This window comes from Stegodyphus dumicola, chromosome 9 (genome assembly GCF_044657685.1).
Source record: "Stegodyphus dumicola isolate Sdum_Otavi_A_Nest chromosome 9, ASM4465768v1".
Lineage (NCBI taxonomy): Eukaryota > Metazoa > Arthropoda > Arachnida > Araneae > Eresidae > Stegodyphus > Stegodyphus dumicola.
Window position 1 is genome coordinate 87,614,522 of NC_140776.1, and position 72,089 is coordinate 87,686,610.

Genomic DNA, 72,089 nt, shown 5'->3' on the forward strand with positions numbered 1-72,089 from the left:
TCCGAAAAGCTTTGGTTTTAAATGTCTCGTAAAAACTTTCAATTACTTCTGCAAAATTCATACCCACGTAAAAATTACTACACCGAAGTCAAATGATTATACAGCAAAACGTTCCTAAAACAATCAACTCCACAATTCGAGATAATGCCAGTTTCCTGTAGCCTGACAAAACTATGAATGGTTTTGTCAGGCTACAAGTCCTGTTATTTAATTATTGTCCTGACAAATGTGCCATTGTCAGAGGTGGTCATTTAAGAAAATAACCACTATATGAGGTTTCAACTAAATATAATTTTTTTCAAATAAATAATTCACTTTTTATACTCCCAAGACTAGTACATTTAATATTACATAAATCTTATTCACAAATCTATTTCTATTTCAAAAGCAATTTATGAAAAACACATTTGAAATTTTCTTCATCAAACTAATAATAATGAAAATTAAAGTATGCATAAAAATGATTATATGTGTTTTAACAAAATAGCACAAAATATTTAATGTAAAAATGTGGTTCTAGTCTCATACTCGTAAAGAAAAATAGACCAAAAAGAAAAAACAATGTAAGCTACTATGATCATCTAAATTTTCACATAATTTTAAAAAAGATTCCTTAAGCATGTATGTCTTGTCTACCCCATTCAATAAGTAATAAACACATTAAATACTTCAATGTTTATTTCATTAATAAAACTTACCGTTTTTGCTCGCGAAATATAATTAGTACATTTTTTAAAACATAAAAAAAACATTCTTTTTGCTCGGCCACATCACATTAGTCGAAAAATTCAAAATTGAATCATGCAAGATCACTTTTAAGTAAGGTATGCTCAAATTTATTAGTACATAATATTCAAATGATAAAGCATCTACATGAACAAGCTTTAAAAAAGTATTTCTAAACTGTAATCAAAAAAATAAATTTTCCAAAATACAGTTTCAGTAGAATGCAAAAACTACATTTCTGCATCTGCACACTGAAACAAATTATCAAGTCTGAAATTATCAATTTTCAGTCTTTAAACACATTGTTTTTCAGGATAAAGATGGAAAATCAATTTCACGCTCAGAAACTCCATTTCACAACTAGTCAGTTATCAGCAACGTTCTCTCAAACATTAGACACGATTACACGTGCATGGCTTTAGTGGTATATTCATAGTCAGTGCTGATATTTTATTATTTATTACTAATTTCTAAACAGTAAAACATAGTAGAATTTGTAATACAGTAAATCCTAGTAAATAATATATTGCATTACTACAACCACGAAGAAAATAACACCACCATCACACAACAATAACTAGAGCGGCGCCATATTGCTTGTTTGGGAAACTTCTGAGAGTGGGAGAGGGAGGGGGAATTTTTTTCTCACGTCAGCGTTAACAGGGAGAAAAGTTTTGCGATTGTGAATGAACTTGTTCGCGTGAAAGAGATGTTGGTTGATACCGGTGTTTATTTTTAATATCAGAAATGTAAGTGCTTATGTGTGTGTATTCAGAGAACCAACTCGTAGCAAAAACCACCTCCCTAAGACGACCGCCTCTGAAAGAAACCAGTATTTCTGAAAACATAAGTATACTTTGGTATTGAATATTCCCTCTGTAAGGCGACCATTCACAAAGAAAATTCTGCAAGTGTGTCTGGTCGTCTTAGAGAGATTCATTCCGTAGATGTAATCTCCCTAAGACGACCACCTCTAAAAGATAAACGTATCTCTGAGAACGTGAGTATCTATTGGTATTGAGCATCACCTCTCTAAGGCGACCACTTGCAAAGATGAATTTTTATTTGCGGATGGTCGCCTTGGAGAGACCTCGTGTGTGTGGTGTATATGATTACTGTTATTGTTTCCGAAAAAAATAATAAATAAATAAATAGCATATTTAGTAAAAACCCTCTCTAAAACGACCACCTGCGTTTACAGGTTACTGTGGTGGTCTTAAAGAGATCATATTTTCATTCTGTTAATTTTATTGTTTACAAGAAGTATATTAACGTCAGATAAAAAAATAGCACAAACCCATATAAACCAACAGGAGATTTATTATTATATTGATACCAGTAAGAAAACCAGCAAGAGTCAATATAAAACTATACAAACCAGTACAAAGTTCTGCCATTGAATGTTGGTTGTATGGGTGTCAATTGATACCAGTAAGAAAAACCCACAGAGATCAACAGAAACCAGTAAAAGTCAATAGAGACCATCAAAAATTCTATAGGTACCAGTAGAAAGTTTTACTGGTTTCTATGGGTCATTTTGAAACCAGTAAAAAAAACCCACAGAGACCAACAGAAACCAGTAAAAGTCAATAAAAACCCATAAAATCTTATGGGTACCCATAAAAAGTTTTACTGGTTTCTATAGGGCATTTTTAGTAGGGTAAATATACACCAGTTTTTTTTTTCACAATCACGCGCATCATCGAAGCGGCGAGGCAACATTTATGCTGAATGTTTCGGAAAAAGGCTCTTGGAGATTAACCGGCGATTCAGGTGAATAGAGAGATTCTGTGCTGAGCTTTCTTGGTAGATTTTTCTCTATACATCTCAATCAGCTCTCAGTAAAAATGCTCTTTGCAGCTCGCGCACATTTCTCCATACATCACGCAGGAAAATGTTCCTTGCATCTCGCACAAAAGTTTTAAACATCCCGCAGAAAAAGAATTCTCTAGAGCAAAGAAAACGAAACCCAAGTCCTCTTGCCTCGGCAACCGGCCCCACGGCAAAACCGGCAGCAGGGCAAAACGCCCCTCGTTCGCCTTTTTTTCACATCGCGGCTGCTCAAAATTCACTCAAATCAGACTCCGTTACAATTATCACCGCAGCCCGCTTGTACAAGTCGCTCGCCCCGCAAAGGGGGAGCCCCGCAAACTTTCTGCTTCTCCTTTTCCTTTTCGCTCAAAAATCTGAATCAGCATGATCTCTAGCCTGGTGCAAGCACACAGGAAAACTCGATTTCTCCGCCTCTGTGAGTTCATAGGCTTTCAAAAAAAATCATAAAATTAAATCTTACCAATCCCGGAATTTATGTTATCTAAATTGAGAAAATGACACACCCATGACGAATCAAACACCAGAAAATCTGACAATGCAATCCGAAAAACATCTGTACACATAACGTGAGAAAAAAAATAGACCCCCCCCAACTTACAAGCGAAAACTAGCTTTTACGAGTATCCAATTATCTAACTTAGTACACCTCCTACTGTCTTGAAGTAAGAAGACTGCAAACTTTAACAAAGCGATTTCCGTTTCCCACGCAAAGAGTTAAAAGGGCGACACACGACTCCCAACTGCCTCCACTGTTGGAAAAGGCCATAAACCAGATGTGTGTCCTCGCAACCGTCTCTCGCCTTTGTCACAATTCCAACTCAAGAATAATGAGTTAAATAAAACCTTAAGAGCTTAAGAATACTTTTTTTCCAGATTAAAATACACATGAATACAAATAAAAATATTAGAATAATAATAACTTAAAACACATATTAAAAATTGAAATTCGCGACATAACAGTCGTGTTTAAATTATATATTACTCTCATTACCTACAATAGTTTTTTTTTTTTTTTTCGAAATTAAGCGCAGTTCATAAGTTTTCAAAGTAAATCATTCTATCTCATTCAATAGCCTAAAAGTTTCAATAGCCTATGTTAATTCAATAGCCTATGTTTAAATTCAATAGCCTATGTTTAGAAAATTTTTATCACAGTTATAATGAGATGATATTTTCTCGCTGTTAAGTTTCAAATTGGTGTATGTAGCTTTTTTGAAAAAAATGTTTTGCATGTGTTTTCTTTTACTGGAAAAGATCCCCTCTTTTTTATTTTCCGTTATTGAACTGATTATTTACTGATAAAGTCTAATTATATTTGCTGCAAAACTACAAGTTTAATATCAGAATACCTAATGTATGCTTGCTGCAGTATTTAAGAAGTATCATTACTTATGTAAAACTTAAATCCGTTTTCCCTTACAGTAATTATTTACTTCTTTATTCTCGATTTAATATGTCTTTTTCAACGATTAAAGACTCGCAGTGAAAGAAACAAGTTCAATTAAATAACAAAAATTTAATAAAAGTGTAATAGTAATTATATAAATAATCCTGACACAAACTTAACAGTATTGTTTTATATTGTTACACACAGGGGTGAGCTATAGGAGGCTAGAGTGACTCCTTTGTTAAATATGTGTTCGATTTGCAAGCCCCTTGTTCTTTCCTACCAGCGGCCGAGCAGCAAAAGTCGTCGAACGCTGCCAGTTTGGTCCTGCGTTTGAATCCCAGCAACAGGCTAGCTGCATGCGCATTTTCGTGGTTTTTCCATGTGAAACATATATACAAGCCAGTTTTCCTTAGGAAGTCCTCCATGAAGGTACCTCTCCCCTTAGCCTTAGGCAGATAGCCCGAAAGTTCTTTGGCGTAATTAAATAAACCAAACCAAACCCTTTCCTCTTTTTGTTTGTGGCTAGAAAGTACTGCTGCTGAATTTATACATGTTTATATAATTATATAATAGTTTGAACTCATATGGGAAACTATTTAAAAAACTCATTTACTTACAATTTATTGTGACGTGAAATTTTGGTAAGAAAATTGGAAGTTGCAATTAAACTTTTATGATTTATTTCATTTGATCTTAAATTATTTGTTTACATTTAATTTGGCACTCCTCAGCTCTTTGTTTTTATTTAATGTTACAATTAGAAGATTAAATAGGAAACATTAATGAAATAAATCCTTTTGAATCATTAATCATCCTCCAAATCAGCAAGAATTAAATTACATTAGTAAAAATATATATGGTGAAATATTAATAATCGACCATGTGCTTGGATCATGATGGCAGCATGCAATTTGAAAGCTTAAACCCTTTAACTGAAGCTAAAGAACCCTTTAACTTTATGCAAGACTTTTCACATCAAATGAAAATATATAAGGACTTTTAAAACAAACTCCTGCATTTGGAATTTTTAAAAGACCTAGTATTGATGATCGATATCCTGAAGGGTTTATCTTATCTAATACATTAAGATTTTTTTGCTTTTTAAAAACTTTTAAAGGTTTCTTTTTTATTTCAAAATGTTTCTTATTCACGCACAGCTATTTGTATTTCTGTTTTTGATAAAAATAAAACATTTCATCATATTTTACAATTTCGTTTCCGTAGGATAAATGGCGAGCTTCTTGTTAAAATTTTCATAACTCATCACTCGCCACAATGATACGTATTAATTTTAGGTACAAAGTTTAACACTACTGAACCTTTGGGATATACTCATTCTCCCAGTTAATTAAAAAATTATGTACTATAAAGGAGATATTTCTTAAAGTTCAAGATAAAAAAAAAGAAAGATTTAATTTGCTTACGCATTATTCTTATATTGTTTCACAGCGGGTGTTGATACAAATTCTGTGTAGAATAAAAATCAGTTAAATACTATATCAGTGCAGAAATTGAATGTAGGCTTGCATCAATAAATTCAAAGGGATGTTAGATTAATCAAACAAGGAGTACAATGTAAGTATAGAAAAGGTAAACTGAAAACTTCAAATCATAGTCTAACATCTTCAAAATTTACAATAAAATTCAAAAAGTGAAAACATTTTTCTTAAAGCATAAGAATTATAAGATCGAAGAGAAATTGTGATCTGATCCGTATATGTAAATTCATTTTCACACCTAAATTAGTTTCAAGCTAATTAGTTACTACAGGCTGCTAACCGTAAGAAGAAATATTCCAGAAATTATATACAAACTATAAAATCTTATATTTAAAATGAGTTGCTCAAAATGGTAAATTAAAAAATAGGAAAAACTTTGCTATAAAATTATTTCATTGTAAATTTGTGTTTCATCGTTATTTGAGACATAGCTATGCATTTATTTCATTGGATCTCTAGCTCATGAGGCTTGCAGCAAATATTTCACTCAAACGGCAATATTTTCAGTTTTTCATGATTCAAATCAGCAAGCTGAAAACAATACACATTTTAAATAATATGTCTTCAAGATCTTTAATTAGCATATTATTGTAAGTAAAATGTGCAGTATTCGGTTATATCCTAAAGTGTCACTAAGGGCATACTGTTGAACAACGTATTTTTTTTAAATTACATTAATGAATGGAAGTTAGAATTACATACTCATATATTCGAGAGCTGGATAGAGTATTTGCATATTAATATATTGTTAAATATTGCATAACATGTAAAAAATGAAATACACAAAATAAAAATTTTAATTAACAATATTTCAGGTATGAATTAGAAATTTTGTTCAACAATATTTGCAAACAGTTTATAGCCTAGAAACATAATTCAGTTTTAAGGGTTGGTCTGAGTTGGAAATTTTGTGTGGTAATTATCGTGTGTGTGGTGTTAAGAGAATACTTTAGTAGTATAGTGGCCTACCCAAGGTAGGATTGATGAGGGTGCTGTGCGACTGCGAAGCAACTGTGAATGCCAGACCACTCACTTATGTGTCAGATGACTCAGATGATCTCATCCCTTTGACAACGTTCTTGTTTTTAGGTGAAATTCCAGTCTATCTAGTAAGGAGTTCCTGACTTGGATCATCTTGATAAAGTTGATTTCAACAAGAGACTGAGACATTTACAGAATTTACGAGAGCTCTTGAGAAAGAGATTTAGAAATGAATACCTCGGCCTGCTAGTGCAACGTTCATCTACAGTGCCGATTTCTCAACAGATAAAAGTCGGGGATATTGTTCTTATCGAATGCGATGACAAACGCAAGGTGTTGTGGCCTCTAGCAAAAGTGATTGAACTATACCCCGGGAAAGACGGCAACATTCGAGTAGTTCGTGTCAAGACCATATCTGGAGAATTAGTTCGACCAATCCAGAGAATATTCCCCTCTCGAAATACTTTCATCTTTGGAGTCAGATGAGGCAAATGAAACTGAGACGCAGGGTGAAGACAGTTTAGTCTCAAAATTACCAAAGAATAATTCAGCTGCAGATTTATCAAAGGACATTAAGACTGTCGTGACAGAAGTGAACGACAAATCAAAATTCCATCTAGATTTCTAACCTGAACACTACTTGAGTTATTTTAGAGTAGAAATTTAAGAACTTAATTTTTTCTTTTCTTTTATTCTATTTAATTACTTAATTTCTATTTAGCCTTAATATTTGTGTGGACAGTATTTTTTATATTTTGTTTTGATTTATTAAGTTTATGTTATTAATCAAAAGGTAGGAGTATTGTTAGAACCCAGCCTCGGTTGTTATTTTTCTTTTCATAGTTTGTCACTGTAGGAGTGGCAACCATCTGATTTTTGAATAACTTTACATATAAAATTCCAAAGCGTAATATTTATTTTCAAAATCCATAGAACTACAACAAACTAGTACAACAAAAATCAGATGGTTGCCACTCTTACAGTGACAGTCTATGAAAAGAAAAATAGCAACCGAGGCTGGGTATAGTAAAATACAAATCCAACTTGCCCTGATGCGTTTGATATTGTTACGAAATGTACAGGAGCGGTAAGATGGCTTCCCCGCAAAGCAGTTTTAGGGTTGCCATAAAATGGCAAGGGAAGGCAGAATTGCCACATTTGGTGAGAAATCGCCCATTTGGAGATATTTAGCGACAAAATTGGCGATCTACCATGGACGACTGGTTCTCCAGTCGTCCAGCAGGGTATAAACCCTGCTGGTCTCCAGTCAGTTAGTTTGCCTCGTCGAGAGGGCGAGAGTGTGTTCTTCGCATAGAGTGCGAGATAGTTAGTATCGAGTTGGTGTCTCGTCTAGTGAGTCAATCCCTGTGGGGTCGATCGCATTGACAGCCGGGCAGCGAGTGCCAAATGCACCGCAAGAGTCTCGTAGTGTATCGCGGTTAGTGCATTGTCGAGAGAGCATGTTGAGCTTCGGGAACGACTGAACCGAAGAGTCGAGTGCTGTGCTCTGTGTGTTGTCGAATGCATCGCGAGTTGTAGCGTGGAGAGTCTAGAGGGTACGTGGAGTTCCGAGAACGACCGAGTAGAGTCGGGAGCTGCACTCTGGTGCCTTGCCGTGAAGCTGTCTTTACCGTGATAGCCTGATAACCTGAAGGCTGTGTCGCTGATCGTGTCAGCGTGTTTATAATATTCATCGACGACTGCAAAACGTGTTTTGGAGCTGTCCTGACAATACTGGCAAATAAAGTGTGTTTCGTTACTTCATCAAGTGTCGTCGTTATTCACTCTAAACCCGCACGAACCCCGTGCAAACGCGAAGGAAGAAAATAACGTAACAACCGGTGTCAAAAGAAGAAAAACGCAACAATATAATATGCTGTCATAAAGTAGTATTTTTCATTTGATGAAGAGAAGCCATCATCTGAAACAGATTTATGAAATTCGACGAACTTTTTTTCTTGTTCACATATTAACTTTGTCCTAAAAAGGATTTACTTCAAACTTTTCCTTTACATATTAATAATATATAACGAATATCCAAGAAATATACATTACAATATAATTTTGGATGTCAGTGTTTCAGATGTATACTGACTGCTATTTAAATCTGTTCCGTTTGTTCTGAATATCCATTAGCAGCAAACGCATATCGTGATTACTCATAACTAAAATAGATCGTAGCACGAGCATTTCATAGTTTTTACATTTTTCATCATGGTCTTTACAAGTAAAATTCATGACCGCTTATATCAAAATGATTTTTCCTTTAAAATTTACGAACTGACTTAAAATTTGATTGAAATTATTCGCAATTCCAGTGCTCTGATGCGCCATCTAGTGGCTGAAAACTGAGAATATAAAGAACGGTATTTTGTCTGACAATACCATGTTGTTTGTGAAGCCAGTTGTAATCGAAAACTAATTAAACATTTACTGTTGATGTTGGCGGACAATATGCATAACTTAAAAACAAGTGCATACCACGTGCTTTGTTGATTATCACCCTTGTTGATTATCACAAGGTTGCAAAGAACTTAAGTTACAAGTCTTACAGTTATCAAATCTTTTTCATTATAGAACAGCATGCGACAAGGAATACAATTTCCTATAGAAAGTTATACATATCATTATTACCTGTAGGGGACAGTTAAATTAAATATTTTTTCTTATCTTTCAAATCAGTTATCCTTTTGAAGTAAATATTAGTAGCAAAAGGTTTCTGAAGTAGTTCTGAAGTAGGTTATTCTATAGTGTTCATTAGTTATTGAAATAACTAACCCAAGAAATACATTTTGTATGTTTAGAAAAATTACTCCTGAGTGAGATTTAACTGATGGTGAAAGTACTTTTTCTGACTGGAAGTATATAATTGGCAGATATATCTATTGAAAAAAAATTCGGCATATGTTGTCCTATAATGCAAAATATCCAATCATGGAGTATAAAGAAGGAGGTGAAACTGGTATTACCACTTTCCTCCAAAATGGTCCATTTTTTGTCGTCTTATTTATAGAGGGAGATGTAATCACCACTCGTTCGTCTTGTTGTAGTATTTTACATAGGCAGTAATACCGAAAATATTGATTTGATATCAATTTCCATTGTGAATAAGTCATGTAATGGAAATTGTTTCGTCCCTTCAACAGTGGTTATAGAACTGTTAGGCTGAAGAATAAAAACTTAGGAATCAAGAATTCAAGTATATTTAGAGCTTCAAAGGTGAGTAACATTTATGTCATGCTTGATTACAGTCAGACGAATTTATATAACTCTTCAGAACATCTGGTTTGTTTGTAAAAAAGGAGAATATTTACTGTATGCATATATAAAGAAGTAATAAATTGGAAATTAGTTAAATATTGCACATAACTTATATGCATCTGCATTTCAAGAGTGACAGCAGGCAATCGTTAGATTTTAAAGTTAAACAACTTTCTAAAATTTTACAAGAATGATAGAGTATTTGTCCTTTTATTTCATTTACAGAAAAGAAGGTAAACTCATTCCCCCTTCTTTTCCGTTTGAAGTAGGTTTTTATAATAAATGGAAATGAACACAATGCCGCTTATACTCGTAATTAACTTTTCTTGCATGGTTGAGTGAAAACAGAACAGCATAAGTGTAATGAAAAATGGATTTTCCGTGAGATAAATTCAGCATATTAAATAAGTTATTTATATTATGAAATGACGTCACATGATCACATAAATGAATGGCTAAAATCTTGGTACAGTTCAGGAGAACCATTATGCATGAGGATTTTTAATTTGAATTTGTAGAACTATTCAAGTGTTACATGCTGCAATAAATTTTAATTTTAATTTTCAAATTAAATTTTGATAACTAAATGTTGTAATTTTGATATTTATATACATTTGTTGAAATATATTTTACAGGATCCTGTGATGCTATAAAAAATGGAAACATGGAATTTCTTGGGCCATCCGAATACTTTCGGAGTAGGATGTTGTAACGATTTTATGAGACCAAGTTGTCCGATGACACGGTATTCAAATTAGAACTGGATCACCCTAGACTCCAAGAAAGAGCAATACCTTAAATTTTCCCAAATCTGCCGTTGTATTTATCTAAACCATCACGCAAAAGAAAAGCACCTGCTGCAAGAAATGCGCCTGTGGTTGCAGATTATGTTGCTGCTTCTAAAGCCACAAAGTATTTTACTTTTCTTCTGTTGACTGAAAGTCTGCAGAAGATTTCCAAACCACATTGTTTGTGGAATGTGAATTCCGTAGTTGAATTTATTGCATGTGCTCGATGGACTACTAATTACACGTGTGAGAAAAGAGTTATATTTGGTATAATATATGATTATAGAAGTTAGCTTTGTTTTGACATTTTTATAATTTCAATATTGCGCATCAAATTGCATTTGGTACTATGCAACACATTCATTGCTTTTTTTTTTTTTTTTTTTTTTTTGCACGTGTAATTTATTCTTCGTTTATTCAACGACATTGGTGCCTAACATATACAAGTGCATAAAAGTGTTTGATTTCAAAATTTCCTGGTATGATGTGATTATAGTGTTTTGTAATGTTTCTTCATCCTGCACGTGATTTATTTAATTAAGTGTAACTAGGGATGTACAAAAATTGTATTTTGCCTTGTCATAGAAATAGCTCATTTACAATTCTCTAATGTGTACATAACAAACAATACGGTATATCAGAAAATTTTACGTACCATATTTATATCATGCACTTATATGTATTTGTATAAAAAGTTGCTTACGGGAAAACTGAGTTTATATGAATATATTTTTCATATTGAATTATGGAATATTTAAATAAGTGGTTCCATGTTCTAATATTAGAAATTTTGTTTTTATCTATATCGCATGGTTTGGTGATGCCTAAGTGATAAATCTTTAAAATGTAATTTGTAATCTATGTAATATTTATTTCAGACTATTAGCTCCATAGTGATTGTCGTGATTTTATATGAGGCTGGCACCATAATACTGGAATTTTTAATTATGCACATATTAATTTTTCCTTCTTCTCCCCCTCCCTGACTCGAAAAAGGGTGAACATCTGATGTGGTCACATTAAATGTATGTTCTTGGAATTATTTCAGTCGTCTGAAAATAGATAATGGCTTTTATCTGTGGACAATTTTTTCTCCAACAGGTTTGTTATAACATGACTAATCGATTTCATCAGACAACTCATTTCAGTTCAGTTTTTCTGCTAAAGTGAGAGAAATATTACGATTGGCTGTCCTCACTGTAGAATATTTTCATTGGGCTCCCATCTTCTGCATTGTTTCTACTTTTAATTTTATTATATCAAGAATCAAGGAATTCCACGTTTATATTTTGCTATTCTAAATTATGATGATGACGACATCTTCTAAATTGATTCTGGTCCTTAAATTTTTTAATGCAAAATTTAATTAAAAAATCTTTTAATATTTTTACCTTTTTTCTCATGCGAAGACATTAACTTTTTTTTTTGCCTTCCAAATTTTTATCCTATTAGATGAACCCCTCTTTTGATGATGATAAATTTTTAATCTTTGATGATGTGGAGATAAAGGCTTCGTGTGTAAGTGCTCCATAAATTAAACTTCCTCGATCCTTGATATTTTAATTGGTTGAGATGCTTAGCTGTACTAGCTTATAAATAGCGGGAATTAGTGAATCTCGTGGCCTTTTGGGATTTTTTGTGGTTTTAATTTTTTTTCCGCTTCGCTCTGGTTTTTGCTGCTTGTCTCTTCTTGCTACAAATGTGTCGTAGTCAGCCTTTTTCATGGTTGGCGTTTCTTCGCCTTCTTTTGCAGTTAATCTAGCAATCACTATTATATTCTGGCATTGCTACTGGAGATGTTTTACATACCAAAAAAAAAAAAAGTGCTGACAGCTGCTGTTATTTTCCAAATGCGAGAGACAGCCCGTACACTTTTTCTTTTGAAGTACGTTTTGACTTTTCGTCCGCACTTACCATGTGAGAGATGTTGAATGCTGTTACGAAAGCTGTGAAGTTATACTCGGTGCAGAGGAATACAGATTTTTTAGGTGCCAGGAGGGATTCTACAGTGGCGGACTTCATGCAATCAATATAATGTAAAGTCTGGCGAGAACTGATAAATAAACTATTTTTGAAAAATGCAACCAGGACTCTCTCTTAATAATAAATAAAATTTTCATGGTCTTTCCTTTCCGTCAACCTAGGCTTGACACGTAAAATGCCTTCATCCTCTTTGAACACGCTTATTGACTTCAGTTTCTTAAGACCATCAGATAAAAAAGAATCATGTTGAATAATCTTCATGATAGATTTCTCAGCCCTTGTCAATTCATAAACTTTAAACTCTCCTGCTTCTCTTTCTTCTTTCCTCTTTCGGGTATTTCCTATGAATCTGTGTATCCACCCAATCATTCTAAGTATTTTCGTATGCTTTGAAAAATAGCCAAAAAATTGTGAAGACATATTGCTAACATTGCTTAACGAAACTACAACTGCCTTACGTTTTTCAGTATTAACCTCTTCTTTATTATCGATTGGGATAGAACGAGGCCATTCTTCTTCCGGCAGTGCCAACCAAGGTGGGTCCTCCCACCATCTTGATCCAATGAGTTTCCTCACAGAACATCCTCTTGATGGCCTATCGGCTGGATTTTCCGCACCTGGTACATGATGTCAATTTTCACTATCCGATAGGATTCTAATTTCTGAAACTCTGTTATTCACAAAAGTGCTCCAAACTTCTATGTTCTTTATCCAGAATAGTGCTGTTGAGGAATCGGTCCAGTAATATTCCTTTGAAATTTCGACCTTAAGGTCCTTCTTAACAAATGATGCTAATCGCACCCCAATAAGACAAGGAAGCAATTCAAGTCCTAGCATACTTATTTTTTTCAAGGGAACCACACGTACAATGGCTTGCACTAGGGTCATTTTGACTTCTTTTTTTTACTTCTCAAATATACTACACTTGCATAAGATCCCTGTGAAGCATCGGCAAACGTATACAAACTAAAAGATTGTCCTTCTGTCAATGAAAGTAGTCTGGGAATCTTCACAGAGGATATCAAGGGCAATTCTTTGACCCACTTCAAGAATTTTCTTTTAATATCTTCAGGTAACTCTGCATCTCAGCTCAATTTAGTTTCCCAGCTTTTTCGCAAGTATAACTTTGGAAGGAGTGTAAAAGAGCAGGTGAAACCTATTGGATCAAAAACTCTCTGTACAATTGATAGTACATTTCGCCTTGTCACTGAGAGATCAATTAAGTCGATATTAAGTATGTCACAAAACAAAGAATCTTCATATTTATCCCACAGAAGATCAGAAGATCAAGTACTTTCATTGGTTCGCTCATTATAGATTTTCAGTTTTGTTTGCTCCCACCCTCTTAAGTCAAAGTTAGCACTTGCCATTAACTGAGTTGATTTTTCAAAAAAATATTCTGCTTCTTCTATCGAATTCACTGAAGTGACACAGTTGTCAATATGGAAGGAATTTTCCAATTTTGTAGCCACTTCCTTCAAAGAAGGTTCCACATTGGTCTAAATGAGGGTTGATCACTGCTCCTAAAAGAAACGGACTGCATTTTAGTCCGAAGACTACTTTGTAATTGCGAAAGTTTCTTATTTCCTTTTGTTCCGAGTTTTTTCACCAGAGGAATCTTAGGAAATCACGATCAGATCTTTGAGCAGATATTTGAAGAAAAGCTCTCTTAATATCTGAGATAATTCCTATTTTTCCTTGCCGAAATTCAAGAAGCAATCTAGGTATTAATTCAATTAAATTTTGACCTTTTGCTAAACAGTCATTAAGTGACAGGAAATCCTTTTGCTTGCACGAAGCGTCAAATACAGGCCTTACTGCTGGTTGTGCAGTTATCTTTGAAAACCGGTCTGTGGGGAAGATAATGATTGTTAACTCGTTCCTCTTCTTCTGTTACTTCTTTTATTACTCCGGATTCCAGACATTCTTCGAACAATTTTGGTGACGACGGAAGTGATCGGTAAAACAAGTCAAGGTAAATTTATTGGTTTTATCGAATTTAATTCTATTTGACTTTATTGAATTTATTTTTATTGAAATGGAATCGTTAATTGAGAAACGAAAACCTGTCAGAGCGTCTTTATGAGAACAATTAATGCAATTTTGCGGAAATTAGAAAAGGAAATTCCTGATGAAGAATTTATAAAAACGAAACTTGTTACTTTAGAACGTTTATCTGTTGAACTTAATGCATTTGATACTCAAATATTAAATTCAAAATTTTATTCAAATGATCAGTTTGAAAGTGAATAGGCGAAGGTTGAAGAATGCAAAGAAAAATTAGATTTAATACTAGTAAAAACGAATTATTCTTCAATCGCCAAATGATACAATCTACTAGCAGTATTCCGCCGAATTCGAACAAACGAAAACTGAAATTACCTGAAATAGAGTTAAAACAATTCGGTGGCGAAATTAAAGATTGGTTACCGTTTTGGGGGGCAATTTCAGCGAATACATGAAGATAAAGAAATTCAAAACGAGGATAAGATGCATTATCTCGTTCAAGCGACCGTACCCGGTACGAGACCACGTGATATTGTAAATAGCTTCCCTGAAACTGCCGAAAATTATGAAAAGTTTATATAAAGCTTAAAAAATAGGTTTGGCAGGGAAGAATTGTTGGTAGAATTCTATATTCGGGAATTATTAGGTTTGATTATTAAAAATGTCACTGATCAAAAGGGAAAATGCAGTATATCAGAAATGTATGACAATTTGGAGTCGTATTTACGTTCGTTGGAGTCAATAGGAATGACAAGCGATATATGCGCTGCAATGCTGTTTCCGATCGTGGAATCTTGCATTCCCGAGGAAATTTTACGAGTTTGGCTTAGAAATCATGCATCAATAGTTACAACGGAAAATTCTCTGAGAAATTGAAACAATTATTATTGATTAAGACACATTAATTATTATTGCTTTTCAAGAATGAAGTAAAAGGAGAGCAGATAATTTCTTTGGCAAAAGCTGGATTTAAGTTAATTGATTCGGGTGCAAAGAAAGAAAGTAGAAGAGATAAAAGGTACCAGAGTGAACATTTCGCGCCTACAGCAAATGATTTATTCTTAGGCCATAATAAAGCTACCAATTATAGTGAGAAGAATTCTTGCATATTTTGTGAAAACATTCATGAAAGTCGAGATTGTTTTGTTGCTCAGAAGATGCCTCTGAGTCAAAAGAATGATGAAATTAAGAAAAAGAAGGGTTTTTACTTCTGCCTCAAAACTGGACACAGGGCCAAGCAATGCAAGATACTAAGACATTTACTGCATGTATGCATCATATTTGCGAAAAGCACCCAAAGCAATTAAAGAATTTCTCTCACAAATTTGTTTTTTTTTATTTATTTTAATTACTATTATCTCACACTAGTTCCAAAGATTCCAAGAATATTACTACTTCTCTTCTGTTTCTTAGTTGCCTAAGATTAGCCCATCATGCTTATCTTCTATTATTATTATCGTTATTATCAGTCCTTCATACAGCAAAAGAACTTTTATAATTATTAAAATACTGGAAATGTAATTTTTTTTTTTCCTCCAGCGAAATTCCAGCGAAATCGTCTTTGGTTGAGCTGTAATGAGTTGCTGAATTGGTGCCGTGGTTTTGAGTCACGTAGTATTGACGTTAAGCTGCGTGGCAAACTTATTTCACTTGGAACATGTGCCCGACGCGGCGTGGCGGTATTTAACTAGCACGAGGTTTCTTATTAAAATCGTGTCGTTTCTGCCTGTGTGGTGAGTTTAATTCTGTTATTTGTTGTTCTCTAAAAGTACGTTGAGTACTTACTATTTTATTCATATACTGTTGTGAGAAATTTAATACTTGTACTATGCAGTCGAATCAGACCGACAGTATTGTAGACAGCTCTCTCGCCGAATGGCCGACATTACATGATGTATGCAATAATAGTAAGCAACCTCTTCAGAATGGATGCTCTGCAAAAAGTAATCGAAATGAGCAAAGCAGAACTGTGTCTCCGATTGATAAGAGCGAAGGTGATGATATCACACAGGAAAACGAAAATTCGACACAACAACGCAATTGCCGGGGGGCCAAGAAAAAAGGCAGTAAGCTTAAATGGAAACCCGTACCTTTAGAAACACCCCCTTATAAAAATCGTTATCATCGCGGCGGAAGACAAGGATCTGAAGCTTCTCGTAATGGTTTAACTAATTCAAATAAAAACGAAAGTAATGAAATACCAAATGGTTACGAAAGCACCAGAGGCAACACGCGAGGTCGTTACAGAGGCAAGAAAGGTAGAGGCTATCCACCAAATAGTCGGCATCAGCGTCGAGAAGGAACTGCTAAAGATAATGAAACTGAAAACAATGGGGAACAAGCTGTGCAGCCATCTGATGCTGAATATTACCCCCAGGAGTTTTTTGATCCTTATTTAAGTGGTGATTATTATAAATCTGCTACTCGTCGCAGTTTTATTAAAAAGGCTATTCGTAGTCAAATAGAATATTATTTTAGTGAAGAAAATCTTGTAAAGGATGTTTTTGTGAGACGTAACATGGACGCTCAAGGCTATGTGCTTCTGGAATTAGTTGCAACATTTCGCAGAGTGCAGAATATGTCAGCTGATTTAGATACTATCGTGGAAGCTGTTAGTGAAAGTGATAAACTGGAAGTTCTTGATGGCATAAAGGTTCGCCCAGTGATAGATCCTTTAAGGTGGCCACTTTTAGAGGAGGACTTAACTTCTGACAAAAGTCATCTGTTGCTGGATCCTCTTGAGTATCGACTTTTAGAACAAGATGTGTGGTGCGATGAAAGTCATACAATGATTAGTCCTTCGGAATGGCCAGCTGTTGAGCATGATTTACGGTCACATACTCTTCGACCTGATGTCCCTGACTTTGTACCTGGTCAACCGTACATGTGTACTGTGATAAATGATTTACAAAATATGCACTTTTATTCACAAGATGATGACCAACACATGTCAAATGGTATAACAAATTCTGCAGATAACCACTTTGATGGTATGATTCAAAACACACCTGTTGAAGCTGCAAGTTAAAAGTGTTTTATTCCTTGTCATATTTGCCAGGTATTGCTCAGCCTGGTACATAACTTGTTATGATGCCTTAAGACTTTCAGGATTAATAGACATTACTCACATTACTTGAGTTATTTTGATGCATGCATAACTTGTGACAATTTCATCATTATGATCATTTATTGCATGCATTTTTGTGATAATGCAATTGTTTTACTTATTTCAGTCTGATAGAAATCTTATTTGCCAAATTAATGATTCCGTTGATAACTAAGAAGGGGGGAAAACTTTGCGTACAAAATATTTGTTATATGATGTTTTTAAGATTGCATTAGTATTCTTATGCTTATTTCAATGTAAGCACTGATTTCTGCCAGCTTTAATTTGAAAATCAACTGATATGTTGTTGGTATGTTATCCATTCATGCAGTATGAAGAAATGCTCTTGTTAAGAGCATTATAATATTTTGCATCATTTTTGAGTTTGTAAATCATTTAAATGCGAGGGTTCTCTGATATACGTATTATATAGTTTTTAGTTATCTAACCTTTTTTTAGAATGTAGTAAAATGTTTGATATTTGAAATATTTTGTCTAATTCAAAATGTTGGATTATATTACGACTGAAATTATTTTAGTGCTTTCAAAAGCATTTTTGTATTAGATATTGTAACATTAATTGCTTTATCTATTGTTGTGAATATATAATATGTATTATCTTCCCTTTCATTTTGTGTCGTACTGCACTGAAATGGTTGTTTCATCTTGATAATATTTTCCTGATAGTTGAATGAACTGATGCTTTTGGTAACACATCGAGCTGTGTTAAAGATATGTATTTTCCTTTCTGTATCCTTGAAGTGTAGGATTGTATTTTTATTTGTAATATTCATTATAGAAAGAAATATTGACTTAAAAGCTTGCAAATATCTCATAATTATATAAATGTGTACAGCTGTCTAGTCTCATAAATTGTTAGTTAACAACATTATGCAGTTTTGGATTTGGGAGAGGGAGTTTTGACCAAATATTACTAAACCTACTATTTTGTTGTCATATTATTGCATATTGAGTGCATGTAAATATTTTGTGATCCTGTTGTGGTTTACTCTTATAAGTGGTGTAAATAGTTAACACATATTCTTATTTTCTAAAAAAGTATGTTTCAAGCTTTTAGGTGGTATTTTTCACTTTTAGTGTGTGGCATAAGACTGAAGCTTGAACAAAGATACGTGTTTTGTATTTGACTAGATATCACGTGTATATAAAAGAATCCTTCTGCAGTTTTTGTGTGTACATAAGTTGAAAGTCTATGATCTTTTAAGGAGTAGCATTAACGGTACCTTGTGGCCTTGTTTTCTAAATACTCATATATCAATTTAGTGTGATTGTTTAGTCTAGAACGCAAATTAAAAAATGTGTTCCCATGGATATATTGAAGGGATGCCATTGTTAAATTTAATTTCCCAAATGTGCTATTACATTATTCTGCATATTTTATTAGAATTTTACATTGGAAGTACTGGATTGTAATATGCAGTGACTAATAACGTATCTGTTTATGGTGTATATTTTTAACATGAAATAATGGCTGTAATATATTATCCGTATACTCTGTTCTATTTAGGCACATTGTGTACTTTCATGTTTGTGTGTTAGGTATTTGGTGGAGTGAAGTGTGTATGTATGTGTGACTTTAAATTATAGATTTAGGTATATCATTTTAAGTCTTGTGATTTTTATGTTATGATTTGTGATAATAGGAAGCTTCAAGTGGAAAGCTCCCAAAAATTGGAATTGAATTACAGTTGTGCCTCAGTATCTGTGGTTTTATGTGACAGGGGGCATTCATGTTCATGATAGCAATCTATAATAAAAGGGGAATATAACTCAAGATGCATCTAATGGTATCTCTACAAACCTGAATCGTGAATGTAATTAAAATTGGAGAATAGAAATAGTCATAGTGGAACTTCTCAAACTCTGATCTTATGGCTCTGCGTTGTCTTAAATATGCTGGTAGAAAATCTTGACTGTCAGTATTTGATTATTTAATTTATCTTTATTTCTGAAGCCATACTGTTTCATGTTTGCTTGAATTATTCAATCTGTCAACAATATGTTAGCATTTACAGTAAAACCTAAGCAGGTGAAAATTGATACTAGTGTACACTAGTATTTGGAAACTGCTAGTGGGCTATTAGTTGAAGATTGATTTTTTATTTGTACCATCTTGTGAAACAGTGTTTTATGCTGTATGGTACAAGAAGTACATTTATTTTTTTGCTTGGTACTTCATTTTATAAATGAGTTCATAATGCAAATTTAGCCAAGCCAAACAATCTTTTTTTTTTTTTTTTTCTTCTTCATTTTCCATCCTATTTTGATTCTCAGATGAATTATGTTTTCGCTAGATTTTTTTTTTTCTTCTTTTTTTTTCCATTTTACTGTTTTAGTTAAACAAAAATATTTTATCTTTAAAATACAAAAGAAAAACATGTACTGAAATGTTCTTAACTGCCTATCAAGATTTTTGTTTGAAATAGTTTTAAGGAGTACTTTTTTTTTAAATTTTATTCTTATTTTATTTCCAAACCAAATAATGTTCCTGGTAGAATCTTTCTGTTTTGTTTCCAAGTGTTTCAGCTAAATGAGTTAACTTTACTTTTGAAATAGAGATTAAAAATGACCTATTAAGGTATTAAGTGCCTGTTAGCTAAAATTGCGATTAAAATTTTCACTGAAATATTAGAACAAATTAGTAAAGAAATCTATTTTCTGCAAGATCAATTTATATATATAATGTTTAAGCTTTAGCATAAATTTTAAAAAATCTGAAGGGAAGGCACTAGAATTACAATCTTTGAAATCAGGGTAAAGAACATGTATGAAAATGCCTAATCACTTAATTGTATATATTTATTCTGCATATATCTCTTTTCAAGGATGAAATATATTCATATAAAATAATTTAATAAGTTTTAAAAATAAAAATTAGTTCTTTTTGTTCGTTAAATTTATTATGCTACCGTTAAAGTGGCTAAAAATAAATAAATTTAACTTGCAGAATATTTTATTAAATTTTATTAAGTGGTTAAAAATATCTATCTTCAATGCTTAAAACATGGAACTTATTGAACACAGGTTATTGTACATAAAGTAATAATCCTGAAATTTTCTGATTAGTACATTACAGTTGCCAAATGAATAATGTACGACCTATTGTATGTTATTATATTTAATAGTATATTGTGTAATGTATTATTATATACAGAACAATTTGATGGTATGTTATTTATTGTTAATGTCTTACATGTATAATTTGACAAGTAAATGTAACTAATAATGTATGTTACATAAATGTTCTGTGTAGTATAGCATTTGCTACTGTCAGCAGTTTCTTGCTTCTGTAATAAGTTTTGGAATGTTAATACCTGTGTATATGGAGGCACTACTGTATTTTCAAATATGTAATTATTTACTTCGTATTTTTTGTAATTTTCATGATTGTGCTGATGCGTGAAATTTTTTCTGTGTTTTTTTGGTATTTTTATATTTTCTCTTTTTTATATTATGCAATATGAAAAAAAATTAGGAGGGAGGGGAGTTTAGTTATTGTTTCACAGCTTTTTTTTTTTATATATATAATTGTATCTGAAGATGTCTCTGCAATTGATGGCATCATACTTTTTCCTCAGCATTTAATGAAAGGCATGATTTTCCCTTTTTTAGTTCGTGAAAGCAAGTGATATTTGCTGTTTTATAACTGAATATGTAAAATAATCTAAGAGCATTTTAAAGTTTCTTTTAACATAAGTTCAACTGGAATCAATAAAAAAAATTGTTTTTCCATATTTCATTTGTAGAAGCTTATGAAAAGGTGCAGGATTTTGTTTGTAATTTGCCATTCTGTTCGAACTGGTGTTTAAAGTACAGATTTCATTAGAATTACGATATGTTCTCATTTCCTGCCCTTTTTGTGAGTACATTATGCAAATTTCTATTACTAAAATAGTTTTATATTTGTTAATTTATTCAATGCATACATTAAATTGCAATAAGTATGCCTGTACATGTATATAAAAAATAATGAGCAAATATTTAGTTTGGGGGGAGGGTAATATTTTTATTTTACTCTGAGAAAATTAAAATCTCATTTAGAGGTTCATTTGATGAATTCCAAATTCATTTTATTTTAAATTCTTTTTTTTGTATTGTAAATTAATTAGTGTTAAAGCTGATTAATTTCTCCCTGGTGTAATCTGAATTGCTTCTTAACCACAAAACCAGTATTAGATTTGGTGAATTTTATTAGTATATTAACAGATATGTTTTTTCTAAAATTGGTTTTCCCATTATATATTCATATTATGTATGTTGCATATTTAAGTTACAGCTAATATCTTAGCACATACTATATATTGGTTTTAATGATTTTTTTTTTTTTTTTTTTTTTTTTTTTTTTTTTTGTATGAAACTGTGAAACACATAGACTGAGTTGTATTTTGTAATCTCAGATTTCTGTCATAAAGGTGAAAATTTTGAATTTTTGAAATATTCTAATATAACCAATATTTATCTTACTCTTAATCTGTAGTTGATTAAGTATATATTATAAATTGTATTAAAATAAGCAAGCATTTGCTATTTCTTAGTAAATGTTAAATTAATTGAAAAAATATTTTGTAATTGTTAATTCTAATTGGCATATCACTGTTTAGTTTCAAATAAATTATCTTTAAAATCAGTCTGAATTAAGGTTTATTATTTCACAAAATATTTATCAGTCTTTTTTTGTGTTCTTTATATTTGAGCTTTCAAAAAGTGAATTCCAAGTCCATGTGTAAACTAAATACAGTGGTACCTTAGTAGATCAAGGGTAGTCAACCTTTTAAGTCTGTAAAATTTCTAGATCGCCCACCCATTCACAATAACTTAATGTAGCAGAACTACAAAGAAGTTTTTAAATGGAGGTTTAGTAAAACATATATAGTTAAATATATCCATTTATTTGTAGTATAATTTGCAATATTAAGCTTTAATAGGCAAAAAATTCATTAACAAACAAAGCGGTATAAATGTATAGAATCGAGTTCGCTGCACGAAGGGGAATGGTAAAGTAGAGAACTAAACTTTAAAGGGCATTTATATATATCCATGAACCACCTTGATGACATGGTGTTTGTATCATCCATGATCCCATGTATACATCCATGCATGTTTCGATCCTCTTTGCTCACTATGGCACGAAAACTTTCACTATCCAGCGTGAAAGCCTTAAGTGGCTGGTAGGGACCAGTTTGACTATCCTTGGTACAGATCATTAATCCATTCCAAATCCGGGAATATGCCTAATAAAAAGAACATAATTAATCTGTTCTCATAAAAAATCATATCCATATATAACACTGTTTAATACAAAAATATAAATGCAGTGTGCAGAGTATATACTGTATGTAAATGTAAATTTATGATTACAGATTTATTAATCTCTTTTAATCTATCAGATCCCTGCATGGACTTGGTTAAGCATCACCAAGTTTTTACTAAAATTCTGTTCGAAGAGCTTTTCTTCTGCTTTCTTCAGAGGCTCAGGCCCGTGCTGTGCTTTCATATAGAGAGGCTGAATAAGCAGCGAAATCAAAACATTTAAGAGGCAGTATTTCGAAGACTTGCATCGTACTGAGAAAATTTACCATCCATGATAAGTCATGATTATTATCAGAATGTATAGCATTTTAGCTTGTTTTAGTGGTTGAGTTTTCATTTTTGCCCTTAAGCTGTTTATCATTTGGTATATGTTTTGAATCTCCAGCTGGCTCCCCCCTATTGTAAACTACATTATACCTGGCAAAATAATGTTTATGATTTGAAAAATGAATTACGAATTTTGTTCATTTGTCAGATGGAAATTGTAGCTGATCTTTGGAATACGGTAATTTGTAGGTGATTTGTTGATTATTTATCTGCCTATTTGCTAAAATTACTAGGTTGAATCTGAAGATGTTAAACAGTAATTTGCATAGACTGGTCTAATGTTATCCAGAAATATTTTTTCTTATGAGATAATTATTCTTATAAACCGTATTGTCTTACATTAATACAGCTTTTTACAGAATTTGCAATTTAATTGATAATTTAAAATTTTGCTTTTGTGTTCCATAGCTGCCAACTCTGGTTTTACCATGAGACTTCTACTCTTTCAACTCATCTTCCAGTCTTCAGGTTTTTAATTTTTGTCCTGTATTAAATGAAATGTTTCCTAACAAAAAAGTGGAATTTATTGAAACTTTAAGTTGGCAAATTCCATTCTGCTACCTCTAGTATTTTCAGAATAATTTTTGTTAAATTTTATTTAAACAGAATTGTATTTTTTTCTTATTACATTTTATTAATCTGTGTCTTATTAAATTTCATTTGATCTAAGTTGACTATCTACTGTGACAGTTGTAGATTTTTATATGAAGATTCAAGCAGTGTTTAATCAACTAATATTTGTATTTAATTTTGTTTACTTCAATAAATGGTACATTATTACACACAGATCATCAATTATTAATTTTATTTTTATTATATTTAAAAATATTCCAACAAATAAAAAAGCTTTCCTTCCTTGGGATTTTCTTGGTATAAATCAAAATTACAAAGTGAAATTAGCCAAATAACATAAAATTTAGAATATTCAATTAAGTTTTAATATATTTCACATCCGAGTTGAATTACAAATACTTAAGTAACTCAAACTGTGAATTATGAAATGAGTTAGATTGAAGTTCTTTTGAAAAGATGTTGCCACACAGCATAAACCTGCTGGTTTTAAGATTTCATAATTGGCAGCCAAGGTATTCTAAGTTTTATAAATAAAAGTTTTCTTTTTCTTCTCTCGGTTCCAGAAAAAAAAAAAAAAAAAACTATAAAATAAGATGCTTTGGTATTTGCCAGTGCCTGTCTATAACTACCAACATTTTCACCCTCTGTCCATACAGCATGCTTTCAACATCAGTAAATAGATTTAACAGGTGATTTTTAAATTTCTGGTGAGTATTTTGTGGCAATTGCTTCAAAATACAGGGTATTTCATATAGAATAGAAAAAAAAAAAAAAAAAAATGTACCTGTGAATGCTGTAATTACTTTATTTTGATAAATTAAATTTACAATGAAACTGTAGTTGTCCAAGTTTTTATAGAGTTTGTTCTGTGTATGCCTTTGACATAGCAAATATCTATGCAGTATTTCAGGTCTGCTACACTCGTGATAGAATAGCCTTTGTTAATGAAACAAGCACTTTAATTATCCACTGCTTCAGTTGCTATAAGTCCTAGGAAAATGGAAGACAAACACTTTGCCTTTAACAAAACTCCATAGAAAAAATCACTGGGGATCTCTGTGGCCAACATTGCAGTGGCATAGCATTTGACCCAGCATGGCAATCCGTGTTGCAGCACGGCAGTTTTATGCCATTGTAGTGAAGCACTGTCTTACTGCAAAATAAAGTAGGGGATAACTTTCTCAAAGTGAGGGAGCAACAACTCTGATAGCATAACTTGGTAAATGCACCCATTAGTCGATTTTTCTATGAAGAAAAAAAAAGGGCCCAAAACAACTATTAGAAATGGCACAGAAAATATTTACCTATGGAGAATCATGCTCGTGTTCCATTTAAAATATGGATTTTCCATGCCCCAAAATTGTAAATTATGGCAATTAACTTAGTATGGTTCTGTTATCAGGACCGGATTCAGAAATGGATGTGTTGATGTATATATGTAAGCATAAATGTATGTGTACACATATAGCATTATATGCACATACATTCATACAATTCTGAATACGGTCCCGATGGCAGAACAGCCCCATTAACTTTGCTAGAAATGTGAAAATTGGCTTCATCTGAAAACACAAGTCTGTTTGTGAAACCATCTACTTCCAGCCTATCTTGCAAGCTCTCATAAAAAGCTTTTAACGGTTTGTCAAAAGGTTTTAACACCTAGGTATATGGTCAAGATGTTTCTATAACACACACCATACCATTGCATGAGCCACATAAGAGTTCAGAACTTGAATGACGCATTGATTTTGTGGACATTGTGAGAACATTTCACAAATTTTTTCAACCACTTCAGTTTTGGCTGCTGGTTTTCTTACACAAGCAGCTGGTATTCTTGAAACTGCTTCACCCACCATTCGATGTTGTGATGATATGTCACATTGAATAGTGATGATATGTGTGACCGAATTTTGTGCAAAAATGTCTTTGAATGATGATAAATTATGAGGTTTGGGCATATTCGGAAACGATACAGTGAAATACGTTTAACGCGAAAACGCTTAAGATGAAATATTGGTTAACACAAAATGATGGAACGGTCCCGACAAACTATTTATTTTCATGGAATTTTTTTTTTTTTTAACACAAAACGAAAATCGCTTAACATGAAAAGATTTCCCTTCTGGAAGTGAACAAAATATGGAAAACACCAGCAGCGCAGGCGACATTTAAAAGGGGTGTGAAATGAAAGAGAGGTGGTTTCGTAAGTTTCGTTGAAAGGAGGCTAAGTTGGCTTTGAAATCCCTCGGAATAGCTTGTGACACGAGCCAGTTTTGTTTATCTAAGATACTTTCGCCCTCCACCTCTACAAACGCAACACAAAACATCTCATCTTTGATGAGTTGGCCTTGGAAATTGGTGATGTTTACATCGCAATGTATGTAAAAATCAGTAAGTTTGATTCGCGCCAAAAGAAATGGAGCATATTGAAAGTGAGCCGACACTTGATGAAATGTTTGAGAAAGTTTCTGTATCGTCCGAAGAATTTGTTGCGGTAGATGATGATAATATGTGTACAGCCCTAATTATTTCAGACAAAGACATTTTGGAATTTGTTCAAAGCTAAAAAAATATTGATAGAGATTCCGTGTCGAAAATGAAATGAATAATGCAGCTCCTTTTCACACGTTATCTGAAATGAGGAACATCATGAAAAGAATGCACAGTTTATTGAGACACATATTCCAATGGTGAAATGAATAACAAAATGGATGACATTGAACAATTTGATGCGAAAAATATCAGATTATTTTCCAAAAACTAAATTTTTTTTTTTTTCAAAAAACTTGAAAATTTTGTATTAAATTAAGTCTTTGTGGATGTGTTTGTTTCATTGATTTTTATTAAATACATGCACATATACATATATATGAAATAAAATATACTCTATTAAACTTGATTTTGTTGAATATATATTTGTTTTCTTGCAATATCCTTTAACACGAAAAAATATTTCAGTTCCCTCAGTTTCGTGTTAAACGATTTTCACTGTATGCTTTCTCCTGCATGGATGGCACCATTTTCATCAACAGTGCCTCTGGTGGTAGTATTGTAACCAGAAGATTTTTTGCTGTTGCCAAATAAAACTTTTATAATTGCAGTTTCAGCTTAATAAATCAATTACAGAATTTCTGCTATGTTATTCTTTTTGTGCCATTTAGTATGAAATACACTAGTGTCAGATTGTTGTTCTTAGCAACTTTTCTTTACTCCCATGCGATTTCTCTTAAACCACTTTCTAGCTTTTATTTTAATGTTTTGTTTCCATGATAAATCTTTTGTCATGTAGTTTCATTGCATAAGAATTATAATACTCAGGACTTTTAGCAAGTTGCCATATGCATAGAAATAATGAATTGCTTCTGTTTTGTTTCCCAACAAATCTCATAAATGCATAATGTAAAATGTAATACAAATTAACTCAGTCTTCAAAACTTACTGGAGGAAAAGAGTTTTTAAAAAAAAGATTCAGTGTAGATATATGCTTGTTGTAATGGTTTGAAGTTGATAATAAAAGAAAAAAAAGTAAAAGCTTTCAGATTTGATATTATGCTCAAAGGGGCATTTTTGTTTTAACTTTTTTTTTGTGTGTTACCTTTATTTACTGATTTTATTTAGAATTGGATATTTAAAACAGAACGAGTAGTGCGCTGTCATGTCCCTGCATACTCCAGATGCAGTATCATCATCAGAACATGCGTTTTTAGATGGGTAACAGAAACTTTTCTTTTCCCCTCCTTTCTTTCCACAACGTGTGACAGTGGGTGAATGTTTCTGGAATTACATGTGGTTTCCTTATTGCATGCTTCTAGAAAAAGTGAGTTATTATTGGTTAAAACAAAGTCAAGTTTGCATTGTACATTTAGCTTAACGTTGTCTTATTCTAGTGTATGGGCTGCTTTCAAAGTTCAGTATAGGACAGTGTATTAAACCTGCAATATTAAGCAAAGCAATTTTTTAGAAATTTGAAGCATAACTGAAAATGAAACAGATGAACTAAGTCATCTTGCTGAGACATCGTATATTCACTGCTACGAAGTATTCAACGCATGTGAATTGTTTTTAATCTTCTATTACAAAAGGAATACTGCAGGTCACTCCTTACTCCTTGTCTAAAACACATAGTTTTCGATGTTACAGACTAAATTTGCATATTCCCAACTTTGCAAACGTTACAATTTTCCTTTATAATCTCTTCTATTTTCTTTTGTTCAAAAAGGTTATCGATTATATGGTTATTTCGGTAGGGTACGAACTGCGCCAAATTTGATCAAAGATCCCCATACCTCTCTTATCTAATCCACGAACTGCACGACGTTTCATGTACCCTATTTCTTTCCTAAGAAGATTGGGTGCTACAAAAAGTCATTTATCGCCATTAATGGGACATTCTATTGAGACTGCAAGCCTTTATTTTTGTTTATCAATATTGTAAAAATTGTGTATGCAAAAACAAATATTAATTTAAAGTCTGACGTGTGCTGAAGTAAAAATAAATTTCTTTTACACTCATTTTACAGGGTTCGTAGCGGTCCTTACAAGTGCTTATAAGTCCTTATATTTGAAAATAAAATATAAAGGCCGTTATAGGTGCTTACTTTTTCTTTAAAGCCTTTATTATTATTATTATTATTATTATTATTTAGTGCTTATTTTTTGCTTTGAGTGCTTTTTTTAATGAACGCGCATTGAAGTGTAGATAAACTTCCAAAAATGTGTTTATTTTCACACAGATTAGCCTTCTAAGGAATAATATTCGAAATGGCTTAAATAAAAGGAAAGTAATCGAATAGTCAGAATAATTTCTTTTCTTTTTTGCCAATACATTATACAGTACGGAAGTTGGGAGGTTCTCCCCTTTCTCCGCAAAATCTGTAATATTGAAGCAGCGGACTTTTTTTTTTTTTTTTTTTTTTTTTTGTCACTGTCCAATCTGGATTGAATAGGACTAAAAGTTTTGCGGTCTACCCAACCCATGCGAAGAACGATTCTATTTTGGAAATTTAACGGTCTGTTCAAAATTAGAATCAAAAACGCCCCAGATTAGTAAGTTTCTTTCTTTTCCTTTATTTAGTTCTTTATTCTCCGAATACCTGCAGCTGTTGATTCCGATTGCATAATATCACGTATGGAAGAATTACGCGACACGTATTGCGGAATAACGTTTGCGGTATTTTGAAGAGATAATTAATTTTGATGTTCAGTCTGAGATTTATTTATGAACATTTAAAAGAGTTTTACTGTTCTTTCTAAGCAAGAATATTTCTCAGTTCCGTTGGTCTATTTTTATGTGATGCACATATCGAAATGTCAAAATCATTTATTTAGCCGAGAAATCTAAAGAACGGCTACAATCTCCCCAACCCTTTCTCTTTTTCCAGTTACGCTCGACTATACGGAATATTCGGCAATTTCCGAGTATGCGGATTAGTTAAGCTTTTACTGTTAAAGGATGACTGCATGAAGCAATTTCCCGTCTCATGATTTCAGAAATGTTCCTCTTTTTTACTTAAATTACTTTGCTTGGAATATATGTTAAGGGAAAACTGTTATGCAATGAAAATTTAGAAACTGTTCAGAATTTTGGTTTAAGTTAAATTATTTAAATATTAATATGAGTGGAAAAATATATATATATATATATATATATATATATACGAGGGTTGGAACTTTAATAGTGGCAACACAGCTGAAAAAACGCTATGCAACAAAACCAAAGAATATCGTGTATACCACACGTAAACTACATACCTACCTTACCTCTCAGCAAAAAGACTCATCCTGCCTACGTCACGCACATGCGGAGTGACGCGAAGAACGGATCCTTGTATTAGCTCGCGGTCTAAAGTAAGTGTTGTCAGGATGTTTTCAAAACAAGAACAACGATGTTGGATAAAAATTGAATGTGCCAGAGGTCGTACAGCACGACAGTGTCATGAAGGGCTTCAAGAGGCTTGCGGGGAATCTGCATTGCCTTACAGAACCGTAGCAAGAGGGGTGAAAGCATTCAATGAATGACGCCAAAACGTGGCATACATGCTGCGGCCAGGTTGTCCGAGTGTCAGCGATGCAGACGTGCAAGCTGTTGCCTCACTAATGGACAGTGATCGCCGCCAAACGATTTGTCAGCTGGCCGGACAAACAGGATTAGCGCATACGACTGTGCTGCACATTCTGAAGGAACGCCTGTCCATGAGAAAAATTGCTTCACGATGGGTTCCACATCAACTGACGGAAATGCAGAAATGGATACGATACAATGCTGCCCGAACCCACCTGGAGTGCTATGAGCGCGAAGGAGATGCTTTTTTACGCCGTATCATTACGCTGGATGAGACTTGGGCCCAATCGTACCAGCCAGAACTGAAATGCCAATCAAACGAATGGCGTCACCACGACGTTCGAAATTTCGTCAGAACCCCAGCAATGTGAAAGTTATGGTGATTCTCGTGTACGACTGTGATGGTGTCATCCTAATGCATACCGTTCCCCCACAGCAGACCGTCACTGCGCAGTATTACTGCTCATTTTTGGAGCACAATCTCCGACCAGCTTTGAGAAAAAAACAGCGACACTTTCTGCAGAACGCTCCTCTCATGTTGCATGACAATGCTCGGCTGCATGCAGTGCAAGCTGTGACTGATTTGTTAAAGCGATAGTGCTGGGAAGTGCTTTACCATCCACCATACTCCCCAGATCTAAGCCCTTGTGACTATGACTTAATTCTTAAGATGAAGGAACCACTTCGTGGCACTCGCTTCCAAACTGTTCCTGAGATTCTTGCAACAGTAGACCGATCCATTCAAACTATCAACAAAACAGGTGCTGCTACAGGTATTCTGCAACTCCCACATCGTTGGAAACGGGTTGTACACAATGCTGGTGACTACATTGAAGGACTGTAAAACATGGTGACATGAATCACTTTTGTATTCCTTGTAAATAAATAGTTGCCACTATTAAAGTTCCAACCGGAAACTGGCTCATATACACGTTACACATGGGGAAAACCACGAAAACACCCATGCAGCCAGCCCGTTCGCGGGATTCGAACCTCGGACCGAACTACCAGTGTTCAGTGACTTTACTGCTCGGCCGCTGGTGGGCTTAAAGGAATGATGAGCCAGATCTTTTTTATTCTCTGTAAGAATTAAAAACTTTCCAAGTTGTAGATTTTAGTTGCTTATATATATATATATATCAGTTTTGAATAGTAAAATTGATAGATTAATGACATACACAAAACTGATAAATAATCAATCTATCAAATATCGGATTTGTAGCTCACTTTAAATAAGTTTCTTGTCTATATAAATATTAACAAATCTTCTTAGATAGCAGAATGGTTTTTAACTTTCAAATTTACCATTTTAGGTAAATAGTTCTAATTTAACTTTAAAAATTCTCTTTATTAAATCTAAAAACTGGACTTTTTAAGTCATTATAAATTCACACTAATATTATTGCAATATATTCCCGTATTAAGCTTTCCATTTTTAATCATTGAAGTTATTTTAAGGTTATTTAACTTTGTTACAAATTCCATATTTTAATACTGGAAATGTTTAAATATTTATTCTGTTTTCCACCTGATGTATTTTGGCATACATTTAATTTCTAATACACATTTAATTAATAAATTAATAATTATCTGCGTCAGCAGAGTTTTTATAATTAATAAAAAAAAATCAAACTCCCTTATATTCATAGACTAGGATTTTCAATTCCCTTTTAATCCATTCCTTTTTCACATATTGTTGCACTGTACTCAAGTTTTCATGTATATAGAATTTATATACTTTGTATTGTATTTATGCCAATTTATATTTAAATGATAATTTTTTACAAATTCTTGCATCACAACTCTAGTTAACAGAAGATATTTCTAACACCTTGGGAAAGCTTAATCTTCAGCATGTAGCTTATTTTCTAATTTAGTTTCAAGCTGAATTGTTTGTAAAATTAATTACTTGAAATTATTTGTTAACAAAGATGGTCGCTAAATCACGCTAATAAAATTTCTAACTGTTGTAATTTATAATGCAACGGGTTCATGTGATTAATAATCTAGTTCATTTATAATTTTTTCAGCAGTATTGAAATTAATAGCAGATACTGATAATGTTATACATTTAGATTACAATGATTTAGATTGCCATTGCCTCCTTCACTCATGCTTTTATGCTACATTCCTAATATTTCATAATGGCATACAGGTAAGTTTAACTCATTCACCAAGCATGTAAATCTCTAATTCAGCCCACTTTTGTTCTTACGTGTGCTGTATCTTCTATTTTCTTTAATATATTGTTCAGCCTAATTTCAAAAGGTCTTATGATCAAGCGGAAAAGTCACTAAACATTGGTAGTTCGATCCGAGTTTCTAGTCCCAGTGAATTTTTGTACTTATTTACTGTGTAAAAATGTAGCGTAAAAATTTCAGTTCATGAAGTACGAGTAAAAATACTTTTTTAATTTATTCTTTAAAAATATTGCAAAAATTTTTACCTTTACCTTAGCATATCTTTTTACAAATCCCTCTAATAAGAAAAAATAAGGAAGGAAATTAACTCGGTTTCGGTGATTGATACCTTGATGTAAATTATATGTAACATTTTTACAAAAGCATAGAGTTTATATGGATATCAATAAAATAAGGATTATTTCTCCATCTAATTTTCTTAACATGCTTATTCCAGAATTTTCTTTTCACACTCTAGCACTTAAATTTATGAGTTTCCTATAATCATTCAATTTCTCTAGCCATGGCAACTTTGCATGCCTTCTTACAAGTAATTATATTTTTAACCACTGTATTTTAATTCCTGTTGACTATCAGTACATTATTCACTGATTTCACAAGTGCAACTTTTATTTTATACGCAAATCTACGTAAAATAGCATTAAAACTTCAGTTATGCGGAGCTCCTGATCGATTGTTGTTTTAGATTGAATGAAATTAAGCTTAATGTTACTGTTAATTAGCTTGTTATTAATTTAATTATACATTTCTAATTAATTATATGTTCAGATATTTCCAAGTATATTACTCAAACTTTTGCATCCAAATTTTTAATTTTTCGTTAAAAAAATAAAATTTTATTTATTGAGAGGCCTGATTGATTATAGTAATTTGCAGTATTGCTTATCTAATTCCTTTCTTCTAGATAAATTTTAGAAAAAACTTCTTAGCATAATAATTTAAATTTATTTACAATTAATAAGTCAGTGTTTCAAATGCATAGTAATGTTGTTATAATAGATTTCATGCTAAGCTTTTTTTAAATTTAACTAAATTTAATTTCTGCAAACATTTACATGATTACTTTAATTAACAAAAAATATTTTTAGCACACTTTAACACACTTTGATACGGAATAATTTTTTGCAGACTAGTGAACTCTATTAAATTTTCCAGTCTAGTTCAGACATCTTGACTATTATTGATGTAATTTATTAAAAATATAATTTGTATGCTTTATAATTATTTAATTTATGATATTAGTATAATAAATGAAAGATGACTGTAATGCTAATATATATGTTTACCAATACCTTTTATTATTATTATTATTATTTTTTTTTTAGCTCTCGAATTTATTACTGTTATTCAAATAATTAGTCTGCTTGTTAGATATTTTTACTTGTTCTTGTAATATGTAATTCTAATTATTTATTTTTATTTTTCTCTTGGCTACAATTGGCTTCGAAAAGTTAAATTGTGACTCTGTAGGCAGCAGGGGGAAGAAATTTTGATTAGCGCAGTTGGACTATAGCTCGACCCGGGGGGGGGGATTTCATTAGCGCAGTTGGAGTACACCCGTTATTTCATACCGAACCCACAATATTCCCTAATTGTTTTGAGCAGTGAATGTGACTGCATGACGTTACTCCGCAGTAGAAAAGAAACAGAACCTAAAACTCCACTACAGATCTATAGAGAAAAGGTTTTTCCAAACCTAAGAGTCACACTTCAAATACTCCTTACTATTTCATTTGATAATGAAATAGTAAGGAGCTATGAACGTTCGTTCAGCAAATTAAAATAAATTTTCACATATTTACAATCAACGATGGGACAAGATCTCCTAAGTCATCTAGCATTTTTAAGTGTGGAAAGAGAAAAATTTGAAAGGATCGACTTTGATGAAGTAAATGATAAATTTGCTTCATCCAGGGTAAGAAATATGTATACATAATAATTAATTTTATTCATGTATTATATTATTATTAATAAATATAAGAGCCCGACCAAGTCGAGGTGCACGTGATTGAAGCGAGATGAGAACAAATTAAAATTTTTTTAAGTTGGCTGGTGGTGTGTATGACAATTTTAGATCTTTGGCACTCCAAGCATGAACGTGTCCAGTTGGCTATGTCCTTTTGCATGCTAGGCCATACGAAATCTTGCTATATCAGTTTTCTCGAAGCCCTGATGCCAGGATGTGACAGACGATGTAACTGACTAAAAATGGCATGGCGAAACCCGGAGGGAACATAACATAGAAATCTTGAATCCTGAACATCACAATAAAGTGATTTTCCAGGTGATAGCTGCAAGTTAAGATTGGTGGAAGATTTGCTTTCAAGAGGGTTTGTAGTTCTGAATCCCGGTTTTGTTCATCCGCAAAGGCAGCAAAGTTTATTGGCGAAGGAACGGCTAGTTCTTCAATACGAGACAAGATGTCTGCTACGATATTCTGCGAACCCGCAATATAACGGATATCTGTTGAAAATTGCCCTGTGAAGTCTAGGTGTCTCATTTGACGAGGAGAAGCTTTATCTGAACGCTGCTGAAAAGTATAGATTAAGGGTTTGTGATCTGTGAAGATCATGAAATCGCGTCCCTCTAGCATATGTCGAAAATATTTGACAGCTTCATAAACTAATAATTCGCGATCGTTAAGTGCTGTATCTAGTTTGTGCTGGTGAGAGTTTTTTAGAAAAATATGAAAGTGGTTTCCATAATTCTTGATCTTTGTGTTTTAAAACTGCTCCTATACCTGATGTCGATGCGTCAACGTGTAGAAATATTAGGTTATTTTTTGGAAGCAGAAGAAATGAAAAATATGCAACGTCTTCGCCGCGAATTGAACCTCGGACCTCTGGAGTACCGGCCCAGCGTGCAGAACCACTACACCACGCTAGGAAAGCAGGAGAAATACCTTATATACTTCCCTTTTTAAAGGGCGACTGGGGTTTTTAGAGAACCCAATCGCCAAATCCTGGGTGTGGAGAATCCTCATTAAACACCCATTATAGTTCGGGCGCCACTGTAGAGACATTAGGATATGTGGAAGCAAGAGAGATTGAAATATTAGCAATCGCCTTCGTTGGGAATCGAACCGCGGACCTCTGGAGTACCGGCCCATTGTACAGAACCACGAAAGCACGCTAGGAAAGCGGGAAAAATACCTTATAAATGTAGAGTGATAATGGTTTAGATGCGGAAGGGTACTGCAAATTTATTCCCGAAATTAAATCATTTTGCATTTTTTGAACGCTTTGCGGGATTCTGTGCTCCAGGTTTATAACACGTTTATCTTTTTTTTTTTTATTCCAATCAAAAAAGAATTTAGAGGTGCTTGTATGGTTGCTGCACGAGGTAAGAAACGTCGATAAAAATTGAGCATAGCAAGAAATCTTAAGTCCTTCAATGTAGATGGTTCGGGCTTATCGCGGATAGCGGTGACTCTATCTGGAAGGGGTCGAACGCCATCAGAGGAAATTTCATGACCAAGAAAAGATACTCTTGGTTGGCCAAAAACGCATTTGGAAGGATTAAGACTGTCACCGTACCTTAGAAAACGTTCAAAAACTGTTCTCAAATGTGATAGGTGTTCTTGCTCTGAAGAGGAGGCGATTAAGACGTCATCAAAATAAGGTACACAAAAGTCGAGGCCGTTTAACACCTGATTCGTGAAGCATTGGAACGTTTGAGCAGTATTGCATAAGCCGAAAGTCATGACCGGAAACTCAAATAGTCCAAAAGGCGTAATAACCGCAGTTTTTGGAATATCAGCTGGGTTAACGGGCACTTGGTAATACGCCCGCTCAAGATAAATGGTTGTAAAAATAGCTTTTCACTCTAAAACGTGCATATAGTCTTGAATGTGAGGGACTGGGTAACGATTAGGAATTGTAGCTGCATTTAACCAGCCATAATCGCCACTTACCATTTCGTTTTCGAACTATAGTTCGAAAAAAAATCTGTAAGGTTACTAAGAAAACTCATGGAAACTGGGATGCCATGGGTTATTTGAGTAACAGAAACAGGTGTTTTCTTTGTAACATTACAAGAGTTTTGCCTGTAATGGTTACAGATCTTTTTCTTGTAATATCACAGCATATAGTTATGTAAGTAGAACATATTTTTCTCAGGTAAATTCCCAAACGATATATCTGTAATGGTTACAGATTATTTGCGTGTAATATTACAGCAAATAATTATGTAAAAAGAACATGTTTTTCTCATGTAAAATCTCAACAGATATATCTGTAACCGTTACAGGTTATTTACTTGTATTATTATAGCAAGTTATTATGTGAGTAGAAGATACTTTTCTTACCTAAAATTCCAATGGTTGTATCTGTAAAGGTTTCAGATTATTTCCTTCTAATATCCCATTAAGTAATTATGTGTGTATTATATATTTTTCATAGATAATACTAAAGGATATGTCTATAAAAGTAATAGACTTTTTTGTCTAAAATGATGCTTATTATAATAAAATATATTGAAATCAAGATGTTTTGAGTAAAACAATATCTGCATTATACAGATATATGCAAGTGAAGCATAATAGTTTGGCTTTTTAAATTAGTCAATTTGACCTCAGAATAGCATTAATTTAAAAGATGTGCTTTCAACAGTAATGTTCTTTTTTCAAAAAGTAACATTAGTCTGTTGCAGAGTATTTTTGTTTTATGAAGAGAAACTTATGTCTGATATTATTGAAAGGCCTTTCATATTATCATTTTGATTAATTTAAAAGTTCAAATTGATATGCTACTCCTTATATTTGCCCTGTAAAATAGCTGAAAAAATAGTATGTTTTATTTGCATGTTTTAGTGTCAGTTAATAAGATATGTTCTAGAACTTTCTTTTTAGTAATTTTAGCTAAAATAGACACATGTTGCTTTAGATTTAACTTATATGAGTAAATGTGTTGCATGTTGATATGATCATATTATTACAGTAAAAGACATTTTGTGAAATATTTCTATGAAGAATTCAGAACAGCTGTTCTTCATATTTCAAAAATATATTCTCTCCTTCTAAAAAATGACATTTTCAGTAAATTAAAGAATTCAACATAGCAATGAACTTCATTTTGTTACTACAAGGAATTCAAATTTTGTTCATACGCTTGAATTACAACGTCTAATTCTTTTATTCTTATCTGCACTCAGTGTTTGTCAACAGTCTGCTATTGTTTGAAATAATGCATAACTTTTTTACTTACCTTCAAATAATTTCCTTTGCATTAACAGATAGAAAGAAGTCTTTCATTAAAAACCTAATGTCATGCTTTTTGAATAAGCATAAAACTTTGCCAACTGACCTGAATTTTTAAAGCCTTGTTTCCCTTAAAATTCTTAATACAATTATGCCTTTAAGAAATTTATTTCTAAAATTAATACTTCAGTTTAGCTTAAAATTTAATGCATTTTAATTTTACCTATAATTTTTTACAAACATAATATGTAATAAATCTAAGCTTAATATTTACCATTTCGAAAGTGATACTAAAAAAGTATTCCTAGATATTATAAATTTCGAGATTCGCATACAAAATTGTGAAATAAACATGTGACAACAGAAAACAAACTTTATGCTCTCTCTATATTACAGCATGTTAATTAAGAAGTTTATTGAATTTATAATTTTATTGTGAAACACTGTGAAGCAAATAATATGCTAATTAAAATACAGAAGTAAAAATAATTTATTACTTAATTCATAAACTTTACATAAAACCTGAAAAAAAGAATTAATTAAAAAATAACATAATTTAATAAACATTTCATAAAAATTCGTTTCGACTGCTTGGAAAAAATGAATGGTTTTTCTCCTCTTTGTAAACCATGTCTCCTAAATAAAGAAAAAAACATTTCTTTTAAAATCATAATCATGCTCTTAAAAAGCTTATAAAAATTATTTTAATAGATGTTTTAAACATGTGCTTATATAACACTTTTAATCATATTTCTTTATAATATCTTAATTAATTAAGAACAGCTTAAATTCTTTAAAAAATTGGATTACAGTGAACCGTCTCATTACGACAAGCTACCTCAGTCAATCACTTTTTAAATTTAATCAGCATCCCTCATAAAATAACTAATTAGTAAACATAACTTCGCTAGGATGCCCACTATCATTTAAAGATCAAAATTTTCAGGAATCACGTAGCTTAGAGAAGGTTCATTGTACAAAAACAGCCAATATTCACATATTTTCATAAATGAAGCCACCTTTAAAAAGAATTTAAATTTATTAATTCTTTAATTTAAAAGAAACGTCTATTTCAATAAGAATACACATATAGTTATTAAATATAATATACAGTATACTTATATTCAGAATTCAGAACTTGAATAAATTTCTCGAACTGTTTTAGCATTCGAAAAATATTATATTTATTACCTTAAATTTCTAAAACAATATTACATATTCGTCCAAAGGAATCACTGGGACTCGGACAACATTTTCCCCCTAGCTTTCTTTTAGCACAGGATTCTGAATATGTTTTAAAGATTTAGGTAATGTTTGTCTTCCTTAAGGCACTCACAAAACAAGTTACCCTAAATGTTTTGTCCGCATAGTGGTCATTTTCATCTTACTAACTGATTTGCTAGTGGATTTTGGATGCATGGCCTATCATTGATGAAACAATAATAGTGAACAGCTTCAAGAAAATGGGGATATCTAATGCTCTTGATGCCATATTCCCACTTATTTTTACTAATTTTATCTTCCGAAAATTAAGAGGAAAAAATTAAACGAATAATTTAATTTCCAAAGGACACAGTCACAGTAGGAATATAACAAATGAAAAGTAATCATGGATAAACTACTACTATCACAATATTATTTATCTAAAAGAAACCTCTATTTCAATAAGAATACACATAATTGCAACATCTAATAAGTTATCTCATTTCTTCTTTATAATTTGAACTTCTGTCATTCTCATTGTTGTTCTTGCAAATCCTTAGGCCTCAGATCATACATAAATAATTAGAGAAGGTTGTGGTCCGATGCTTGCTAGGGTGAACATTCAGCTGATATGGCAAAATTGCACAGTGAATGGCAGTTGGTATTTGCTTTCACTATCATAGATCATTGTTTGTATTAGGCTGACATAATATTCAACAGTTAGAAGAGAAAGATTCAACGGGGCCTTAAGTGTGCAAAAGTTTGCCTTTGTTAGTATGACGAAAACAATCATTGTGTTGATAAATCCATTTTAAAATCTTGGAATATTCATTTTCTGAATGCATTAAAAGGGGGAAAATTATGTAAATATTTTTTTAATTTTCAGAATCTGGTTCTAAAGCTGGGTGGGGTGGAATATGCAACGCAATACGATAATTCTGAAGATCATTGCTCGTGGCAGTACGGTGATAACTAAATGGTGATAACTTGCATGCTGTAGAAAAAGACACAAATTGCAGTTCCAGATGCATTAAATGCTTTGAGGTCTAGGGAGTAGCAGTGGGCAATACTAAGAGTGAAATTCAATGTATAGGGAAGTAGGAATGAAAATTACTTTTATTAGATAACTTAAATGGTTATGTTATTAAGTGTTCTTATTGGAATGTAGGTTTCTTTTAAATAATAATACTATGATAGTTACCAGTAGTTCATTCATGAATATTTTTGATTGGTTATGATCTTATTGTAATCACATCCTTCAAAATTAAATTGATTGTTTAATTTCCCCCTTGATTTTCATACTATAATATAAAAGGAGGAAAATAGTCTGGAAGTAAACATAACTCCTCTCTCTCTCTATATATATAGACATGTATCTTCGTGTGCAACTAAGCAAAACAAATGTGACTTTTTCTTCTTTAAAAAAATTGTGCAAATAAATAGAATTAAGTTCATTTCAAAGACTTATGACACATGAAATATACATGATCAAAATAAATTAGAAAATTAAGTTCAAATAAATTTTAAGCTAAATTACGTGTTGCAATGTAAGTTGCAATAATTCAGTTGTAATAATTAATACTAACAAAACCAAACATCATATTCCCATTCTGCAAAGTATAAAAATTCTTCTGCAAAACTGAAAAAATGACCAACACTTTGGCTTATTTGATAACTTTCAAATTCACTCCTTTGTTTGCATTTAGAATTTATAACTTTAATTTTCCACAGAAATTTGTTTTTGATTTAAAAAAATTTCACTGGCATAATTTCATTCACTTCAGCATATATTAATAGATGCAGAAGGTTTTTATACCTTACATAATTTTAAATCTTATGTAAACTAACGTAATTAATAACAAAATCAAAACATAGATCAGAAACAGCATAAAATTTAATTAATAATTACTACTAGTGTCACACAAAATGCTATGAAATTAATTAATAAAATAAGAATGAGATAAAATATATAGAATTAATATTCCACATGTGTGAAGTTTGGAAGTTTCACGTTAAATATTTTTTTTTTAATTAAGTATTTTTAAAAATGACCCCTTAAAGCATGGGACCTTTCGTAATTAGAACTTGCAAATCTGCTTCGCTAGTCTTTCATAACATTGCTTTTCTTTTATTAACAAGAAATATTGCGTTCAGTTATTTAATTTAAGATATCAAAAATAATGCTACTGAAAGGCATGAATACTTACTTAAATTTGAAATTAATTTGGTTGACTTAAAATAGTATTTAAAAAAAATAAATCTTCATATATAGGTCTAAAAATCAGACCTTAATAATTTTCTTTTATTTGAACGATATCTGAATTCTGCCTTAGTTTGGACTAGTAAATCATTGGGCAATTAAATGCCAAGCTATAAGAGAACTAATGTAGTTTACAAATGCACTGAATTTTATTTCCGGTATTAACTTTCAAAGAAAGTAAAATTTTCTGCATATTTGCATCATTTGGATTGATAGAATATGGCAAAGCATGCAAAGGCTATCAGCCTAAAGGAAAGTATATATTCATAGGCGGTTTTGTAAGGAAAAGTAGCTTGCATTTGCATTTATTCATGTGTATATATATATATATATATATATTGTTAATGCTAAAATCAATGCTTCATTAAAAATTCATTATTATTTTATTTTTAATACAACATACAGATACAGAATTGTTTTAAATTCCAATAAACAATAATAATTTATTTTTAAGAAAACTTATTTTATGATTTATATATTATATTACATGAATAAAAGAAACATTTGTCAAGAAATGTATTAAACTTGTATTAGCAGATTCATGCTATCCTAGTAACAAGACTATCATACTTCAAAACTGTATTAAAACTGGGCAAAATAAAATCAACATAAATTCTACATTAAATGTTTAAAAACTTATAAGTATGCAATGGTAGTTATATATACAATATAATATATGTTGTCATTTATAAAATATTAATGAAATGATATTTTTGGAAATAATGCACAAAATTTTAGTTTTGTTTCATAATTAGTTTAACGAATTGTTAGAAAAATATTTTAGGTCATTTCCATTTTTCCCCTGTTGATATTGGTATATTAAAATATATGGAATAATTAAGTTGCATCTAGTTAGTAAAACAAAACATTACGAAAAGTATGATACGGCATATTTTTAATCAATATAATTACTTCATTTTGGAATTATAATATTTTCGTAAGAAATTAATACCACTGAAAAAAATATTATTACACTAAAGAAATAAACGAGATTCTCGACCGCGTTGTTCAAGTTTTTGTAATTTTACTTCATAACACACTCGTACATAAACATATTAGACTGAATTATAAACCAGGTATAACTAATTAGATAATCCTAGAAAAAGAATAAACTAAACCTAGTAAGCAAAAAAATATATACATTACATTCAGAATTCTAAATGTTTATATAAACGTTTCTCGCAAGGCCTGCCGGGAAAAAGATGTCAAACGTTCTTTGGTCAGACGATTGGAAAAGAACGCTAAAATGATTAGTTTTGTTTTCAACAACCACATTACCATTTCAATTATATACCACAAACAGTGATTAAATTTTGGAATAATTAGTTTTAAATAATAATAAGGGCAGTTGAAGGCGTAATTTATCGGATGCACAATGACAAAATACTACTATTAGATCTGCATTTGGAATAAATATTTTGCACTCTTTCAACTCATTAGACATTACGAACACTGATATTAATTAATCGCAAAGCTTAAACGGTTAAATACTTACTCACTACATATAACAGTGCAAAGTGCATGAGAATAATCTGCATAAAATGAACAAAAAATATTTCAAGTAGTAATTGTAAACATTTTCTTACTTACCTGCGCTATACAACCAACATGCATTCAGCCATGTTTTTTTCTGCAACTAGCTTTCAAACACTTTTCTCCTGATTGGCTAATTTCCAGTCAGTCACGTGATTCTTCCGCGCGGCTACTGAAACATTATCTGTAATGTTACAAGCAAATCTGCTGTTACCGCTACAGTTTGCTTTCAACCTGTTACCATTACAGGAAATTCTTCTGTAACTTTTTGATTTCTGTAACTTTACAAAACTTTTGCCTGTAAAGAGCGAACTTTTTTTTTACAGTGTAGATGGAGCGAACTGGCGCATGAACTCTTTGAAGGACGGCAAATTCCCTATTCCATCATGTATTAAAATTCCTCTTTGGCGGCTTTAAGCTTGTCCGGAGGTAAGCGTCTTGGTTTAGCGGCAGTCGGAGGTCCGGTAGTTTCAATATAATGTGCTTGGGTTCGGAAATACCCATAACTGGGCGCATGTTTGTAGGAAATTCTTTGAAAAGTTGATGCCATGGGGAGTTACCCGTAATCAGTTTAATGCACAAATCTTGACTATTGCGAATTACTCCCGGATAAGATAAGTTGGTTGTGGAATCTATCAAACGGCGATTCTTAAGATCGACAAGCAAAGAAAAATTTTGAAAAAAGTCAGCGTCTATAATAGGACGTGAAACAGTAGCAATAATGAATGGCCATTGGAAGTTGCGGTGCAATCCTAAATCAACAGATATCAGGCGTTCACCAAAAGTTTGAATAGGAGTTCCATTTGCTACATAAAGTTGTAACTTGGTAAGGCGCTTTTGTTCGTGAAAATGTGGTGGAATGACAGAAACATCAAATGACAAGAACGGCATTTGTTTGCCTTTGTTTCCAAATTTGTGGCGGTAAAAACAAATACCTGGAGGAGGGCTTTCATAACGTTTCCTCAGTTGACTACGGCGTGTATTTCGACCACGTGATGTGGAGCAGTTGCGCTAAAAAGGTTCAGCTTGGATGACTACTAACTGAGCAACCGGTTTGGACAAATCATCAATATAAGCTTGTAACGCCACAATACCTGGACCAGGAGCCTGCCCTGCGTGTATTTGCGCTGGAATGGCCAGCTCGTGAATTTTATCAGCGATTTCGGGAAGATTTTTAAGTGGCTCTCTACTGGCCGCTAAAATGGTTTGCATGTTAGATGGGAGTCTATTCATCCATAATGTTTTAAGAATGTTATCTGTTAGGTTACCGGCGACTAAGTTTGACATTTTAGACAGCAAGTGAAAAGGCGTCGTATCACCCAACCGTAAATCATGCAATAGCTGCTCAATTTTAACTGTCTCGGATTCTTCATAAATAGAAATAAATTTTTTTTAAAGATTTGTATTTGTCCGTCGCCGGTGGATTCAAAATTATTTCACGAGCTAATTGCAGTACCTCTGATTCTAACTCGCCGATCGCTGTATAAAATTGAGTTTCGTCGGCAGTAATGTGACTCAACTGCGCATCCAATTGAATGAACCATAACGATGAGTCCGGCGAGAAAAAAGGCGGTGGCTTAACTGCCACTCGCGCCAATTGCGAAGCAGCATCGTTGTCAACCACTTTAGATCAATCAAATATGCACAATAATTATATGTATAGAAAAATAATCAATATGTGCTATATAGTGACACGGTTTCTTGGTACTTGAAATCAGAGAAATTGGAGGCTCAAATGCAGCAGACGATACATACTATATCTGCTGAAATTATGACAGAAATATGTTGACTCAACGGAATGCGGCACAACGCTTTAAATGACAGGTGAAATGTCTTACTTGCATCTCATCACACTGGATAACTTACTGCTGCTCAGAATTCAGACATATAAACTCCATATTCGTGCAACATTGAAGGCTGCTATTCGTAATAAATACGTGTCACCACTTATGGTAGTATATGTTTTGAGACAGATCGTTAAATAATTATAACAATTGAATGGAATAAATCTTATTTTTGTTTTTGGTTGCTGTGGGTTACCAGACTGGCAGAGTTGAGTTGTAGTAGGCAAGTTGCCACATATCTATTTATCTATAATGTATATTAACTTTTAATTGTTTAAAAACTGTACTTTTTAAAAACACTTATATAAATATGTAAAATAAATAACACCTTTTTAACTAATTCTAGATCATAGTATATCTGATTTTTTCGCCGACACAGATGCATTACCGAATCCAAGGGTAGTGCAGTTAGGTAGTGACTATTCTTAATATATTTTTGAGTATTTTATGGCAGATTCATCATTTTATTATTATTTGCATTATTTTCTTATTACGAATATATTCTATACATTATATCACTCAAAGTTTTTTTTTTGTGGGGGGAGGACCAAAAAGGTATTCTGCCCCGGGCGCCAGTTATGCTTGCTACGCCACTGAATCAATCAATAAAATATGTACATGCCCTATATAAAGCAAGAGGTGCCTATAAGAAGCATGATCAATCTACTGATTTGTAAATAGTCCTGCAAACTGAGTGGAGTGCACTTTTTCCCCCCATGAGGACTTGTACGTAAATTTTATACCATGTATAAATACCAGTAATATTCATAATATGGGTAGGTGAAACTTAAAAATTGAATAACTGATTTTGCCAATATCAGCATTAACTGTACCGGTGTTCAGCTTTTATCAGGCACTAAGTAAAGTCAGTAATTAATTAATGCAATTTGTTTACTGATTATGCTTGGAAATATATTATAGTGTGAAGTGCATAAGTCTGAGAAAATAGTAATTATGACTTAAGATATTGATGTTTGCAAATGTTACTTTAGGCATGTTTGGCGTCTGATGATGCAAAGTTCGAGCATCTGTTGTAACATTCAAGCTGCCGTACACCATTGTATTCATGTTCAATAAATATTTCAAATTAATCTCTCTTGCTTCTTTTCCCATCTTCTACCTCTGCTACCACTTACCCCTGACATTTCCGGTTATAGGTTCCTATGCAATTCTTAATCCTTATGATGTGCCCTACCTCCCTAGAAGTTTGTCGCAGCATTTACGGTACACCCTGTGTATCAGGGTATCATTTTAGCAGTCTAAAGCCAGATTGTTACTTGCATGCAATTCTACACATTTTCCACTGTCTTAAATCTGATACTAAAAACGATATATTTGAATAATTAAACTGATAATATTTTGTAAATAATTGAGCAATTGAACAGTTTTCCTTAGAAAGAACACCTCTTCAGCAGATAGCCCTTGTGTGTAGTAGATAATCTCCATGCCTTCCCATCCCTGCCTTAAAATAATTATTTCATAATATATGTTACGCGCTCTGAAAAATTAAATAAGGATTCTAAAATATATGTGTAAAATTCTTTAAGAATTCCTACGAAAAACCCTGGTTTTAGAAATGCCTCATTTTGAACAATTCTAATTTCTTTCCTGCGAGGAACTATATTTTTCGCTATTTATACAATTAGGTGCCTTTCTTAGTAAAAAAAAATTTCTTTACCTTTATATTCTGAAAATGATTTAAATGAATAAGATTAAAAATTAAAATTTTCAAACTTTATTTTAGGTCAGGAAATAATGGAAAAGGTACTTAAAACGTATTGAATTTTGTGAACCTCAAAGAATATTTCATCAGTATTTTGTAGTGATGTTACCAGTCATTAGACTTTTACTTAAAAAATGATTATTTTTCTTTCGAAATTTTATGTTTAACTAAAAAAAAATGGTCTAAAGTTATGAAATTCAAATAATCCCTTTGACATATAGTGATATCTGGGACACATAATTTATTATTGATGTCAAAACAGAGTTTTATGCGTCTCAGACGTCACGAAATCGTTATTACTTTCAAGTAAAATTTTCTCTTTTTCTTTGTTCCTTTTATTTATTTTTGGATATACTTAAAAAACTTCGATTGCCGCATATTAATTTAATTGCAAATTAATTAGCATTTTTAAGCAAATCATTTTTGAATTTTATACTTATAGTTTTGTTCGTAAATCTAAATTCTTTATAAGATGAGAAGTTTTCTAGCTCGAAAGTTTTATCTATTTATTTATTGTAATATTATAACCAAAAATTAAAGCCTGCCTTCAAAAATATTAATTTTAATTGAAACGAAATTAGTAATAAATGACTTAAAACTATGTAATTAAAATCGATTAATTTTCATATTCATATAATCTTGCAATAATTACTGTTACGAATTTTGTACACAGATAATTTTAGGGAAATAATATATGAAATTGTTGTATTTTTCTGTACAAAGTAACAAGAAAAGCTTGAAAAACGATGCTCTGCCAGAAAAAATAAGACTGCAAAGGGAAGTCTTTAATATTGAGTAAATCGCTATCTCGCTAATTTGGTGAGATATCGCCTAGTTGGTAACGGTCCTAGCGACAAAATTTTGCAGCCAAGTTTGGCGGACCCAAATGTCGCCAAACTTAGCACCAGTTGATGACATTTTGGTCCGGCCCCTGTATAACTGTGATAGATATTGTTATAGAATAACTGTACTTGATTCCTGTATTTCAACTATAGTATATACGACATTCACATGCCTTCCAGTAATTTCCAGAAGCAGAAAGTACTGGGAATTTCTCAGCGTTGTGGAGAAAACCATGTAAGATAGGAGAGAGCATCAGATTCGCAGCTAGTTGTTAGTTAAGAGCTGTCCAAATACAAATGAATGGGATTCCGAAGCTAAATCCTAAGAGCAGACCCAGTAGATATCCTCCAAATTCTGCCCGAAAAACAGAGGCTAGACTTCGAAGCTCAATCCGCCATGTTGGACCTGTGTTTTGGCTAGAAGTGTTTAAAGGATCAGAGCAGGCTTCAGTTAAAATCTTGTCGACGGAAACATTGCTCGCCACGGATGTCATCTCGCTTTTTCGAACTGTCCAAAGAAACAACTGAAGTACTGTCTCTGCAGTACTTAATCGATGGTATCCGGGATCTTGAGATACAGAAACCCCTGAGAATAGCGGATGTCAAGGATTTAAAAAGAGCTTTAGTGTGTGTCATGAAATCGAGGTAGCCCAAAAAGAAACTCATAGAGGCCACCATCCAACCAGAACAGCTCAAGTCCAGGAGCCTGTGGTTCAAGTGTCTGCTCATGTTGACGAGTTAACCAAGCAAGTCAATATCTTGACACGGAACAAAAGTGGCAACAAACCGACCCTAACATGTTGGAACTGTGGTGCTGAAGGCCACGTACGAAAAAGCTGCAGAACACCCCAAGGCACGGTAAGACGACTCCCAGCAAGGAAGCAGAAACAAATTAGTGGCCATCTCGCGGCGCCGAGGTTGAAAGATAATGAAAATCTTCATTTTAAAGCGCTTCAGATTTCTGCAATGAGTGGCGGCAGTAATGGAATCTTTATCATGGGACATGTCAATGGAGTTCCTTGCAATATGGTCATCGGTACAGGAGCCAATGTTACCATCATTCGAAAATATTTGACTCAACAAATGGAAGGTAAACTCATCTGGACGCCGCCCTGCGTTGCCCTCCAGACTGTGTCCGGGTAGAAGATCAACATCGTGACCATGCGTGAGAATATCTAAATCATCTCTGACTACAGCAGCTTAAGAAATCATAAAATTCGCATGTGATAATTTCTAGTGATCAGAAATGGAGGCGGGGATCAGTAGAGATACTGCCCCACACTATCACTCCGCTTTTTCGAAATCGGAAACTTTTGTTCACAAATAGAAGATTTTTCGCAGTGTTATATGCTCTCCAAATGATAAGCCGCCTAAGTTTTGCACTAAAGCGAGACTCGGTTCGGAAGATATCAGTGTTCCATTCATTTCGCTTCCAGATGAGATGCTTCTATTCCCACTATCTACGAGAAGCACGTTTGCCCGCTCTTAAAGAAACAATAGGTCTGCGATCATACAACAGGAATCGGTTTCGGATAGTTTGAAATGAAACACTGAATCCAGTAGCCCTTAGAAGGTGCTGTTGCAAAAGAAGTGCCATTTATCCTTAGGTTTCTTCTAACAGTTAGTGTTAAATATTGGTTTATATTTGCGTTATTACTCATCTTCTTCCCCCCTTTTTTTTGGTCCTGTCCGAATCGTCGGGGGAAAAAAAGAAATCATGAATAAATGGGTGTACTCCAACTGCGCGGATGAAAATCCCCCCCCCTCGTCCTGGTATAGTCCAACTGCGCCAATCAAAATTTCTTACCCCCGTTGCCTACAGGGTTACAATTTTACTTTCCGAAGCCAACTGTAGCCAAGAGGAAAATAAAAATAAAGAAATAGAATTACATATTACAATCACAAGAACAAGTAAAGAATATTTAACAAGCAGGCTAATTACTTGAATAACAGTAATAAATGCGAGAGCTAACAAAGAAAATAAAAGGTATTGGTAAACATACATATTAGCATTACAAACATCTTTCATTAATTACAATATTACAGCAAGGAATAGTATAATAATATCATAAATAATTATAAAGTATACCAATTATATTTTTTATAAATGACATTAATAGTTAAATTAAAAAAGCTTAGCATGAAATCTATTATAACAACATTAGTATGCGTTTGGAACTCTGACGTATAAATTGTAAATAAATTTTAATTATTATGATAACAAACATATGAAACTTGAATACAGTGCAACAATATGTGAAAAAGGAATGGATTAAGAGGGAACTGAAAATCCCAAGGTACAAATATAAAAGAATTCGGTTTTTTTTTTTTTTTTTGGTTAAATATGAAAATTCTGTAGACTCTTATAATTATCAATTTATTAATTAAATGTACATTAGAAATTAAATGTATGCCAAAGTACTTCAAGTAGAGTAACTGGAAAACAGAATAAGTATTTAAACGTTTCTAATATTAAAATATAGAATTTGTAAGAAAGTTAAATAAACTTAAAATAACCATAAATAATAACCCATAAATAGTTAAATAACTTATCAATGACTAAAAATGGAAAGCTTAATACGGCAATATATTGAAATAATATTAGTGTGGATTTAGAACCAATTTTTAGATTTAATAAAGATAATTGTTTAAATTAAATTAGAACTATTTACCTAAAATGGTAAATTCGATAGTTAAAATCATTCTGCTATCTAAGATGATTTGTTAATATTTATTTAGACAAGAAACTTATTTAAGGTGCGCTACAAATCCGATATTTGATAGGTTGATTATGTATCAGTTTTGTGTATGTCATTAATCTATCAGTTTTATTATTCAAAACTGATATATATATATCAAGGACTAAAATCTACAACTTGGAAAGTTTTAATTCTTAGAGAGAATAAAAAAGATCAGGCTCATCATTCTTTTAAGCATCATAAAATTTTAAAATGAGTGTAAAAAAATTCATTTTTACTTTAACACACGACAGGTTTTAAATTAGTATTTGTTTAGTATGCCCAATTTTTACAATATTGATAAACGAAAATACAAGCTTGCAGTCTCAATAAAATGTCTCATTAATGGCGATAAATGACTTTTCGTAGCACCCAATCTTCTTGATAAAGAAAGAGGGGACAGGAAACGTCGCGCAGTTCTTGGATTAGATAAGAGGAGGTAGGGGATCTTCGATCAAATTTCGCGCAGTTCGTACCCTACCGAATAAATGTACCAGGAAAAAAAAAAGAGAACGTCGAAATCTCGCCAAGCGCAGTTGGGGGAAAACAGCAAGATTCTCATTTAACTAGAAGGGCTAAGGCAGGTTTTCTTGGTAAATAAGACGCTTAATTAGTTGCAACTAATCAAGACCATTTCGAAATGGTTTTCTACGAGGGTTTTGTGTAAATTGTACTTTTTTTTTTTTTTTTTTTTGTTTATTTGTTTGGAAAGTAGCAATGCATGGCTTTTCGAGATTCTTTAAAGAAATCATTTGATGATGATAATGGTAATTTTTCAAAATTAGCTGCAGATTATTGCACCATCTCATGTGTTTATTGTTTCAGACGTATTCTGTTGCTATAAATAAACGTCCTGGTCTCCGTTACCACCAGTTGCTTATTGGATTTAACCGTAGATAGGGTTGTTTTATAATTATTGTAGTGAGGAAAAAATCTCCCCATATTGTTGCAAATAGGGCAGAAATAGTCATCCTATATAAAGCTGGCTTTTCTGCGCGTGAAATAAGTGAGAGGTAAACCGGAGGAAGTCAGCTGCTTATCAAGCTGTTAGTAAATTAAAAATTTCGGGAAAATTTACGGACTTTAAGAGGAGTGGTCGTTCAATAAAAACGAGTGCTCGTATTGATCATGTGATAAGAACGATTGCCCTACAACGATATCGACCAACACCGTACAACCACCTGAAATAATATTCGATTTACTGTGTTTGCAAAGGGCGTCAATATCAGTTTGAATACCATTTACGTTTGACCACAGATTTTGCTTTATTAACCTATCAACCCGTAAGAAAACCTCGACTTACTCCAAATATGAAAAACAAACGACTGACCTTCGCTAGACAGTATCAGAATTGGACTGCACAGCAGTGAGTACGGTGTTATTTTTCGATGAGTCAAGTATGCAGCGATTTTCTGCATGTATTACAAGTGTTCACCACTCAAGTGGAGAAAAATAGTTTCAACTAATCTGATAACAGGCGTGCAATTCCAACTGTGAAAGATCTTCCATGCCAGATGATATGGGGAGCAATACCTGTATCTGGTACTGCTGCTCTGTTTTTTTCTGCCACCTAAAACTTCTAAACTTTCGGTGCCTTAATTTGTTACGTGAGAATTTCAGAAAGTTTCACTTAGATGTTCAATTTTCTGTATGACGTTACAAGTAGAGAACTGTTAAAAGGACTATCTGACGGCAGAAAAAATGCAGGTGCTTGATTAACCAGGTAATAGCCCAGATTTAAATCCCGTCGAAAATCTGTGGTATATTGTAAAAAATAAAGTCGCAGAAAAGCAACCATCCAGTACTATGACATTTGTTGAAGCAATAAAGCATGTTTGCTATACAGAGATTTCTCAAGCATGCTGCCAGTCTCTTATTCATAGCATGCGTAACATGAGTGCAACAGTGATTAAAAACAAAGCAGGAGGAAAAAAATACTGACTTTATTTAAATAACCGTGTAATTAGTCTATTTGTTCTTTTACAAAATATATTATTAATGTGAAATTTCATTAAAACTGATTTTTTCATGGTCTTAATTTCTTTCCAAACCATTGTATATGTATTATTTCCAGACATCACAAAGAACAGGGTACAAAATGAAATCATTCATATTATTCCTGAAAGCATAAAAAATGATTTAGAAATCATTAGTTAAAATGCACTTAGTTTTTTAAAACTTTGAAATAATTTTAATTTTTGATTTAAGGAATCTGAATGATTTCAGTCTATTATGGTACTATTTGTCAAATTATTCGGGTCATCTGGAAGAAACCTAGTGTAAATAAAAGTAAATCTTTTTTATGTCATCCATCCTATATTCCAAGATGAGATGTGTTTCTTCTCTGTGTTTATTAAATTTCAGTGAATAAGCATTCTCAAAATAAGACGAAAGTTTTCAAAAATAAGCACAACTATTTTGAAAATGTTGACAATTTTATTTAAACTTCTAAAAAACACAAGAAAAAGAGAAATTATTCTATCTTAAATATTCTACTAATAGAATTTATATCGATTGTAAAAATAAGACAGCATTATTTAAAAATATGACATGGCTGTTAATTTTGGAATGGCGTAGTTTAGAGAGATTTATTGTAAGCAATTACTGTTTTCAGAACAGAAAAGGGGAATATCCAAATTGAAATGGAGAGTTAAAGGTTCATTGCATATTTAAGTTAAAACATACAATATTTTATATATTTTTTATTTTATATATTTATACAATATTTTATATATACATATATACAAGAGAGTCATAGTACGTAAATATAATCATTTTTATTCCTTTACTTTTATGCCAAGGAATTTGAGGAATATAAATAACAGTGAAACTGCTGTTCAAACATCCAATATTTTATTAACAATGCTATTGACATAATATGGAAATAATTCTGGCATACTGATAAATATTGTTATAGTTTGAAAAGTTCTTGGTAGTCATCGACTTCTAGTACCATCTTTCTTTCATTGCAGAAGAATAAGCAATGATGATTTTCAGTATGTTATTTTAAGTATGTGGGCATAAATAATAAATATACAAACGTTAAAACAGGGGTGGAAAACAACATTTAATTCGTGTATTCCACCCTTCTTCTATTATTATCTTATTATTTTCTTTCTTTTCCCAAAGCATCTGAATTGAGCGTTTTAAACATAAAATAATTCCAAAATATATTTTTTATTGTATTGTGTTTCAGTCTACAGTCTTAGTAGACATCAGAGCTAGAAGTGACTCCTTGTATGCATAAGCACACTACATAGATTATATCAGAGCTGCTCTGCTATTGATAATAATCGTGAAGCATATGGTGTTTGTTATTCCCTAATGATAATGTGAATACATGCTTGCATAGCAACTGCACTCTTTCTAAAAGCTCCGGCAATAAATAAAAAAATATATTACAGTAAGCGAATAACAATGTAGATAATTTATGTTTCTATCTGTTTATAGATCATTATTACAACTTGAAGAAAGCTAAATGTACGAAGAACTGTATGTCTGATTACCGGATAATTATATTTGAAAAAGAAAGCCTTTTACTGGTTTTAGTGTTTATTATTTCCGGCGAAACCTAGAAATCGATATTAAACATATTTAATTCGTGGGTATTGTTTTTAAGTCCTTTACACCACATGTTTAAAAATTTGTTTGAAATTCGGGTTTAAAATGTTCTTTTTGTTGTTGTTGTTCTTGTTTCCCACATTAATGAATTGTTTTTGGACAATAGTAAACAAGTCAATAACTACAAATATAATAAGGATTAAACATAATGCAAAGATCAATGTTTAGAAAGAAAATAAAACTACTATAGTCTAATATTAAATTTATTTCATTTTTAAAGGATATAATTTTTTGGATTTCCCCAACAGTTCAGTTTTTAGCAGTTTCTTGAAAATATAAATTTAATGAATACTTTGAAGAAAACGGAGATTAATTTCTATAAAATGAATTAATGTTTTAATGTAATATTTCTTAATATGAAAATACTTTTTTTTCCATGATCTCTTTGTTGGATAGCAATTTCTGTAAAACTATTTTATCTTTATTCTTTTTCATTCACGTGCATCTTATCCGAAATTATCAGAGCACTTATCAGCGAGCAAAAAAGTATGTCCTTTTGTGCAAGAGAAATTATCTTTATTGAGTGTTTTAATTCAATATATCGATCGAGATCTCCATTCGCTCAAGTTTTAATTTGAGCTAAAAACATTACGATCGATCGATATACTTGAACAGTAATGCTGCTATTAGGATATGTGTACCGAAATGATACCCTTCAAAAGCTACCCTTCACTCTTGTTGCATGAAAAATACACACAACCCATAATCGGTTAGAATAAGTCAAGAAATTAATTGAAGCCCTTTGGAAATTTTGAAATATAAATTTTAACATTCGATCTTTAATGAGCGCCGACGTAAAACTACAAAGAGCGACTAATTTCAGGCACTGCTGCAACAGTTTCTCTGTGAGAAAGGTGCAGCGACTTAGGAGTACACGATTCTTTCGTATCAAAACCAAATACTCCTTTTTTATTCTAATAACAAAATTTTAGTGGTCCATATTATGGCAAATAATTTTCATTCGTAATAAAATTATCGAAATGAATTAACATGAATATGCTAACAAAATACACGCGCACAGAAGCGAAAACGTAAATCCTAGGACATAATTTGCAGCTAAAGTTATAAATTTTATATCGTTTTCGGAATAAAACCTGTGGTACAAAAATTGTTACATTTTAATAAGATTATACAAAAAATTTGACATAAATCACTCAACTTGACTTTCGATGGTAATGTATCAAAATGATTAGTATAAACGTCCAGTTGAGGTGTCAAATAGAAAGTACGCATCCGAAAATATTCAGCAATCTGCGTTAAGTAATAGGTTTGGCGAAATTGGTAATATTACAATTTTGTGTATAATTGTTATTGAAGAATTTCATTTTCTATTACTAAGCTATAAAGAAGAAATTCAAGAAATTATGCTTCACGAATTCAAGAAATTATGCTTGAGTTAATAAAGGTTCTTTACACCTTTCTCCTAATTTCGTCGTACTTTAAGACTTAGGTATAACTGCTTAAACAGTCATTTAATATCTAGTTTGGTCTATGATACCGATGCATACAATACGTACGAAAGGTTCCATACCTTTATGCGCAAAATTCTCGGAGATAATAGTAAATGTGGTTTCACTGCACGAGACAATGAAGTTAGAATGTTTACTGCTTTTGTTCAGTAAGGAACTATTAAGTGCAGGTCCCCCCCCCCGAAATTTCATTACAGTTTTCGGGGGAGGAGCACAAATGACAAGACTACTAAGCAATGGTAGTTTGATCTTGGATTAGCAGTCTGATTGTAGCAGTTTTTGTGGGATTTCTCCGTGTGTTACATAGATACAAATCTTCCTGAGAAAGTCATCCACGAATGTACCTTTACGTTTAGACAGATAATTATCACTTGCTTGCTAGCTAACCTTAAATACGCTTGAAAAATCGGTTATTAATGGATATTAAAATGATCTAAAGCAGTTGATTCGTTTTTTATTATTTCGACATATTTTACGCTTAAAAATACGTTTAGTGTTTTAACTTATTGAGCACAAGGAAGACTTCATCACTAACTGGGCATCTGCTTACAGCTTTTAATTTTTCCCTGTAAAATACTATTTAAATTAAATTTTTTAATCACTTGTAAAAACTGTATGAAATATTTTAATTCATCTCGCTGTTTGTCAAAATCTCTTTTATATTTCTCTTTAAACTGTTTTAAAAAATTTTAAGGAAGCTAAAAATTTTCAATTTTTTTTATTATATTAACAACATTAATCAAATTTCTTTTGATAAAAAGTTATTAAAAATAATCTGAAAGCTCACCTGTTTATTTGTCCTTCCCGTAGTAAATCAGCGCATTATTAATCACTCGATGAGCTTCAATATCGCTTTCAAGATACGGTTGAAAATCTTATGTTATTCTTTCATCTGTGAAGAAGAGCGAAACATTTTCTGAAAAGTTCAAATTCATTTCGCTTCGTTGTATTCAACACCATATTCATGCTTTCACCGTTGATAGAAGTTACCAATATCGCTATGTTTAGTTTTCACGATGGAAATTGACCAATTGCCGGTATATTTCTTCTACTTCCATTGAAGTCTAATTGTTATCTAATAGCAGCAGCTTCCTCATGAGCTGTGAATAATTGATGGCTAAACCGAACAACATCAGCTGCAATACGAAGCAACGTTTTTCTCCATGCTAGGCCGTACTTCATCTCGTGGCTATCGAATAATTTCAGCTACAATTTTTATGCTCCGTTTTTTTCATTATTTCTTTGTATAATAGGTAAAAATACACTTTAATCTTAGAACATTTGGAGGAAAATTATCTGATTATATATCAGAAGGACAAATAACACGACAGTTTAACACTGCTGTTCACCAAAGACTGAGGGAAGGCCACTGATCGCTGGACCTGTGCCCCAAATCCGGTAAATGGGCTTGTTGCATGGGTGTTTTCTTCCCATGTGGTGTAATGCGAATATGAGCCAGTTTCCTTTATAGAAAGTCTTCGGCAAGCCTTCTGTTAGGCAGATAATCTTCTTGTGCTTTGCCGTATTCAATGAAACCAAACATCTAGCCTTGATGCTGAATCTTGTACGATTGGTTCCAACATGCGATATTCTTCAACGTAACTTCCATGGGCACTCTATGCTTTTTTTACCTTCTTCCGATGATGATTCACTTAGATAAATATACAACGGGCATTGCTAGAACAGTGTTAAATGAAAGCAGTCTATACCGTTTAATAAACGTGTAAATAAAGGGATAATGATAACTAGAAGAAAATTATGAAAAAAGTATTATGGTTACATTGTTATTCATGTTTGACTGCTCTTTCGCTTTAATATTTTAACAGTAATTGTAGCATATATTTTGAGCTAAAGTTAATGATATAAATAATATCTATTTTATGACCTCACACTTTCTTTAGTCTCGAGATAATTTGAGGTGTTGATTTGATTCTAACTACCATGAAAATTATTAATGGGTTCATGTCAGGAAAGTTACCATACTAACTCCTACCTTACCATACTGTAAGGAAAGAATTTTCATAACTAAGCGTCTTTTCTTCTTAATTTAAAAATGAAAAATTGTTTTGTCTGTAGTTGGAAGGAATTATTGTTAAATATACTTGATTCTAATTAATCGATGGAGGCGTTTATTAGAAGAGTCGTTATCTAAACTGTTAGTGTAGATTACAACGTTGAAATTCATTGTAAGTAATCTGTAAACACATCAGCATTATGTAAAGAATGAAGAAAGTGATGGTTAAGTAACAGAATTTGAATGAATGATTTCAAAAAATGCAAGAAATATGTTCATGAGTTACGAATTTCTATTGTAGTTCTTGCAGGAAAGCAATGAAAAGTGACAAAGAGAGCATTAAATGTTTTTGTTGATTTTCTTTAGTCATGATCATGTATATGATGGATTATGCCTCATGAATTTCTTCAACATTATTTCTTGCAGACGTTGCCAAATAAAACCACTAAAAAATGGATACTTATCGAGGGTTCAGTTGCATGTGAATGATTTTGTCTCAAGATTCTATAGTTTTTCCTTGACCGACACGTAACTGCTAACCAGTTTCTCTTATCACAAAGCAGATGGCCCTCGAATGCTTTATCAATATCAGTTACCTAATTAGGTCTACAGATAAAGTTAACAAATAGTCTCGTGTATATTTAATACATTAATGCTTAACTATCAAATATGGGTATTAAGAGCAGGGCTTAATTTCTTAAATTAGAAGTGCTGGAGCCCTATGGAAGACTGTGAGAAAGGAAAGAAAACGAAATAAATTAATATTAATTTAATTAATTAAAATTAAGAATATGTAAAGAGATAAACAGAAATATAATAAATTACTAAATTAATTTTAAATAGTTAAATAGAAAAAAAAAAAGTATCGATCTTGTTTTACGACCTTGTTTCACAAATAAGAGCAGCCAGCAATCCAGCCGCCCCCAAACAACAAAGATACTAAATTAAAAATAAGTAAGCACATCTAACACAAAATTACAAGCAAACAAACAAACAATCAAAATCATAACAAACACAAAATCATAACATAGAACACCATAGATATCTAAAACCCATATAAGTACAGAATTCAATTTTAACAGAAGATTCCTACAAGCGCCAATTTTCATTAATGAACTTCATTAGAGCAATGGTATATGATTTAAAAACTTTCAAATTAATGGTACTTGCATTAAAATCAATAATGTTAAAAAATCTGTCTAAAAGGGGCTGTTAAACTACAATCAACAACAAAATGCCTAGCATCACCATCAACCTGACAATTATTGCATAATTTATTTTCCTGCAGATTAAATCGGTTGAAACAGAACGAAACCTACCATGTCCAGTTAAAACCTGATTAACGTAAATATTGTTCATACCTTTCATCTTATTCGTGATTTTAATTAGTTCCATAAATCCTTTGTGTTTAGGTGAAGAGAAACACTGTATTTTCTATTTGTTAACGTAAGACTCTTGCATTCTTCGAATAGGAATTCTCTTCGAATCTGTTACTTCAATATCCATCGCACTAACATTTGAGACGGCCTGCCTGGTCAGGCTGTTGGCCCTCTCATTACCAATAAAGCCTATATGGGCTTTAACCCAATGTAGTTAAATATTAACTCAAAGTTTCTAAATGACTCTTAATTTCGACAAATAATGGATTGAAATATAGTTTTTTTATTGTCTGGAAGGAAGAGAGCATGGAAAAGTGACAGGCAGTCAGTGTAAATATTGACAGACGTGAGTATAAACAAGGTATTTTTAATCCACAATAAAGCTTGTTTGAACTCTTCACTTTCTGCTTGGAAAACTGAATTATATATATATGTGTTCAACTTAAACATTCTACAATCCACCTCAAATCCAGGAATAATAGTAATAAACAACAAAGGCAACTACTACGCTCCCCCGACCACAGAACCATCTGTATAAATATCAAACACATCAGCAGTTGGATTACTTTTATCGAAAACAAAACCACATTTATTGGAAGGATGTATTAAGTGAATATTAAAATTTTTTCTAAAACATTCTTTGTAACCAAATAATCTTCATACATTTTCAATTCCATTCGTTCAGTTCTAAATAAAAATTTCTCATAATAAAATTCGTAGAAAATTGAGAGAGGAGGCAGCCCAGCCAACACAAAGACGGCCTCCGTAGGCACCGTTCTAAAACATCGGGTTAAAGCTAAACCCCAAGCTCTCTGAATACTGTCTAAGAGCACAACATTTAAGTAAATCTTTCTCAGAATGGAGGATTTCAAAGCTAAATTCTCAGCTGAAAAAGTTCTTCTATAATTTAGTAAAATCAGATCAGATCGTCTTTGTATCAACTTAAAATGTTCTATAAAACTTAATTTATCAATCATAACCCCTAAATATTTCATATTATCTACAAATTGGATTCTTTTGCCTTGATATTTCAAATTTGGTGGTCTAGTCTTTTTACCTCCTCTGAGAAAAAACAATACACATGTTTTTTTCAATATTAAATTGTAATTTTTCTTTGTTTTGCCAATAACTCAGTATTAGAACAGTTTCATCAAATAATATTTCCATTTTTTCAAGGCAATCGTGTTTCATAAGAATCATAATATCATCAGCATATGCAATTAATTCATTTTGAGAAAACTTCTGCTTCAGCAAGTTATCCACAATAATGTTCCAGAGCAGGGGAGCACTGCAGGAGCCCTGAGGGCATCCCTTATAAATATTCATTACTAAGACTTTACTCTTATCTTTAAAGCAATTTTAAAACAATTTCTATTACCAAAATAACTTTTAAATAGATGAAACAAATTTCTAGGTATTTTTAAATCAATTAAACCATGCAACAAGAAAGACCAATCAACAGAGTCAAATGCAGCCAAAATGTCTTAAGAAATCAAAGCTGTGTGTTGCTCACCACTAAAACCTCTGATATATCCAACAACCCGGTAAAGTACATCCTCCGTACCTCTTCTAAAGGTAAATCCATATTGAAACTCGCTAAGTGGACATTTATTAACCATAAAATGTAAAATGATATTAGTTACCAATTTGTCTAGCACTTTACCCAAAATATTCAAAAGAGTATTGGGTCTTTGCCTTCAATTAGGCTTACGGATCAAAATAATTCGACCAATTTTCTGACGATCTTGAAAAAGAGTAAACTTAAGACAGGCATTATATAGGCAAACAAAAAAATCTGGGTAGTAGAAGAATAATCTTTTAATCAAAACAGAATGTATGCGATCCGGACCTGCAGCAGCGATATTTCTCAAACCCAGTATAATACTCATCATATGTGAATAACTTCATCATATGTGAATGGTGAGTCATATTCTGACTAAATTTCAAAACATCATCTTCAAACATATATATATCTTCTGGTTTACCCAAATCAAACACCTCTTTAACATGTACAGTATTACTATCTTATTCATCACCCATACCATCAGGTCTTTTTACCTTCAGCTGTAAATTTCGTTTTCCAAATGCCGTCTTATCAAGACCATCGTAATAAGCAAAGCTTCTTAAAAAATAATTCTCTTTACATACTCTCTTGATCTTCCTAATCAAACGTTTATAAATAGTCAATTCTCTTTTATACTGTATGTTACGTAAAATTCTAGTATTATCATCTATCCAATCACCTGTAAGCTTCTCCTATATCCACGGATACGTCTTTTAATCTTTTTCAATTCGGGCGTCCATGAGATTACATTTCGAGTTTTCTTCTGTATCAGGAGATAGCAATCTATTCTTGCCTGAAGCAACATTCCAAAATCGTTTACTACACCAATCAATTGTTCACTGTCACTTACAACACTAATTCTCTCTCTCACCAAGCCTCATCATATCGACTTTAAGTTTATCACAGAGCCCTGTTGACTCTTAGAATATTTCTCGATACCATAGCCCCTGTTCCATGTTGAAAACAGGAATCTGTCATTTCGAAGACAAATTTTAAACAAAAATTTTCAGTTTAATAAATCTACCCCTCATTGGTTTAATATACTTCCTCAATTTTTCTTTTTGTTCAATAGCACTTTCAAGCCTAACTACTTAATCTTTACTACCTAGTTTCAACAAAAGGTCTCCCTTTTCTCTTTTAATGGACCTTTAATCTTAACCTTGATAAATGTTGTATCAAAATTTGACAACATTCCAAATTCGATCCAGCGTCACGCTTGAATTTGCCGCCCTCAGAAGTTGCCGCCCAGGGCACAGACCCCGGCTTGCCCCCCCCCTAGATCCGGGGCTGCGTGAAGCATGCACGACCAGGGTATCACGTTTAGTTCTACAAAATTTACCCGTTCTCATAAATTCATTGCATATCCTTGAGAATAAGCTTTTGACCTATGACTGGAGGCTTTTCTTTCCTTAAAAGTCTCAAACCTCTGTGCAAGGTTTGAGGGCGAGGGAAAGACAGGCTTGCATTCAGAAGTTAAAATTGATTTTTAAGACATGTTTCACTATTAAAACAAAAATTATGTGCTAAAATTGTTGTTCACTTACATAAAAAAATACTGGAGCCCTTTTCTTTAGGGCTCCGATGCGCTCTGTCTGAAATTATAATTTATCTCGAAAACTGAGAAGTACCGGAGCCGGGCTCCGGTGGATTCTGGCGCAATTTAAGCTCTGATTGAGACGAATTTTACGGACGGCATAGACGAAAGTTTTGTTACATGTATCCATTATTTAAAAAAAAAAAATCACTTTGGAAATCTTTTGCTGTTAAATATTGCCCTCAGTGTTTTTAGTTGCGTAATTCCTCTCTATAACCAACTTGTAATTTGTGAAAAGAGAATTCAACCATTTTATGTTTTCTAGAATTTTAAAATTAAATTTCCTGTTGTTGGAGATGACGTTTCATTGACCAAAATGTTCTATTTGAACGGAAGCAGTAGTATGCTAAAAGATAAATAGGGGGGAAATAATGTTACGTAAGAGTTGATAAAAAAATGAAATATAATACTTAAGAGAAACGTAACGCTGTGTACAAACTTATGCTGAAATAGTCACGAGTGGTTTAGGAATTTCTTCCAGCGGTAAACCAGATTTTTTCTTCGGACATATGCACATTCGTCAGTTTTCTGGAATGAACTATAAATAGGTATTCTTTCTTCTCTGTATATCTTAATACTTTCGTAGTCACTGACTTGCTGTTTTCATAACAATATGTAATTTAAAAAGCACTTATTACTTTTGATAAATTAATATTGGGTTTCTGGGTTTGCATGCTCATTTATTTCACACAGCAAAAGTCATTCGGTTTTATTTTACGTGGACTAACTTTGCAGAATGAAAACAGATGATGCAGCCTTTTAATTATATTGCGTTAAACAGAATGCGGGTGTTTTTTTTTTCCCTAATTATTCCTCAGCCAGTTCACGTAATGTTTACAATGCGATCGATTGATTTACAGCTTTATTACTTGATTTTAAAAGCAATAACCAAAAAAATGACATTTAAAAAATTTCAAGGGGAACAAAATGATAACATGAACAAAGCAAACTACTGAGAATACTTAAGAGACTAAAACAATACCAAGAAAGCGAATAATAAACTGTTTCTTTTACCGCGAAAATAACCGAGAAAGAAAATAAAACTTGAACCAGAAACATGCTTTCTCGGAATATGCGAGCCATGCTATTGTATCGAATGGTCTCTCTCTTGACTTTCCTACTGTGGAGGATCTCGTGATAGATCGAAACTAGTATTGCATCAGGTGTATAACGATGATGATAATAAAGTGCATTAGGGAGTTATAAATATCGCCAATGTCGTAACAAAAAATGTTCAGTAGTGATTTACTTTGTTATTATTTCTAAGGAATAACACTCAAACGGAGAGACGGAAATCCCATTATAGAATCGCAATTAAATTTCGAGAATCACGATGACTATGTTGTAAATAAATCAAATATAGATTTTATTAATATTCGTTTAATAGTAACCTGTTCAAAATTAAATATTCATTCGTAAAGGGAAGACTATCTAATTAGGCTACTTTTCAAGTATACTTTCCACTGCTAATTTCTAATGTGCCGGAACCATATGGAAAGAAACCTATGATCCTATGAAATCCTATGATTAGAAACCGTCAACCAAAACAAAGTAAATAAATAAACAATAAACACTTAAAATTAAAGTAAATATTAAAAAATAGGCGGATTTAATGATAAATAAATGAACTATAAATTGCAATAAAAGAAGACGAACTAATAAGTAAAGCTGAAAGGGCAGTAGAAAATAATTTATTATAATTTAACACCCAGGGTAAAAGAAAAATAAATATATTTAGTAATATTTATCACTATCAGATAAAATTGCCCCTTTACTTTGACGTCTGATAATTTGAAACCTTCTAGACGGGATGGGTACAGGCGTAGACATATTTCACTTTCTGAAAATACCGCACTTCTACATCCTTTCGTAGATGTTAAAGATTTTCCGCACATCTCTCGGGAAAAGTGAGGATACATATTCAGTAGCTAATTACAATATCATTCTTAGAATTGGTAAAGAAAATGTTGCACGAAAAATTTTAGTCTCTGATGGCAACGAAATTGAATTTTGGAACAAAATCACCTCATTTTGAATTTCGGCTAATTTTAAAAATCTATTTTATAAGAAATATATTTAAACTGAAATTTTAGTAAGAAATTTTAGTTAGCTTTTATTATGAAACTGAAATATACCAGAGGCACTAAATATATCTAAAGATTCATCGAAAATAAATGTTCAAATCTTCCAAACAAAAGCTTTTTAAAGATTTAGCATTTCTTCCTATTCCATTAAGAATAAATCTATCTAAGACATTATTAAAGTCTTGAAACAACTGACAATATTTTTATGGATGTGCGTAACTATGAAGCTTCAGTGAAATTTGAAGAAATGAAGCTTTCTAAAGCAATGGATAAGGATCATATAATTACAAAATTATTTAAAAATTCTTAGTTTTTCGTTTGCAATAGACAATGACGGTTCCCTTATCTTCGTGAAAGCTTTCCACTCTCTGTCTCCACCAATAGCACTCGCTATTTATAGTGGCAGGTGCAAGGCAAAGATACATTTTGATTTTGCCGGTCGAAATCTCTGTTTTAATGCTGAAGGCCTCCGCACTTTAGTTCAAGATGTTATGAGAGCTTTAAAACTACTCATGGCAACAGAAAGTATTTGATCTACAATCTTCTTACGTATTTTATCAAAAAATAGAGAGGCGTAGCTAGGGCTTTCAGTGTGCCCCAGAAAAACTGAAGATTTTGTCCCAACCTCCCTTCTGTGTGCCAAGAATGGAAAACATTTCATTCTAAAATTTCTTAACGTCAATTTGGCGCCCTCTGGATGCTGCACCTGGGGACAGATGTCCCTCTCTGCCCCACTCTAGTTACGCTACTGAAAAATTATGTGAATTTTCAGTCCTTTTTTAGCCGTACTGTCAAGTCATTTATTAAAAGGGAACTGTTTCGTGTTAGTGTACAGCACGCAGTGATATGAGAAGTTTCCGATTTATTTTCATTAAAATCTACTTGTGTATTTTATTAAGAATTTCTTTAAGATTTTTTTGAGAAATTCGCACTTTTCAAAATAAAATATTTGTCAAATTATTGCAGAATTAATTTATAAAAACTGAAAGCTTCGCAATGAAGTAGTTATCACAGGTTGTTTTAAAAGAAGTTCCTATTCTATCATAGGGCATTTCATTTTTTGGCTTTGGATCATATTTCTGACACCATATTTCTGACCTTGTTACGTTATTTTCTTCCTTCACGTTCGCACGGGGTTCATAGATTTGGAGTGAATAACGACGACACTTGATGAAGTTTCGAAACACACTTAATTTACCAATATTAATCAGGACATCTCCAAAGTCACTTTTTACAGTCGTCGAAGATCTACAATAAACACGCTGGAAAAATCAGCGACACAGCCTTCACACTGTCAGGCAATAACGGTGGAGACAGCTTCACTGCAAAGCACCAGAGTACAGCTCCCGACTCTGCTCGGTCGTTCTCGGAATTCCACGTACTCTCGAGACTCTCCACTTTACAACTCGCGATGCACTCGACGATACACAGAGCACAGCTCCCGACTCTTCGGTTCAGTTGTTCTCTCTGGAGCTTAACACACCCTCTTGACGATGCATTAAGAGACTCTTCGATGCACTCGATGGCCAACTCGGCGCTGGACTTCGAGACATTCGCTCAATGACTGACTATCAGCACGTTAGACGAGGCACACTAACTGACTGCGGGCCAGCAGGGTTTATATAGCTTTCGGCTTGTGTTCGAGAACATTTTGGACTAAACCGCTAAGAATTTGTTCCAGAAGGTTCTCCATCCGTCCAAGGTATATTGCCAATTTTGTCGCCAATTGTGGCAACCCTGCCTTCCCTTGTTATTTTATGGCAACCCGACACCTGCTTTGAGAGAAAGCTATCTTACCGCGTCTGGACATTTCGTAACAATATGTTATCGTAGCAACAACTACATTTTTAAAAAATATTTGAAATATATGTTTTAAAGAGATCAGCAATAAAAATAAAATATAATCTTACAATTTCTTAAAAATTTTTATTCCTCTGCTTTTCTGATGCTCATTATAACGACGTTCTTACAAAATAAAGGTTATGCCGGATAATTAATTTTGCGCATTTTTTCGTTAACTTCAGGAAATAGTCTTCTGTTGACACTGAATAAAATAATAGTACGAGAGATGCTTGTGAAGTTCAAGGAATTCAGACGTAATTTTTTCTTATTTCGTCAATTTTCATCAATATTACAATGCAGTTTTACAACATAATCTTTATTTAATTGAATACACTAATGCCAACGAGAAACTAAATTTTTTAAAAAGCCCTTAAATAACTTTTTCGATGTCTCCTCAATCCATCTGTATTTGGCATAGTTAAACTCTCAAACTGAACACCCCGTAAAGATTTTTTTCAAATGTAGGAGAAGAATCCTCCTTACAGGCGTTTAATTTCTGAAGGCGTTTAATTTCTGATTCAGCGTTTAATTTCTTGAAAACTATACAGGGTGACGAGACCAAAAGTTGTATAATCAGTTTAGTGAAAATTCACAAAGAGTGCACAAAACGCAAAACGGATAAAACCGAAAACTTGACGTTCGAGTGTTTAATTCGAACTCAGACTTTGATGGCAAACACTCAAATGCACATCTTTGGTTCGCAAGGTCTCAACCTCGCAAACGATTGCAACAAGTTAATTATCTAATCAAGGGCTGAATATTGTTAAATAACTCCAACTTCCGCTGTATGCCGAGATTAGAATGAAAAGTCCTTGTTGTGTTCGGCTGTCAAAACTTCGTATCCATAGAAGGGCGCTTTAAGTAGAATGAGCGCAGTACAGTAAGTCTAGGACATGAGAGAAGTTGGTAAAGGGGAAAAAAACTGCTACCTTGATAGTATCAGACATACCTTGAGTTGGAGTTAGTTGATAATATTCAGCCCTTAATTAGATAATTAACTTGTTGCAATCGTTTGGTAAGTTGAAACCTTGTGAATTTGAGTGTTTGCCATGAAAGTTTGAGCTCGAATTAACACTCGAAAGTCAAGTTTTAGGTTTTATCTGTTTTGTGCACTCTCTGTGAGTTTTTCACTAAAAAATGATTGCGCAACTTTTAGTCTCGTTCATGCGCTCTCCCAACACTGTTGTAAGTTCAGGTTGAAATTCTAATATTCCTTTTTTTTTTTTTTTTTTTTTTTTTTTTTTTGCCTCTCAGATTGGAATGCGGCCCTATATGCTATGGTAATTATTGCTCATCTGGGTGAATGCTATGGTAATTATTGCTCATCTGGGTGAATGCTATCACCCCTCTTAATTTGTAAAAACAATTTAGAATCACCCTGTAGAATATTAATGAATAGAACAAATGCGCCTTTGAAGATTTTAATTCTTTCATTTATGTTATTCCTATAAACTACATTTTTCTTATTTTAATGCCAAATTTTCTCCCTCTTTTAGAATCACTGATATCTAAAATATCCATATTTATTAAGACAAGAAATGAAAATAGCAGCTAATAGCGTAGTAACACTGTAAGGGGAATGAAACTAAAGATATCCAGAAAGATATTCAATTCGTACACGTCTTCAGCCTAACAATATTTGAGGCGAAGATGAAAGAATTTGAATGGGTCTTCTTTCACTTTCTTTGGTGAGGAGTAAAACATGCAAAAGAAGAACCCAACCAAAGAATGATCCAACTCGGCTTAAGGAGTCTTTTCCCACAACATCCCTCAAGCAGAATGTTATGGATAGGAATACTACTCACTACAAATTCACATAAAAAGGAAGAATTTTAAAACTGCAGAAGTAGGACTAATTTGCCCTATCAGGGCTTCTAAAATTAGAAGGCCCGCAGCCCTTTGGAAGACCTTCAGGGGAGGTAAATAAATAAAATAAAATAATTATAATTATATAAAATGCCAAGAAGTAAGTAAAAATAAATAATGAAGTTAAATTAATGATTAGTAGTTTAATAATAAATCGAAATACCAGAGATCATCTTGTTTTGGGTTTCAGTTGGAATTACGATTTCATTTAAAAACCGAAAAATATCAGTCAGGCTCCAGCTAAATTTAAGCCTATTGTGCTTTAAAGCCAACTATCAATCATGAAGTTCAGGTTACGCTCGTGGAAAACTATGAAAATCTTTAAGCAAAGTAGTGTTCTACGAAATTTGGATACGGGCCTGAGTGTATAAATCCTGACAATTCGATCGGACTCCAGTTCCAGTGAGAACGCGGGTTGCATGGAGGTTTTCGTAATTTTCTCATTGACATATGTAACGTAAATGCGAATCATTGTCACATGCAACGTAAATAATGTAAATCTCTGACTGATCAGGGAAATAAAACATTACTTCCCTGGTCAGTCTTTCTCTTTGAGATTAGATTTCATATGTTTTAGCTTAATCTATCAATCACTCAATCTTCTCAAGTTAAACGGAATGGTCACATGCGTATTTTAATGGTTTTCTTCAGGTGTGAAAGTAGGAGCCGTTCATTCAAATTTCCTCCCATTCGGGATATGGTATTTGTACTCTTTGCCATAATCAATTAAACATAAAGCAAAAAGAAAATACCCAGTTAAAAAAATGACATCTTTAGTTTTGAGAGGGAAAATATCATAAAATGATCGGATGTTTATTGATCAACCAAATAAAAGACAAAGTATGTATGTATTAAAGTTTTTTAAATATTTTGTTGAATTACTATTAGCTTTTAAAACACGATTTAATCTTCGACACCATTCAACTACGTATATTTATTAGTATTATTTCTATTTTAATTTTTATCTGATCGTCTTACGTTATTACTAATTTCAATTACTGTTTTAAATGAGTATCGTATTTTCGAATTTTATATCCCATTTTCGTGCCAAATATATTCATTAAGTTTATATCTGAGTAATGTGAAGAAATTTAATTATTTTAGCTCAATTTATTAAATAACTGTCAGAATCGGACATTCATAGCAGTTTGTTCAGGGTCATTGTTTTGGTAAAATTTTTATATTATTTTGTATGTCAATTTTTTATGCTGATAATTTCGAATTTCGTTTGAAAGCATTAATATGATTGATTCTACTGACCCATTAGACATCCAACATGTTTTAAATTCCGGTTTCAATAGGCACCATATATCCTGTATCATAAATCCTTCTCCGCTACGTCCTACTGTTGGAGCTATGTGCAGTTTCTGAAATTTTTCTTTGAGTCCTTTCCATGTGAAAAATTGACCATCTAAACCAAAAACTTTAAATAAAATTCCATCAGCAAAGGCAACATTACTCAAGATTTTAAAATTATTTTTTCTCGGAGATTTTGAGAAATAAAGCTGAAATTTTTTGTTTTTTACCTTAGAAATTTTTCATTGTCATGCTGCCATTATAATTCAACATATCTGCTTATTATTTCGACTGTTTTCGGATTAGCAAATCCTTTAGAAAGATCAGGCATCTAATCTTTTAGGCAATAAATCCTTTTATGCTTTTCCATATTCAAATACACAAACCAGATTAACATATAGTGTAAGGATTAGGAAACTTCTAAAACGAATTTAGGGAAATTTATATTCAATTACTGCAACAATTTTGAAAATATCGCATTGTATTTCACAAGACAACATGGATGGTTTCTCTAATCAACATTTGTTTTGACACGTTATACATGCTCATATTCAATTATGTGAGATCGGCTTCAGTTTGGATTACAGTGTAATCTCTTTTAATTGACACCAAAGGGATGTCGCCAATTCCAGATACGAAATTTTTCCGAATCATTGAAAAGATATTTCTAGAACAAATTTGTTCATGTTTTGTAACGTAGAAAATGTATTGTAGAAATTGCATCATGCAAAGTCTTTTGGTCGTGTGTTTTTATCTTTCGGTCACAATTAAATAAGTAATATCGAATTCGTGCATATTATTTAAAATTAGAGCATACACGCATGATTTTTCCATTTCAGAAAAATAAAATCGAGCAGCATTTTAAATTATCATACCTATCACATAAAAATTAAAAATTCCTTAGTGTGATGGCATGTGACTTCGAATGGTTACCTGCCCCGTAGTTTTAAAAATTTGCTGCGTATTCTATGAAACTTCATGATATCTTCATGATCACATAGATTAGCATTTGTCGGGAAATCTTAGAAAAGTCTGCAATTCTTCGTCAACTTCCTTCCACATAACTCTTCTCAGAGTTCTGTCCCAGAGTTCTGTCGTCTTCATTCTCATCCTTCCTCCATCTCTTTACCATCGTTCTGCCTTCTCAGCCCGATTTTCTGTCATCATCTTGAGTAAGTGTGACCCAGAGTCGTAGCTAGGGTTTTCAGCGCCCAGGGACAACTGAAGATTTCGCGCCCCCTACTGCTTGCCAAGGATGGAAAACATTTAATTCTAAAATGTCGTAACATCAGTTTGGCGCCACTTGGATTCCGCGCCCGGGGACAGATGCCCCCCCTTGCCCCCCTCTAGCTACGCCCCTGGTGTGACCGAAACAGAATTCTCTATATCCATCTAAGCCTACACCTCCTCTTAAATATAATAATAACTTCTCCAAGCCTGTAACTAAATCTAAGATGTGGGTCACAGGCGCCATTTCTGTTTAAAAAAACCGAGAGAATCTTCTCCACTCGAGTCGTCATCTTCGCAGATATAAACAATTTACGTCATAGCTATCTAAAATAATACTCTTTACATCTTTCCAAGCAAGAGTCAGAGTAAATCTGTCGTCTTTCAATGTGAATTGTTTTTTAAAATCATAAACACTAAGTTTCAAAGTTCAAACGTCGATTCATAAAGGATCGGCAGTTAATTTTTATATTCTGGATAATTCCTTGGTTAATTTCTTGGATGAAACTTGTTAGGTTGGGCAGCAGAAACATTTTACAAATGTTTTCCATTTTCAAATCATCAGATTGTTAGTCCATTATATATTTCTTTTTATCTCATCAGCGTGAATTTCGAATTTAAATTTAGACCTTCAAAAGTTCTATTATATTTTAATATCACCTATTATTTGGGTGCCAGTTACGAGATATTTCACTGTATTTGGATTACCCAAAGCACGCGAGGGCTGTTTGCCTAACGTGATGGGTTGTTCGTGGAGACCTTTTATGGGTATCTGATTCGAACTCGCATTATATATATATAACCGGGAAAAATTTTGGTACAGCCAATTCGTTCTGCTGCATTTTAGACTGTTTCATTTGGTTTGATTTATTTGATATGGGACATATGCTGCTTATGGCAAAGCACTCAAGAGTTATTTGCGTAAGGCAAGGGATGCCTTCGTGGAGGTCTTTCTAGGGAAAACTGGAATGCATCCACCTTACACATCAGGAAAACCATAAAAGTGTCCATACAGCCAGCCCGTTTGCCGGGATTCGAACTCTGAACCGAACTTCCAGTGTTCAGTGCTCGAATCGATCAGTATTCATGTTCTTTCTGTTAATGCATGATCATCATTATCATGCACAGCATAAACCTTTTTATATGAATATGGATTACTTTAGCTTTGCGATGCTTTACAGTGTGTTCTGAAGAGAAAAAAAAAAAAAAAAAAAAATTTAAACTGTTTGCCCGATACTATACAAAAAGAATAGTTTGGCACATCTCTCTAATCGAAGTTTTAAGTTTGTGCTTGAATCTTTATGATAACTATTTGTTAATATTCATGCAAATCTGGAGGGAAATTTGTAAACTTGTAATTAGAATTAAATTACATGTATTGCATGCAATTTAAAAATTAGTCTTTTTAACTGATAATGAAGAAGTATTCGAAGATTATCTACCTTGGGGGAAGAAGGTGCAAATAATTGGTTCAAACTTGAGTCGAACAGGTTCTTCAGCCAAGGAACTTAACAAGATTCTGTATATTCTTTGGTTCACAGGTCTTATCCACTAGGGCAGGAATTCTCAAACATTTTAAATTTTGTAGCACTTAAATAAAAATGAAAAAAAGGATGTATCACCATGTACCAATATATGTAATGATTTTACATTCATTTCGAACATTCATTTAAATCTTTTGGGTAAAAGTTCTACCACCAAAAATAATATAATGTTTCATTTGTGGTACATGTACCGTAGTTTGAGAAACCTTGCTTTACGGCAGTGGTAAACTAGTTTGAAATTGAAGTTAATTTTAAAATACTGCAGAATTTTTTAAAAATCATAATGCTTATTCATATTTTATCTATTTGAGGAAGGACAAAAAATAATTTTTTACTCCGTTTCATAACTAAGAAAGAAGACAGTTTGGAAGATGTTTTTCTCTACAGCGTTAAAAAGTTGCGGAAACATTTTATTGTTGAAAATTCAGCATCACTCCAAAGATTTCTTGATTTTCCAATTGCTACTAATTCTTTCCTTCTTTCTTATCACTTCTTCTATATCTGCTTTTCCCACTCGTAGCGAAACGAACACCTGCGTGTTTAATGCAGCTGTTTCAATCGTACACCTGTATTCTGGACAGGGCTTATTTCGGATAAATTAGCCACATTTTCCCTTTAATTTTTGCTAGAGGAAGAAAGAAATATGTAGGGTTTTTATGAAAAGATACATATTGACAATAAATCTAATTTTATTAAAATTATTGGTTTATATTTATGATTTTAGGTGTGTCTGTCTACGAAGTGGTCTACTTCAAATAAAGTTTCATACACAACTTTATATTCGTAACTGTAATTGTTACATTTTTGTTAAAGGGACTACCAAATATTTTGATATTTGCCACAAACATCTTTCAGTTGTGGAAATCTAGAAAACTTAAAAAATCATTTATGAGAAGAATCTGGCCGAAGGATACGTTTTGGCTAGCGCCCAATGATCGTTTTTTACCGTGTATTTAGGTCTTTTACTTATATTTGCTATTTTGATAATCGCGTAAAATGAAATTTAACACAGAATTTTTAATTGATCATTACTCCAAAAAATACTTTATGTAAAACAATGTAGCATTACCTTTTATGATTTTTATAATCCTCTAGAGTAGACGTGATTTAGATTAATGCATCTTATCATCATTCAGTAAATACGAAAAAATATTTTTTAAGATCGCAATAAATTAATAAACA

At 32.6% G+C, this 72,089-nt stretch overlaps 1 protein-coding gene and 1 long non-coding RNA gene across 2 annotated transcripts; one reads left to right on the top strand and one right to left on the bottom strand.

Moving 5' to 3' along the window:
• The first annotated feature begins 16,103 nt into the window (after positions 1 to 16,103).
• On the top strand, positions 16,104 to 22,222 carry LOC118179841 (uncharacterized). The gene has a single exon (XM_035349003.2). It carries the CDS (start codon positions 16,297 to 16,299, stop codon positions 17,494 to 17,496), a length of 1,200 nt encoding a protein of 399 aa, XP_035204894.1. The 5' UTR covers positions 16,104 to 16,296; the 3' UTR covers positions 17,497 to 22,222.
• Positions 22,223 to 37,736: 15,514 nt separating this feature from the next.
• LOC146995408 (uncharacterized) lies at positions 37,737 to 43,806 on the bottom strand. Its single transcript, XR_015043030.1, has 2 exons — positions 42,318 to 43,806; positions 37,737 to 37,900 (listed from the first exon to the last, which is right to left on the bottom strand). It is a non-coding gene; the product is annotated as an uncharacterized LOC146995408 (long non-coding RNA).
• Between the last annotated feature and the right edge of the window lie 28,283 nt (positions 43,807 to 72,089).

Coding starts and splice junctions, on each gene's coding strand:
- LOC118179841 (XM_035349003.2), top strand. CDS start 16,297: ATGCAGTCGAATCAGACCGACAGTATTGTAGACAGCTCTCTCGCCGAA.